Genomic DNA, 72,089 nt, shown 5'->3' on the forward strand with positions numbered 1-72,089 from the left:
GCAGCAGGCCTGGGAGACACCAGCCCCCAGGCACAGAACAGGAACTGCCACACCCAGGGGAGAATAACCTGCAGTTCCTGAGCCCACAGAAGGTGAAGGACTTCGCAGAGGCCGTGGGCATGAAGGCTCAGGACTGCGAAGGTAAGGACAGTGTGCTTCTGAAACAAAGAGCTTTAAATGGCGGACGTTTCACTGGCATCTGTCAATGTGCGCAGTCTGAAGAGTACCGGGCGATGCGTCAGCACGCTCCAGTACTTGGACTCGGTCAAGGCCGACGTGACCTTCCTCCAGGAGTGCGGACTGCCACACCTCGGCAACTACCGGAGGTGGTCGCGTTGGTGGACCCGGGGTTTGTCGGTGTGGTCGGGGGGCAACGACTGTCGCGCTTCCGGCCTGGGGATTCTGCTACGGGGAGGCAACTCCTCAATCACCCAAGTCAAAGAGGTGGTTGCGGGGCGCCTCCTGGTAGCAGACGTCAAATACCGGGGCACTCCGCTCCGGCTGATCACCGTGTCCGCCTCCCCCGTGCGGAGCGAGCGGCTCCCACCGCTGCTGGTGACGGCCCGGCCGGGCGTTCTGCCCGGAGACTTCAACTGCACCATTGATGCAGCTGGACGATCTGGCGGCGCCGACGGCAGGCTGGACAGTACCTCCGGACTCACCACAGGTGGTCCTTGTGGTCAACCTTGTTGGGACCCCCACAAGCCACCTGGACACGACCGGACAGCTCAGCCCGCTCCCGGATCGACTTCCTCTTCCTGTCAGAGCCCCTCACGGTCAGAACCACCGACGTCACGCCGGTGTTCTTTTCTGGCCTCTGCCTCCTGCGAGCCACCTGTCACCTGCGGGAGGACCGGAAGGCAGGTAGGGGGACGTAGAAGCTGAACATTAAGCTGCTGACCGCAGAGAACATCGAGGAACTAGAGAAGGAGTACACAGGTTGGAGAACCTTGAAAACCTTCTTTGATTCCCCGGTTCACTGGTGGAAGCCACCAAGGAGAACATCAAGAGGTTCTTCATACACAAGGGCATCCAGAGAGCAAGGCAGGGGCAGAGGGAACTCTGTAAACTCCAGAGAGAGTTGCATCAACTCCTCCTTCTGCAGTCGAGGGGGGTGGATGTCAGGGAGGAACTGCGGGAGGTGAGGGGCCGGCAGGCCCAGCACTTTGCCGCCGAGTCCTCCAAGATTATCTTCCGATCGAGGGTCCAAACCGTGGAGCAGGACGAGACGTGCTCACGATTCTTCTCCCAAAAGGATGGGCCCCGACCTGCTGGAAGTGTACAACGCTACGCTCCTGGCGGACAGCATGTCCGAATCCATGAGGAAGGGCACCTTCACCCTCATCTAGAAGCAGAAGGGGGAGAGGGAAGACATTAGGAATTGGAGGCCCATCTCACTCCTGAACGTGGACTACACGATCCTGTCCAAGACTATCGCCAACAGGGTCAAGTCTGCACTGGAGCAGGTGATCCGCCCGGACCAAACCTGTGCTGTACCGGGCAGGAAGATCTCAGACAGCCTCGGGCTGCTGAGGGACACCATCGCCTCCGTGCAGGACAGGGGGGTGGACGCCTGCCTGGTCAGCTTGGACCAGGAGAAAGCCTTCGACAGGATATCGCACACGTACATGGCGGATGTACTCTCCAAAATGGGATTTGGGGAGGGAATCCGGAACTGGATCAAACTGCTCTACACGGACATCTGTAGCACAGTCCAGGTCAACGGGTGGGAAACAGACAGCTTCCCCATCAGGTCTGGAGTCAGGCAGGGCTGCCCTCTCTCCCCTGTCTTGTTCGTGTGCTGCATAGAACCCTTTGCCGAAGCCATCAGGAGGGATGAGGGCATAAGAGGGGTGACGCTGCCAGACAGTGGAGGGACACGTCAAAACCTCCCTGTACATGGACGACGTCACCGTCTTCTGCTTTGATCCGAGGTCAGTTCGCAGGCCGATCGGCATCTGCGAACAGTTCGAGCAGGCGTCGGGGGCCAGGGTCAACCGCACGAAGAGCGAAGCCCTGCTCTTCGGCAACTGGCCCGACCGATCCAGCGTCCCCTTCACCATCAGGGCTGATCACCTGGAGGTGTTGGGGATATGGTTCGGGGGGGCCGAGGCGTGCAACAGGAACTGGCAGGAGCGGACTGCCAAGATGAAACAGAAACTGGGGCTGTGGGGAGGGCGCTCCCTATTGATAGCGGGCAAGAACCTGGTCATCAGGTGTGAGGTGCTCTCAGGGCTGCTGTACTTGGCGCAGGTGTGGCCAGTCCCCCGCTCCTTCAGCTCGGAAATCACCCGAGCCGTCTTCAGATACGTCAGGGGATCTAAGATGGAGCGGGTCAGACGGACCACCATGTACAAGTCCCCGGACAACGGGGGCAAAAACGTCCCCAATGTCACCCTCACCCTGATGGCCAGCTTCGTGTGTGGCTGCATCAGGTTGTGTGTGGATCCCAGGTACGTGGGCACCAAGTACCACTACGTGCCCAGGTTCTACCTGTCGCCCTGGCTACGAAGGATGGGTCTGGCCCCTTTCCCACGCAACACCCCTGTCAGCTGGTCGTTGCCGCCATACCTGTCCTTCGTAGAGAAGTTCTTTCAGGTCAACACCTTTGACCACAGGGCCATCAGGCAGTGGTCAGCAGTAAGGTCCTGCAGGCACTGCAGGAGAAGGATGAGATGGACACAGTGGGGTGGTTACCTGAGCAGACTGTCCAGTTCATCCGGCAAAATGCCTCATCGCCAGACCTCACCAAGACCTCGCCTGGCTGGCGGTGAGAGGGGCCCTCCCAGTCCGATCCCTCCTGTACGCCCGGAACGTCGTCTCCACACCCCTCTGCCCACGGGAGGACTGCAGAGAGGAGGAGTCAGTGACCCATCTCTTTTCACACTGTGGGTTCGCGGAGAAGGTGTGGAGGAGGATGGAAGGGACGGTGTCGAGGTTCATCCCCAGCAGCTGCGTGACAGAGGACAATTTTGAGAATGTAAAGACAGTAATGGGAATAACTGTAAAGTATTGAAAGTCTTTGAATGGTGTATTGTACATAATTCATTTTTGAATGAAGTATATTTTCTTTAATAAAAAAAAACAGAAGCCATGGATGACTGCAGAGGTGCATGCGCTGCTGAGGTCCCGCGATTCCACTTTCAGCTCAGGCGGCAAGGCAGCTCTAACAACAGCAAGGGCCAAACTGTCCCGAGCCATCAGAGGGGCAAAGCGTGCACATGCCCAGCTAATCCACAGTTACATACAGGACAGTGGTGACACGCGTACCATCCCAACCACTCAACAGATGACGCCATTGCCACCACCCTCCACCTGGCCCTAACCCACCTGGACAAAAAAGACACATACGTTTGGATGCTGTTCATAGACCAGTTCAGCATTCAACACAATCATCCCTCAGAAACTGATTGGAAAGCTGAGCCTACTGGGCCTGAACACCTCCCTCTGCAACTGGATCCTAGACTTTCTGACTGGGAGACCTCAGTCAGACCGGATTGGGAGCAGCATCTCCAACACCATCACACTGAGCACGGGGGCTCCCCAGGGTTGTGTGCTCAGTCCACTGCTGTTCATTCTGCTGACCCACGACTGTGCTGCAACACACAGCTCGAACCATATCATCAAGTTCGCCGATGACACGACTGTGGTGGGTCTCATCAGCAAGAACGACGAGTCAGCTTACAGAGAGGAGGTGCAGTGGCTAACGGACTGGTGCAGAGCCAACAACCTGTCTCTGAATCTGAACAAAACAAAAGAGATGGTTGTTGACTTCAGGAGCATGGAGTGACCACTCCCCGCTGAACATCGACGGCTCCTCGGTGGAGATCATGAAGAGCACCAAGTTTCTTGGTGTTCACCTGACGGAGAATCTCACCTGGTCCCTCAACACCAGCTCCATAGCAAAGAAAGCCCAGCAGCGTCTCGACTTTCTGCGAAGGCTGAGGAAAGTCCATCTTCCACCCCCCCATCCTCATCACATTCTACAGGGGTTGTATTGAGAGCATCCTGAGCAACTGTATCACTGCCTGGTTCGAGAATTACACCATCTCGGATCGCAAGACCCTGCAGTGGATAGTGAGGTCAGCTGAGAAGATCATCGGGGTCTCTCTTCCCACCATCACGGACATTTACATGACACGCTGCATCTGCAAAGTAAACAGCATTATGAAGGACCCCATGCACCCCTCATTCAAACTCTTCTCTCTACTGCCGTCTGGGAAAAGGCACCAAAGCATTCGGGCTCTCACGACCAGACTATGTAACAGTTTCTTCCACCAAGCTATCAGACCCCTCAATACCAGAGCCTGGACTGACACCTTACTGCCCTATTGTCCTGTTTATTATTTATTTGTAATGCCTGCACTGTTTTTGTGCACTTTACACAGTCCTGTGTAGGTCTGTAGTCTAGTGTAGTTGTGTGGTTTTTTTTCTCTGTGTTGTTTTTTTTTTACGTAGTTCAGTCTAGTTTTTGTACTGTGTCATGTAACACCATGGTCCTGAAAAACGTTGTCTGATTTTCACTGTGTCCTGTACCAGCAGTTATGGTCGAAATGACAATAAAAGTGACTTGACTTGACTTCAGTTTCAAATTTGAAAAGGAGAAGCTGGTATTGATATTTCAGTGGAACAAAGGAAATTACAGTGGTATGAGAGAGGAACTGGCCCAAGCTGATTGGAAAAGTAAACTAGTTGGAGGGACAGTAGAGCAGAATTGGATGAAATTCCTACAAGAAATAAGGAAAGTGCAGGAAAAATATATTCCAAGAGAAAAGAAAATCATGAATGGAAAAATGGCACAAATGTGGCTAACGAGAGAGGTTAAGGCTAAAATAAAAGCAGAAGAGAAAGCGTACAAGGAAACAAAAATTAGTGGGGAACCTGAGGACTGGGCGACTTTTAAAAACTTACAAAAGGAAACTAAGAAAGTCATTAGGAATGAAAAGATGAATTATGAAAGGAAGTTGGCAATTAACATAAAAAAAGGATACTAAGAGTTTTTTTAAATATATAATAAAAGAGTGACACGGGTGAGAGATATCAGACTGATTGAAAATGATGCTGGAGATATTATAATGGGTAACAAAGAGATGGCAGAGGAACTAAATGAGTATTTTGCATCAGTCTTCACAATGGAAGACGTTATCAGAGAGACTTGGTCAGTTTAGTAGAGTGGGCAAAGAAATGGCAGATGAGATACAATGGTGAGAAATGTATGGTTGTACATTTTGGAAAAAGAAATAATCGGGCAGATTATTATTTAGACGGGGAGAAAATTCAAAAATCGGAAGTGCAAAGGGACTTGGGGGTCCTCGTGCAGGATACCCGAATGGTTAACCACCAGGTTGTATCGGCAGTAAGGAAAGCGAATGTTATGTTGGCATTCATTTCAAGAGGAATAGTGTATAAGAGTAAGGAGGTGTTGATGAGGCACTACGGGGCACTGGTGAGACCCCATTTGGAATACTCTGTGCAGTTTTGGGCCCCCAATCTTAGAAAGGATGTACCGATGTTGGAGAGAGTTCAGAGAAGATTTACGAGGAAGATTCCTGGAATGCAAGGGCTAACTTCATATGTTAGAGTATTCATTACTCTAACATATGACTGTATTCATTAGAGTATAGCAGAATGAGAGGGGAACTCATAAAGACATTTCGAATGTTGAAAGGGTTGGACAGAGTTGATGTGGAAAGGCTGATTCCCTTGGTGGGTGAGTCATAGACAAGAGGCCACAGTCTTAGAATTAGAGGGTACCCATTTAAAACAGAGATGAGGAGATTTTGTTTTTTAGCCAGAAGGTCATGGATTTATGGAATTCGTTGCCACATACAGCTGTGGAAGCCCAATCATTGAGAGTGTTTAAGGAGGAGATTGATAGGTATCTAATCAGTCAGTGTATCTGGGGATATGGGGAAAAAGCTGGAAATTGGAACTAGATGGGAGAATAGTTTAGCTCATGGTGGAGTGGCAGAGCAAACTCGACGGGCCGAATGGCCTACTTCTGCTCCTTTGTCTTGTGATCTTGTGAGGAATGAAAGGGTTACCGTATGAGGAACGTCTGGCAGCTCTTGGGCTGTATTCCCTGGAGTTTGGGAGAATGAGGGTGGGGGGCGGGGTCTCATAGAAACATTCCGGTTAAAAGGCCTGAACAGTTCAGATATGGCAAAGTTATTTCCCATGGTAGCGGATTCTCGGACAAGAGGGCACGACTTCAGGATTGAAGGATGTCTTTTTAGAACTGGGATGCAGAAAAATTTCTTCAGTCAGAGGGTGGTAAATCTGTGGAATTTGTTGCCACGAGCGGCAGTGGATGCCAAGTCACTGGTGTATTTAAAGCAGAGATAGATAGGTTCTTGATTAACCAGCGCATCAAAGGGTTATGGGAAGAAGGCAGGGGAGTGGGGCTGACTGGAAGAATTGGATCAGCCCATGATTGAATGGCGGAGCAGACTCGATGGGCCGAATAGACTGCTTCTGCTCCTATATCTTATGGTTGAACACTAAGTGAGGGATGGGCAGAGAGAAATCCACAATGTGGAACAGTGTGTGAAGACCTTTGACACCTCATTCCTTGCTGGGGGCATTTTTGCTCCCAGTGAGGTTCACAGGACGAGAGAGTAAGTGAGTGAGCGAGTGGAAGGCACTGATTTGCCGATCACATGGAGGAGGGGTGTGAAAGGAAAGGGTGACCCTCCACCTCGGTCAGGACTCCGCCAATCCAACTGAAAAATGTTTGGAAGTTCAGTTCATCGCAGTACCGCTTTCAACCAGACGATGGGGATAGCGAGCGGCCCGAAGGTCAACTTCACGGAGAGGATCCCCACCCGCTGCTGGTAACCGGTACTGCAGGAAGATCCGAAACACCAAATACTGCAACTCACCTGGAACAGAATCAGGTTTAACATCGCCAGAACAGGTCGTGAAATTAGCGGCAGCAGGACAATGCCATACATGATAAATATAGAAAAAAAATGAATCAGAGTAAGTATGGCAGGGGGAAAAAGCTGTTCCTGAATCGCTGAGTGTGGGCATTCAGGCGTGTAAAACTGAGAAGATGGTGTGTCCTGGCTGATGGTTATTTTTAATAACGGAGGCCGCATTTCTGAGGCACCATTGCTTGAAGATGTCTTGGATACTACGGAGGCTAGTCCCCATAATGGAGCTGACTAATTTTCCAGCTTTCTGTAGGAATCTTTTCCTCAGCTTTCCAATAGACAATAGGTGTAGAAGTAGACCATTCGGCCCTTCGAGCCTGCACCGCCATTTTGAGATCATGGCTGATCATCTACTATCAATACCTGGTTCCTGCCTTGTCCCCATAGCCCTTGATTCCCCTATCCATAAGATACCTATCTAGCTCCTTCTTGAAAGCAACCAGAGAACTGGCCTCCACTACCTTCCGAGGCAGTGCATTCCAGACCCCCACAACTCTCTGGGAGAAGTTGTTTTTCCTTAAGTCTGTCCTAAATGACCTACCCCTTATTCTCAAACCATGCCCTCTGGTACTGGACTCTCCCCACATCTGGAACATATTTCCTGCCTCTATCTTGTCCAACCCCTTAATAATCTTATATGTTTCAATCAGATCCCCTCTCAATCTCCTTAATTCCAACGTTTACAAGCCCATTCTCTCTAAGCTCTCTGCGTAAGACAGTCCAGACATCCCTGGAATTAACCTTGTGAATCTACGCTGCACTTCCTCTACAGCCAGGATGTCCTTCCTTAACCCTGGAGACAAAAACTGTACACAGTACTCCAGGTGTGGTCTCACCAGGGCTCTGTACAAATGCAAGAGGATTTCCTTGCTCTTGTACTCAATTCCCTTTGTAATAAAGGCCAACATTCCATGAGCCTTCTTCACTGCCTGCTGCACTTGCTCATTCACCTTCAGTGACTGATGAACAAGGACTCCTAGATCTCTTTGTATTTCTCCCTTACCTAACTCAACACCGTTCAGATAATAATCTGCCTTCCTGTTCTTACTCCCAAAGTGGATAACCTCACACTTATTCACATTAAATGCCATCTGCCAAGTATCTGCCCACTCACCCAGCCTATCCACTGGGATCTCTCTCTTTGCGACTCCTTGATCCATCAGTGAGATCCGGCATAGAATGGGAGACCATATCATCAGGTGCCTTTTCTCCATCCGCCTTAAAAGTCGGGATTCCAGTGGCCACCCATTTCAATTCCACTTCCCATTCCCATTCCGATATGTCAGTCCATGGCTTCCTCTACTGCAACGATGAGGACACACTCAGTTTGGAGGAGAAACACGTAACACGCCGTCTGGGTAGCTACAACCTGACCGAATGAAAATCCATTTTTCCAATGTCCAGTAATTTATCCCACTTCCCCCTCTTTTTGCACTCCCCATTCTAGTTCCACTGCAACCCCTTCTGTTCTCCGCACCTGTCTATCACCTCCCTCTGGAACCCCCATCCTTCCCTTTATTCCAGTGTCCCCTCAACATCAGATTCTCTTCACCTCTTTACCTTTTCCACCTCCCTGCTTCTTCCTTCATGCTCCTTCCCCCACCCACTCACCTGGCCTTACCGATCACCAGTGCTGAGGAAACAATGCGATTGCAGCAGGAATTAGACAAATTGGAAGAATGGGTAAGATGGGCATGCTCGGGATTTCCAGCATCCTCAGAATCTCTTCTGTCAGATAGACCATAAGACAGAGGAGTAGAAATAGGCCATTCAGCCCATCGAGACTTCTCTGCCATTCTGTCATGGCTGATTCTGGACACCACTCTACCCCATACACCTGCCTTCTCGCCATATCCTTTCATGCCCTGACAGATCAGGAAACTATCAACTTGCGCCGTAAATTTACCCACAGATTTGGCCTCCACGCAGTCTGCAGCAGAAAATTGTAGATTCACCTTTGGCTAAAAAAGAAATCCTTCTTATCTTTGTTCCCAAGGCTCGTTCCCCAATTTTGAGGCTGTGCCCTCTAGTTCTGGTTACTGTACCCCCACCAGCAGAACCATCCTCTCTACATTCACCCCATCTGGACCTTTCAACATTCGATCGGTTTCAATGAGATCCTCCCGCACTCTTAAATTCCAGTGAGTACAGCCACAAAGCTGTTAAATGCTTCTCATATGTTAACCCCTTCATTCCCAGAATCATCCTTGTGAACTTCCTCTCGACTCTCTCCAATGACAACATGTCCTTTCTGAGTTGTGGGGCCCAACATTGTTAATAGTTGTTTAAGTGTGGTTTGACGAGTGTCTTTTAAAGGCTCAGCATTATCTCTTTACTTGTATATTCTGTTTCCTTTGAAATAAATGTCAACATCGCATTTCCCTTCTTTACCATGCACTCAGCCACAGAATTAACCTTCTGGGAGTCTTGCATGGGACTCTTAAGTCTCTCTGCACCTCTGATATTGGAACCATCTCTTCAGTTAGATAATTGTCCAGGCTGGTTTTCCTTTTACGAAAATGCATTATCATGCATTTCCCTACACTGTGTTCCATCTGCCAGTTTCTTTGCCCATTCTTCCAATGTGTCCAAGTCCTGCTGCAATCGCACTGTTTCCTCAGCACTACTTACCGTTCCACCTATCTTTGTGTTATCTGCAAACTCTGTCAAAAAGCCATCAACTCTATTATCTAAATATAGTATTAATAGTAAGACTCTTGGCAGTGTGGAGGATCAGAGGGATCTTGGAATATGGATTTGGAAACCATAGAAAGGGTGCAGAGGAGATTTACAAGGATGTTGCCTGAATTGGGGAGCATGCCTTATGAGAACAGATTGAGTGAACTCGGCCTTTTCTCCTTGGAATGACGGAGGATGAGAGGTGGCCTGATAGAGGTGTGTAAGATGATGAGAGGCATTGATTGTGTGGATAGTCCTTTTTCCCAGGGCTGAAATGGTTGCCACAAGAGGACACAGGATAAGGTGCTGGGGAGTAGACACAGAGGAGATGTCAGGGGGTAAGCTTTTTCACTCAGAGTGGTCAGTGCGTGTGTAACCCTTACCCAACAGGCTGGTATATGTCTAGGGGAAAAGGAGATCCAGCCACTCTCCAACCCACCTCCCGTACACGCAGGTGCTGTGAGAATCGAGTTTATGCCTCGCGCCCGCCAACAGTATCAAACCCACAACAAATACCGTTATGACATACACTTTAAAGAGTTTATTAAAATTAAAAAAATAGCAGGCAATACTATATATATATATATATAGATACAAGGAAACAAACAAAAGGCGCCAACTTATCAAAGTTCAGTCTGTTTAGTGCACTCGTTGGAGCTCAATCAACGAACCAATCGACCCATCCGGCCGTCACACCTGGGACCAGTCCAGCACACGTTCACCTTCCTCAAAATACTTCTCCCATAACACCTTCGCCACTGTCCTCGCCTTCTGATCCTTGGTGGGAAATGCCTGAGCATAGCGAGTGTAATGATCGGTGATGACTAATACATTCGCAGTGTTGTTGGTGTCGGGCTCAATCGACAGGAAATCCATACATACCAGGTCCAGAGGTCCTGCACTCTGCAAGTGCGACAGTGGAGCCGCCAACGCTGGCAGGGTCTTCCTCTGGATGCAACGACGGCATCCCCTACAGTATTCTTCGACGTCCCCCCTCATCCGGGGCCAGTAGAACCGGTCTTTGAGTAATCTATATGTCTTTTCCACCCCCAAATATCCAGAATCATCATGTAAGGCCTGGAGTACAGCCTGGCGATACTCCTCCGGCAGGACCAGTTGCCAACAGCGGGGTTGGTCCGGAGGCGTCGTTACCCGGTACAAGATTTTGTTCTTTAACTTCAACCGAGACCACTCCTTCAACAACAGAGGCACGCATGGGTGTTTCGCCTTCTCAGCCAACGCCCCATCCCCCTTCTCGACGGCTCTCCACATTGTGCCAATGCCCGGGTCATTTTGCTGAGCAGTTGCCACTTCCCCCGGACTCAGTTCCGGCAACTGTTTAGTCCCCAGTGCGGTCAGGTCACAGTAAACTAGGGGTATGACGTCGTCAAAAGCCCCCAAATGGTCCACGGCTCGTTCCAGCCTCCCTCTTCCCTCGGCCTTCACGGTGATAACAAACTGACACATCGCCTTCACTCCAGGGGCAGGGACACTCTCCCACTCCTCCTCCCTCTCCTCCTCCCCCGGCTCCCGACGAGACAACGCATCCGCATCAACATTCTTGCTTCCGGGGCGGTACCTCAGGCTGAAATCATATACCGACAAGGCCACCAGCCACCGATGTCCTGTGGCATCCAGCTTCGCCGAAATCAAAATATAAGTGAGAGGATTGTTATCCGTTCTCACCTCAAACTTGGCTCCGTAAAGGTAATCGCCCAGCTTGTCCACCACCGCCCACTTCAGCGCCAGGAACTCCAACTTGTGAGTGGGATAGTTTCTCTCCGATGGCGACAAGCTTCGGCTGACAAAGGCAACCGGCCTCAATGCTTTGCCATGCTCCTGGTACAGAACAGCCCCGAGACCCTCTCGGCTGGCATCCGTGTGCAGCACATATGGCTTCTGGGGATCGGCAAAAGCCAACACCGGGGCCTGGGTCAGTGCCCTTTTCAAAGATCGGAACGCCTCTTCACATTGATCATCCCATCTCGAGCCAAAAGGTTCTGCCGGGTTCCAGTATCCTCCAGCATCCTGCCTCTGGTTCCCCGTCCTCTTCTTCCCCACCGGGGGATAGCCACACAACAGCTGAGTCAACGGGTGACACACTTTGGCATATCCTTTCACAAATCGCCGGTAATACCCACAGAACCCCAAAAATGAGCGCAGAGCACCCACTTTCTGGGGTCTCGGCCAGGTGGTCACGGTCTCTATCTTGGTTGGATCAGTAGCCACTCCCTCTCGCGAAATGATATGGCCAATGTAGTTAACCGACGACTTGCAGAACTGGCATTTGTCCAGGGAAAGCTTCAACCCTTCTTCATTAAGCCGGCCCAACACCTTCAACAGCCTCTCCTCATGTTCCTCCAAAGTCGATCCAAACACTATCAAATCGTCCAGGTACACCAGCACCTCCAACAGATTCATATCCCCCACAGTTCTCTCCATGAGCCTCTGGAAGGTGGCTGGGGCTCCCGATATGCCTTGGGGCATTCGTTCGAACTGCAAGAACCCCAGCGGGCAGATAAAAGCGGTCTTCTCTTTATCGGCCGCACTCATCGGGATCTGGTAATACCCACTTCTTAAATCCAGCACACTGAACCACTTCGCACCGCTCAGGCAGGCCAACGCATCCTCGACTCTTGGGACAGTATATTGATCAGGGACAGTTCGCCGATTCAACGTCCTGTAGTCAACACACATGCGCACTCGCCCATTCTTCTTCCGTGCCACCACTATTGGGGACGCATAAGGACTTCGAGACTCAGCTATGATTCCGGCCTCCTTCAACTTGCACAAGTGCTGTCGCACGTCCTCAACATCTGCCGGAGCCAGCCGCCGGGATCTCTCTCGGAACGGGGTGTCCTCCGTCACCCGGCTGGTGTGGCGAGTGCTTTTGGCGCAGCCAACATCAAACCCGCCCCGAGAAAAAACAGTTTCCATCTTCAGCATCTTCTCCACTAGCCGGTGTTTCCACTCCGGCGACACAGGGGAATCCCCGAAGTTAAAGGCTTCAGCGGTCAGCTCCCTTCGATGCTCCGATCCCTCCCCGTTAGGGGTCCGCACTGGTGCGCTGGACATTACCGTCACCGGGAACAGATGTGCCAGCGGCATTCCCCTCTTAAAGGTGATTTCTCTTGCCGTGGTGTTCCTGACACTTATAGCTATACGCCTCGCATGTACCACCCCTGGTCTCTGCACTTCGGGCCTCACCAGCGCCCCCGCCGGAAATCGGGTCTCCCCTTCAAGATCGCCTGGGGTGTCTACTAACAGGGCTTCTCCCGTCGGCACTCCTGGGAATCTGGGGGTCCCCATCACTAGGGCTACCTCCCCGGGTCGGATCACCTTGGGCCTCGCCTGCGTAAACCACACCGTCCCTCGTTTACACTCCGGGTCCAGCCCTTGGGAGGCAACCCCTTCTGCGAACACTGCTCGAAACACTGGATGCACCGAGAGGGTCTCCAGAAAGTCTTCCCCCCCCTTTCTCCTTACAAGCTCCCAGGAGCCGTCGCACAACTGGGGAGTTAGTCCCCACCAGGAGGGCAGCACCACCGGTTTCCACCGGGTCAGGACACACCAACACCAATGTCTCAATAGCTTCCGACACTCCCACATCGCCCTCCGAGAACTCCAATCTCACCGATAGGTACCCATCGTACGGGTAGTCACCCTCGCTCACACCCCAAATCCGCAGGGCGTCAAATGGTGTTATGGGCAAATGCTTTAGATATTGATTGTAGAAAGACCGGTACAATAAGATCACCTGCGATCCCGTATCAAGAACGGCTTTTGCGTAAATTCTCTCTATCCGTAGACCCACACTGGCACGGGGTCCTACCAGCCCATCCGGAACAGAGGCGTGGGCACCCGGTGGTCTTCCGGCTGATCTCTGGGAACGTGTTCCTCCAGAGGCTCCAGTCCGTTCCCTCACTGAGCCTCTCCTAAGTTTCCCGACACCTCTCCCTTTTTAGTCTTAGGGGGGCTTGTCCTCCGCGGGACTCCTTGCCTCTCACAATCCCACCTAAAGTGACCCTCCTCTCCACAGCTATAGCACACCCTCGGCCGCCCACAGTCCCGCTTTAAATGCCCCTCTTTCCCACAGTTAAAGCACACACTGCCTGCCGCCCCTCCTCTCCCAGGACGGCTCCTGCTCCCAATCCACTGCACTGATCGCCCCTGAGAGTAGGTACCTCCCCTGTCCCTCCCCTCCAAAGGGGGTTCCCTACTCCCCGGGGGATTGTCATTCCTCCACTCAGCCACCACTTCCTGTATCGCTGAGGATCGCTCCCGTAGGCCCGCGCCCCTTTTCCGCCCCAACGCTCTCTATTCCTCTCGCACCTCTCTAATCAGTTGCCCGAAGGATGGAGGGGGACCTTTCCTATAAGCCTACCGGATAGTCCACGCCACCTTGTCCTCCTCCAGAGAGCCACTGAATAGCTGACTCATCCTCACGCTAGCCACGTCAGTCGCCTTCACTACCCCCTCCACCCCCCCCCCCCCGCGCCGCAGCCCCGAGAGCATCCCCTCCATCCTAAATATGTACTCGGAGAGCTTTTCCCCTTTCCATTGTTCCAGGCGTTGGAACTCTGCTAAAAGCAACCAGGGTTCCCCTGACAACCCAAACGCTCCCTCCAAAACTTCTAGGCAGTCCTCCACTGAGACTCCAGGCTTCTCAGCTTTCAACTCCCGGACGGTTTTGGCTGCTAAACCCCTCAAACTTCCCACCAATCGCTGCCTCTTCTCCTCCTCTGCGCCTGGCCACTCCTCTAACATCAAAGACGTATGCTCGATCCAGGTCTCATAGTCCACCTCTCCATCCGGAGTAGGCTTGGCTCCGGAGAACACCCCCAGCTTCAGCCGTGGCCTCTCGGCCACCCCCACCAGGGAATTAAGTGCGGCTGCCAGCTCCGAGGCTTCCACCCTACCTGGGGAGCGGGGCTTAGTCACGACTCCCTCCTCCCACCTCCCTTTACTAGTGCCGGGCACCTCTCTGGGGTCCACCTCTAGCTCTAGCTCTTCCCCCGATGTCTCCTCAGCCTCATCCTTATAGAAGGAGTGGAGCCCCCACGGCCCCTCCTCCCCCGGTACACTGACCGTCGCCGGCAGTTCCACCGTCCTGACTTCAGCACTCGTACGAACCAACACCCAGCTAGACTCTACCTCTTTACCACACCGTCTAGCTACCAATTCTACCTGCCCAATACCCTTCACCGAACTTAAACCCCGCACTATCGCGTCTCCCGAAACTCGAACATCTACTCCGCTCACTACGCATGCGTACTGTACTGGTACACCTTCAAACTGGCACCAACAAACAAACTTATCTCTGTCCATCTCCGCTCTGCTGCCTGCGCGATTCCACAGCCCCTGACAATCCAATCCCGGACGAGCACCCCACAAATGTAACCCTTACCCAACAGGCTGGTATATGTCTAGGGGGGAAAATCGAGATCCGGCCACTCTCCAACCCACCTCCCGTACACGCAGGTGCTGTGAGAATCGAGTTAATGCCTCGCGCCCGCCAACAGTATCAAACCCTCAACAAATACCGTTATGAAATACACTTTAAAGAGTTTACTAAAATTAAAAAAAATAGTAGGAAATACTATATATATATACAATGAAACAAACAAAAGGCGCCAACTTATCAAAGTTCAGTCTGTTTAGTGCACTCGTTGGAGCTCAATCAACGAACCAATCGACCCATCCGGCCGTCGCACCTGGGACCACCCCGGTGGTCTTACGAGCAGTCCAGCACACGTCCACCTTCCTCAGCGTCTTCCTCGGCCTCCCCAAAAAAACCCGCGAAAACCCCTCCCCCAAGTTCCCAGCATCACAAGACACAATGACATTCCCCATTGATTAACAAATGAATACAATTACCATATCAGCCATTCTAAAGTGAAACAAGGGCGAGAGAAACACTTATCCGACAAAGAAACATTCCTACTTGTAACAAACCAAAGAGGCTATTTTGAGTAACATACCCAGGAAATTGTACACGTGGAATGGGCTGCCAGCTACAGTGGTGGAGGCGGATATGATAGGGTCTTTTAACAGACTTGGATAGATGCATAGAGCTTAGGAAAATAGGGAGCTATGTGTAACCCTCAAACACAAGGAAATCTGCAAATGCTGGAAATTCAAGCAACATACACAAAATGCTGGTGGAACTGACGTCCTGATGAAGGGTCTTGGCCCTAAACATTAACAGCGCTTCTCCCTATTGACGCTGCTTGACCTGCTGCGTTCCACCAGCATTTTGTGTGTGTTGCTATGTGTAACCCTAGTAATTTCTAAGGTAGGGACATGTTCAGCACAGCTTTGTGGGCCGAAGGGCCTGCACTGTGCGGCAGGTTTTCTGTTTCTATGTTTTCTATGTAAATCATTGACAAACAACGTGAAAAGTAGCGGTCCCTGGGGAACACCGCTAGACACTGGCAGCCAAATGGAAAAAGCCCCTTCATTCCCACTTACTGCCTCCTGTCTCTCAGCCAATACTCTATGAATGCCAGTAGCTTCCCTGTAACAAAAGATAATTTTTCAGTTTGTTTGTTTGAATCCAAGGGTCAATGAACTAAAAATAAACAGGAAATACTTGAAAGCCACAGAGGGCCAGGCAGCATTTGAATGAATTCCAGAAGATGTCATCGAAGTGGAACGCAAACTCAATTTCTCTCTCTGGATCGGCTGTTATTTTCCCTGCATTTCCTGGGGATGTAATGGGTCCAAAACAGAGTAACTGATTCTGTGTGGAAACCAGTTGGGATCCCGGCTCGATTTATCTCATAAATTGGAGGAAGAGCTCCTCACGCTCCATCAGGGCAGACTGGAAACTGGTTCAATGTTCAAACTTCAAAGTAAAATTTATTATCAGAGTACATACATGTCACCACTTACAACCCTGAGATTCCTTTTCTGTGGGTATACTTAGCAAGTCCATAGAACAGTAACTGTAAACAGTAAACAAACTGCAAATATAAATAAATAGCAATAAACAACAAGCATGAAATAACAATATAACAGAGTCCTTCAATGAGTGTAGCTATCCCCTTTTGATCAAGAGCCTGATGGTTGAGGGGTAGTGACTGTTCTTGAACTTGGTGGCGCGAGTCCTGAGGCTTTTTTTAAACAATGGAACAACACTGGCTATCCTGCAGTCCTCTGGTACCCAGTCAATATCTGGGATTCTCAGTCACTAGGTAGAAAGTTAAAATCACCAACTATAACATTATATTTGTTGCTACGGTCTGTGATCTCATTACAAATTTGTTCCTCTAAATCCCCAGGATGGTTGGCTGGTCTGTGATATAATCCCATTAATGTGTTAAGACCTTTCTTATTTCTCAGCAGCAGTTGACAACACCCCTCCCAGTACGCTACAATATCATAAATCCAGGTGTTGATCCATGCCCTGAGTTCATTCCCCTTTCCTACGGTACTTTATTGATATTTACACAGCTCAGGATACCAGTTACTGCTCAACATCTTCATTCCTGACTTGGTCCCAGGACTTACCAACCTCTATCTCAACAACTTCTCCACTAACTGTTCTGGCACTCTGGTTCCCATCCCCCTGCAACTCTAGTTTAAACCCCACCATGTAGCACTAACAAACTGTCTTCCAAGCATATGAATCCCCTTCCAGTTCAGGTGCAAACAGTCCCTGCTGTACAGGTCCCATCTCCCCTGGAAGAGAGACCAATGATCCAGAAAATTCATGCCCTATCCCCTACACCAATTACTTAGTCACGAGTTAAACTGTATCATCTTCCTAGTTCTCAGGTCCTGCCCTTTAACTTGGCACCGAATTCCCAGAGTTCCCTGTGCAGGACCTGTCACTCATCATACTCGTATCATTGGTACCTATGTGGACCACGACATCTGCGTGTTCACCATCTCACTGAAGAATGCTGACGACTCGGTGTGAGATGTCCTGGTCCCTGACACCGAGAGGCAACATATATTGGAGTATAAAAATATTATGGAGTATAAAACTTGTATCATTTGCTGTGTAACTAGTCAGTTTGCTATGCATATACTCAATTTAGTAGAATGAAATCTTAAGAATGTAGAAGACAATGGTGTGTTAATGAGAGGTAGCTAAAGAAATGTAGATTAGAACATTGCTCAGTTCTGAGTTTATTATTTGCTATGCATGCACCCAATTTGGTAGGAGACTGAAGTCTTAAAAATGTAGAAGTCAATGGTATGTTAATGAGAGGTAGCTAAGAGATGTAGATTAGAACATGATTAAACCAATTGATAGGAACAATAGGGACATGATGTACGTGTAGTAGGTGTAATACGCAACTATAGATCGATTACATATGCTAATACAACTGGACAAATACTATAAAAAATGCTGTGTCCAGAGATCGGTGGGCAATCAGCGACAAGCTCAATGACTGTCTCAGCTTTGATTTGCAATTTAAAGTTTAACCCTTCTTGAAGAATCTTCTGCGTCTCCTGGTCATTTGTGAGGCACGAAAAACCACGACATAATTGGCGACCGCGGCAGGACCAGATAGAGACCCACGGAAAGGAAACGGCAGATTGGGAATGCTTCCCAGTCCTCCAGGGACCCCCACAAGGCTAACAGAATTAAGGGTGCACCCAAACAAAAAGTAAGCGCTTTTGCGACAATTTGGGCTAAGAATTCTGTTGGCTTTGGGGAGGTCTTGGAGTCTCAGAAGTTTGGAACCACTGCCGAAGGGTCTCTCCGGTCCAAAGAATCTGGCAGAATTGGGGGTTAACAGAGGAGGCTCAGAGGATTGATCAAGAACACTGCAGTGAAGGTAAGTACAAATAAGTTAATAAGAAGTTAAGAAAAAGTCCACGTGGTGTTGGCAAATCCCTGTGGGTACCGCTTCGTATGAAATGAAGGGCTGAACTGGCAGGGAAAGTAGAATAGAAAATCCTCGTGGATACCGCCTTAAGAGATAAGGGTCTGAACGGGCGAGGTGTTTAGAGTAGAAAATCCTCGTGGATACCGCCTTAAGAGATAAGGGTCTGAACGGGCGAGGTGCAAAGAGAAAGTTCTGTGGATACCGCTCTGAATAGAGGTCTGCATGGGCAGAACAGAATAGGAAACAAGGACAGTCCAATTTATAGTTTAAAACGCTGGTCGATAGACAATAGACTAGGCATAGAATTAGAGTAAGTTTAGTTAAGAAAAAGTCCACATGGTGTTATAGGAAGAAGTCCACATGGTGTTAGACTAGGAAGAAAAAGTCCATGTGGTGTTAACCTGGGAAGAAAAAGTCCACATGGTGTGTAGAACTAGAGTGAATTTAGTGTAGAAAAAGTCCACATGGTGTGTAGAATTAGAGTGAATTTAGTGTAGAAAAAGTCCACTAGGTGTAGAATTAGAGTAAGTAATATTATCCAGTAAACAAACTGTGATTCTCTGATATACCTTAAAGAGAGAGAATAACATGACAGGTAAAGGAACGGCAGTAGAGATTCTGGGCAAAAAGTTCCCGTTAATTAATAATGAGATCACAAAAATGGGAAAAAAGAACCAATAACCTGGTCACAAAGTGGCCAAGAGAAGGAACGTTTGATGTAAGTTTGTGTGAAGAAATGGAGGGACTAGTTAAAAATTACAAACCAAAAGATAAATCTAAGAAAAGAGAGCAAAAAAGAGAACGAGAAATGGAAATGCTAAAACTCTTCAGAACGGAGGGAGAAAGGCTGAGGAGGACAGGTAGAATATTGATTACTAGCGAGGAAGACACTAAGGTGCTGGAGAAACAGTCTGTTAGAGAGAGAGGAAGGTACAGTGAGAAACTGGCTTCAGCTCCGTACCCGGATGCGACAGAAACAGAAAGGCCCCCTCCCTATAATGAGGAAGGAACCCCTAAGCAGTGCCCCCTGCTGACGGGGACAGTAAACATGCAGGGAGAAGTACAAGTTTGGGATAATGAGGAGGAGAAAAAACAATACGAGAAGGAAAAACCGATGATATGGAAGGAGATACAGGCAGAAAGGATGAAGATAGAACAGGTACAGAGAGAAATGGGAGAAGAGATTGACCGGATGAAATACTTAAGAGAGGAAAATGAGTATGAGGAGTATCGGTTATACTATAGAAATAAACAGACTAGAAAAGAAAGTGGCTCATCAGGGCAGGAGGAGCTGAGGCATTCAAGAGGAAGTGGAAAAAGATAGGAGATGAGAGTCTTGGAGAAACACAAGAGAGAAGGGAATCAAGCACAAGTAAGGATCAGGAGTCCCTGCCACAGGTGTACAGACATGGACAGAAAGAAAGAGAAGGTGACTCATTGGAGGAGCAAGAGTTAAGTGGAGAGAGAGAGGATGCGAGAATTTGTGGGGAAGAGGCAGGAGGCAGAAACCCAGAAGAGGAGAAGGAGGCAGTAGGGGAGCGACTTGCGGAAGTAGAGAGAGAGCCAGATAAGTTACTGAGAGGAGATTGCCAGGAGAGAGGTGAAAAACACTCCAGGGGCCGACCAAGTATTGAATCAAGACAAAGGAAGGACTCCACAGGGAGACTGAGGGAAGAGCAGGATCCCGGAGACATTTGTGTGGGAGGCAGTAAAGACATACCCTGAGACAGGTGGGGAGTCAGGTGAGGAGGAGAGCCAGGGCAGGTGGGAAGAAGGAGGAAGAATGATGTCGTTGTTAGTTAAAGGATCAGGACAAGTGCAGTATATCCCTTGGGGATCCCAGGACCTAGAAGGGCTGAAAAACACTCTGCCCAATCTACATGAAGGAGCAGGGAAATGGATTAGAGCCTTTGAAGAAGATACAGCGGGACGATTATTGGCTATGGGAGATTGAAGGCACTGTTGATAAGGTTGATGGGAACCTCCAAATTTAATGAACTAATGGAAATGGCTGGCATAGTAACCTCAAACGACCCAAGAACTGATGGAGACGGGTTTGACAGAGTGAGGCAGAGGGTATGGCAGGCCCTCAGGAAGCTTTATCCACCCAAAGTGGACCCTAAGGCCTTAAAAGGGGATCCACTGGGAGACACTGAAAACCCAGCAGCCTACGTAGAAAACCAGTTAAAAAGGTGGAGACTGGAGACTGAGCAAGAGGTGGAGAATAACTTATTTATGACCTCACTGTTCCGACATAGCATTTTGAATGCAATGCCTCCACAAGTAAAATCTAAACTGGAGGAAATGGATGGGCTGACGTTAATGACCCCACAAGAATTTAGAGACCACGTAGTCCATGCGGTTGAGAAATACCTGAAAGATAAACGAAGGTTGGCTGAGCAGCAGGAAGAGGTGCAAGGAAAGTTGATACAAATGCAGCTCGAAGAACTCAAAAAGAAGGAAAAAGAGAAAAACAAAAAGATGCTGCCAGCAACCACCAGTTCGAGTACAGCCATTGAACAGGACAAAGCACTGTTATATATGGAGGGACCGATCATACTGTAAGACAGGGGCTGGAAAATCCCATGCCAATAATTGTCTTTGAGGGAGCATTCCCACAAATGCCCCATCAGGAACAGACTAAATTCAAACAGCCCAGACAGGACTGGAAGTCCCAAGGAGGGGGACAGAGGAGCTATGGGCAGAGGGGACCAGTGAGGAAACAGGGGGAAAGAGAGGTAGAGAGATTGTGCTGGGGATGTAATCAGCTAGGTCACATGAGAAGAGATTGTCCGTTTACACCATGGCCTGTCACACACTAGCAGGAACCGATAAGAAGGGAACTAAAGTTTAGCCAAGGACCAGCCCCCACAGGCCCAAGCGGACCTGTGAACCCCTATGCGAGGTATTAGGGGTGCCCCGAGAACTTGAAGGGACATTACCCAATGATAACAAGGGAGGCAGGTGAGGAACCCATTGTTCAGGTTATGTTAGAAGGGCAACTGACACCAATGATGATAGATACTGGAGCCACATACACTTGCGTACAGCCACAGTATGCCCTTCGCCTTCCCATATCAGGAAAGTTTATTAAGACGTAGGGTTCTCGGGGAAAACACAGTTGACACATTGAGCGGCTCCAGTGCGGTTGAGAATGGGAAATAAAAAAATTGTTTTGCCGGTGCTAGTATTTAAAGGAACTCCAATTAATTTGTTAGGCAGAAATGCCTTATCGAAACTGGAATTAAAATTAGAATGCACCAGAAATGGGCTGAGTGTGGGAAGAGCAGAGCTCAATTGATAGTGCGAGAAGACAAGAAGGCTAATGTCTTTTGGATAGGAGATATTGCAGATCAGATCCAGGAAACCTGGGAGAAACGGGCGTGCAGGCTATATTACCCAGGGCTGTAATGCCCAAATCTGAGCTACATTGTACAGTAATTTTTGACGAGACTCAGAACAGGGAGTTAGAGGAGAAATGGCACTAGAGGCATGTACCCAGCAGCACCTGGAAGGGGAGGCTGTGATAATTGGAAAGCAAGGGGCAGCTTTACAAGTTAAATGGAACACCTTTTTAGAAAAATGGTACAGGATACCGGAGGCTGCGCCCCACGTAACGTTATTGGTAAATAAGGGATATCAGTCTAAAGACTTAGGACCCTTAGTTAAGAGTGTTGAAACCGTAACAGTGTGGAGGAAAATCACGCCAGGAGTGTGGATATCAGAAGACAACAATTGCATTAAAATATGGTAAGTGTAGATATGGTAGGGACAGTGAGAGAGGTCGAAATAACTCCCCAACCACACCTGCCCTTGCTGGGAAAGGAGAGAAGTCAGCAGAAAGATAGAAGGTTAGATGAGTTGCCGTCTATTCTGTGGTCACAGCATGACACGGACGTAGGGAAAATAAAAACAGCGTGTCCGGTGGAAATAAGGCTGAAAAGGGGAGCAATTCCACCCAGGAGACCACAATACCCTCTAAGAAGCAGAAGAGGGAATAGCGTCGACAGTGCAGGGGTTGCTTGAAATAGGAGTGCTTAAAAGAACAAACAGTCCATGCAATACCCCGTTTCTGCTGATTTTAAAAGCAGATAAATCTAAGTGGAGATTGGTGCATGATTTGCCAGCGGTAGTCCCCAACCCACAAACGCTTTTGACTAATGTTCCACCAGAAGCAAGTTACTTTTCAGTGATTGATTTGTGTTCGGCTTTCTTCAGCATTCCTCTAGCCCACCAGTGTCAGTATCTGTTTGCATTTACTTACAGAGGTGCTCAGTATACCTATACCAGAATGCCGCAAGAATGTTAACATTCACCACACGTTTTTAATCAAGTGTTGAAGGCAGACCTAGAGGGTATGCCATTGGCAAGTACATTGTTACAGTATGTGGATGACCTGTTGATTTGCTCCCACAGCAAGGAACAGTGTGAGCAGGACACTATAACTCTGTTAGAGAAGCTAGCGCACGGAGGACATAAAGTATCCAGAAAGAAACTGCAATTTTGCACGCAACAAGTGGAATACTTAGGCAGGGTAATATCCAAGGGAGTGAAGGCGATAGCACCAGATCAGATTGAGGCAATAACTAAGGCCCCCAAACCCCAGACTGTAGGGCAGATGATGACATTTTTGGGAATGGCAGGGTACAGCTCAGATTGGATAGGAGAATATGCTGAGATTGTGGCACCTTTAAGAAAGATAATGAAAGAAGCAGGACATACAAATTTGAAAAACGGCTTACAGTGGAATCAAGCGGCGGAGACAGCTTTCAATACTATTAAGCGGGAATTGCAGTCAGCACCAGCATTAGCTTTGCCTGACTACGAGAAGGTTTTTAATTTGTATGTATCCAACTGACAAGAGGGTTATGTTATGTTAAAGCAGCTGATAGCATACTACAGTACGAGACTAGATGAGGTGGCTCAGGGGTATCCACCCTGTTATCAGGGATTGGTGGCACTGTACTATGCATATGAAAAGGCATCATCTGTAACCCTGCGCTATCCCGTGACTCTGTACACAGACCACAAAGTAGCAGAGTTGCTGGAAAGAGGGAAATTTGTGTTGACGCCAGCCAAGATAGCAGCATATCAGATGCTATTGACATTTCCAGATATAACTATACAGAGATGCACTACCAGTAATATAGCCGATTGTGTCCCATTAGACTATGAAGGAGAACCCCATGATTGTGTAGGGAAGACGATGGCATTTGCCAAATTAAGAGCAGATTTACGGTCAGAACCACTAGAGGATGCAGATAAAAAGGTTCTGTTTGTAGATGGCTCTTGTTATAGGGATTATGATGGAAATCATGCAGGGTTCTCAGTAGTGCAGCAGGAGCAGTCAAGCTATATGATTATTAGGATGGAATCCTGTCCCCGACCGTGTTCCGCCCAACTAGCGGAAATCAAAGCCCTGACAGCTGCGTGTGATGATGGAAGGTGAGAAAGTAGACATCTGTACTGATTCGGCATATGCTCATGGAGTTTGCCATTTGTTCGGGGCAGTGTGGAAGCAGAGAGGTTTTAAAAAAAGTAGTGGAGATCCCATACAACATTGTCAGCAAATTCTAGACTTAATAAAAGCCATAATGAAACCTAAAGCATTGGCTATAGTAAAATGCCAGGCACATAAAAAGGGAAATGATGTAATAACAAAGGGAAATCAAGCTGCGGACGAGGCAGCCGGAGAAGTGTCTGGGTGTATGTCAGCTGTCATTGCCCCCCAGGTAAGCCTAACTCCAGAACCTGAGGTAGAGGACCTAATTGAAATACAAGGTAAGGCAACTTTGGCAGAACAGACAATGTGGAGACGAAGGGGGCCAAGCAGAACGCAGAAGGCTTGTGGAGCACGGAAGACAGTTTGTTGGTAGCGCCCACCCCTCTCCTGACGATTCTGATTTCAGAAGCGCATGGGATGGACCATTGTGCAAGGGGGGGAAGTGATAAAGAAAATAAAGGATGGTTTTTGGTCACCTTATTTGCAGGCTTCAGTGGACTTTTTCTTGTCACAGTGCGAGGTATGCGAACAGAATAATATTCAGAAGGGAATTACAACCCCGTAAGGCCACATTCCTGTACCTGAAGGACCATTTAAACATCTAGTGATCGATTACGTAGACATGATAAAGACAGTGAGAGGGAAAAGATACATGCTGGTAGTAATTGATCGATTTAGCAGATGGGTGGAGGCGGTACCTTCAAAAGATCAAGGGGCAAAGACGATGGTAAAATTTCTGACAAATGAAGTTATCCCAAGGTTTGGAATACCTACAGAAGTTAGCTCAGACAATGGTTCAGCTTTTATCCAGAAAGTAGAGGTCAAACTGGTACTACAGACGCTGAGGATAAAGCAAAGATTTGGATGTGTATACTACCCTTGGTCGCAGGGCATGGTAGAGAGAATTAATGGAACCCTAAAAGCCAAACTAAACAAAATTTGTGCAGACACTAAACTTAATTGGGTCGATGCTTTACCGTTAGCATTGATGAGTTACCGCATGCAAACTAATCAAATGACATGCCTGTCACCGCATGAGAGCTCACTGGGAAGCTATCATACCTGTGATAGCGGTATGCAAAAATGTTGAGTGGATAAACTATATATACTATAATCAGCAGAGATTCATCAACTACACCGATGATGCACTGGAGGCCTTAGGGTAACAGCTGGATGCAACTAGCAGGATGGAGTGGCAAAACAGACAGGTCCTGGATTGGCTTTTGGCGGAAAAAGGGTGTGCGTGTAATGTTTGGAGAACAATGCTGCACTTTCATACCGAACAATACTAGCCCAGAAGGATCATTTACTAAGGCAATGAATAAATTAAAGTATCTGCGGACGGAGGTCAAACAGAATGCAGGATTTGAACATCAGTTTTTTGATTGGTTAGAAAGTAGGCTTGGAGGATGGGGAGCATGGCTGACTAAAATAGCAATAACTGTCAGTATTGTATTGTTGAGCTATGCTGTTTTCTTCCTTGTCTCAAATCTCTTGTAGTGCGTGCTGCAACCAAACAATTTCCGATGCTCCTGGCAATTACTGAAGCAAGCTTACTGGAGAAAGTAACACCGAAAATGTATCGTTACAGCCTACAACACCTGCAGGATGAACAAGAGCAAAACGACAGTGTGGGAGTGGATTGTAAGGGCTTCTGAGTCTTTTTCCCTGTCTCAGGTACAAGGGGACAGGTTTTTGGCTCAGCAGCCCAGGGTAGCAGGGAGAGATTACTTTGATGGTCTTGGTGCAGAAAATTATAGTTTACCCGAGATTTGGGAATAAATGCTTGAGTTTATTGGGGCTTTTGTGCACGGACTCTTAGTCTTCTTTCTCAGTATGATTCCCTCTGGGTCTCAAAGGGAGTATTTATATTGGAGTATAAAAATATTATGGAGTATAAAATCTTAAGAATGTAGAAGACAATGGTGTATTAATGAGAGGTAGCTAAAGAAATGTAGATTAGAACATTGCTCAATTCTGAGTTTATTATTTGCTATGCATGTACCCAATTTGGTAGGAGACTGAAGTCTTAGGAATGTAGAAGACAATGGTATGTTAATCAGAGGTAGCTAAGAGATGTAGATTAGAACATGATTAAACCAATTGATAGGAACAATAGGGACATGATGTACGTGTAGTCGGTGTAATACGCAACTATAGATCGATTACATATGCCAATACAACTGGACAAATACTATAAAAAATGCTGTGTCCAGAAATCGGCGGGCCATCAGCGACTAGCTCAATGACTGTCTCAGCTTTGATTTGCAATTTAAAGTTCAACTCTTCTTGAAGAATCTTCTGCGTCTCCTGGTCATTTGTGAGGCACGAAAAACCACGACACATACCATCCGGGGATCTCATTCTCGCCCACAGATCCTCCTCTCGGGTCTCTGAACTGATGAACCCCCTATCACACAGCGTAGGTCTTCTCTCGGTTTCCCTTCTGAGTCTCAGAGGCAGACTCAGTGCCAGAGACCCTACGCGGAGACTTTCCTCTGCCAGGTCATCCCCCCAACAGTATCCAAAGTGATATAACTGTTGTTGAGATGTTACCTGACACGCTGGGAGTCTCCGGTGTTTTGTGTGTTACCACCACCACATGTCCCGTGTTACCAAGATTCACCCTGACCTCGCCCTTCCAGTCAGCACCACCACCCAGTCCCAGCCCCAGTTACCCTGTCAGTCCCGGTGGACTTTAGCACCCGGGGGAGCCGGGGAGCTCAGGACCCGCCGCCCGCGGCTGCTGCTGAATCCGCAGTGTTTCCGTTCCGTTGACGGATGCGGTGAACGAGTTAAAATTAATGGATCAATAATTCTCACATCGTGTTTATTTCACGCTCCGCACATTTATATTTCCACTGACTTACTCGACGCCGGTCCCGGACCCGACAAGTTTACAGACCCGCAGCGGAACCGGAGCAAATTCTCAGCCACTCGTTTTCATATCCAATCGCGAATACAGGATAAAGTTTCTCCGTGAATTTATTCCCAGTGAAGGTGTGCAGATGGGACTTGGTCTCCCTGTTGTAAAATGAAACTGTCCCGTACTCGTAACTGAGATAAACTCCCACCCTCCCGGGGATGGGACCGGCAGAGAGACGGGATACAGGGGAGGTGTAAACCCACATCTCGTCATCACGCCGCCCGATGAACCAGAACCCGGTCTCCGGTCTCAGTGTGACATCTCCCTTCCTGTCCACAGACTCTGCGGCGACTCCCAGACTCCACCACCGATTCCCCGTCACCTCCACCTCCCAGTAATGTCTCCCCGATGTGAATCCCTCCGATCCCAGCACACAAGGCCAGTATGTGAATCTCTTCCCGGTGTCAGGGAGATCCCTCCAGGTCTCGGTCCATCTCACACTCTTCCGATCCTCAGACACCTCGAGCCATGGATTCGCCGTTTCCACATCCAGGGTGACAGAGACTGGGGGGAGAAGCAGAGAATTAGAGAGTCCCCGGGGATCGGGGGGAGACTCGGGCAGCGCGGCCCCGGGGATCGGGGGAGACTCGGGCAGCGCGTCCCCGGGATCGGGCGGAGACTCGGGCTGCGCGGCCCCGGGGACCGGGGGAGAGGCTGCTGGGAATCAGGCGCACGCAGTTGGCCGACTGGAACTTTTCCCGGGGGTTTAACAGCGGATGGAGAACTAAAAGATTCTCGAGGTTTTTCCTCTGGGATGGTGAGCAGAGTTTTCCCGGATCTGTTTATCCTCATATCCATCCTAAATCTTCTTCCCTTTTATCTTGAAGCAATGTCCCTTAGTTCTAATCTCACTTACCAATGGAAACAACTTTCCTAATTCTATCTTATCTATCCCGTTCAAAATTTTGTATGTTTCTCTAAGATCCCCTCTCATTCTTCTGAACTTCAATGAGTATAGTCCCAGGCGACTCAATCTCTCCTCATAGGTTAACTCCTTCATCCCTGGAATCAACCTGGTGAACCTCCTCTGCTCTGCCTCCAAAGCCAGTATATCCTTCCTCAAGTATGGAGACCAGAACTGCACAGGTGCAGCCTCACCAGTACCCTGTATAGTGGCAGTATGACCTCCCTGCTCGTGAAATTAATCCCTCCAGCCACCATTCCGTGTGCCTTCTTAATAACCTGCAAGCTAACTTTTTGTGATTCATGAACAAGCACTCCCAAGTCCCTCTGCACAGCAGCATGCTGCAATCTTTCTCCATTTAAATGATAATCTACTCTTCTATACTCAGGAAGGGAAAGAAAGACGGGGGAAAGCCAGTGGAAACTGGTGTGAGGAAGGGGTGGAGCAACACTGGATCCAGATGAGGAGGGGGTGAGTGAACACTGGAGGGATTTAAAGAGGAGGTAAGGCAGGCTTTTTAGCCAAATTTACTTGTGCTGAGCAACTTGCTTCAGTGAGCTAGTCCCATTTGCCCAGTATTCCTTTAACCCTTTCTTACCCACGGACCAGTTCAAATGTCTTTAAAAGTACTAAACAGCACCCAACTCTTCCTCTGGCAGCCTCCTCAGCTCCAGTGAAATTCCCAGCCTATCCAGCCTCTCCTTATAAAACACCAATCCCTGCAGAACACCACTGGACCCAGGCCTCATCCCACGCAATTCTGTATCCTATTGGCCAGATTGTAATGTATCCCATGTGATCTAACTCTCTGGAATATTCTACCATAAAGTACCTTGTCAAATATCTCGCTAAAGTCCATGTAGATTTTCTCTACTGCATTTCCATCATCCACTTTCTTCATCCATTCAGAAAGCCAGGCTGGGTATCCCTGATTCGTCCTTGGCTTTCCAAATGAATATAGATCTTGACTCTCAGAATCCCCTCCATCAATATACCCACCACTGACGTGAGGCTCACCAGTCTGTACCTCCCAGGCTTTCCTCGACAGTCTATCTTAAATAAATGTTCAACAATAACCACCCTCCAGTCTTCTGGCCCCTCACCTGTACCTATTGATGGTACACGTATAGTGATGAGAGTCCGAGGCGAGGATGGTAAGGACCCGAGTGCTGGAGTGTCCAAGAGTAGAATCGATACACGATACGAGACTGAGACAAGGATCCAGAGTCCAGCTGATAACGAAGTACCAAACCTTCCTCATCCACTGACTTTTGCGCTAATGGCAGCTCGCACCTATCAGGACGGTGCATTACTGCCACCTACTGGAGTATGATAGGAGTTGTCACGGGGATCAGGTCCTGCCACCCCCAAACCTCTTTAAATTAAAAAGTTCACCAGGGCCCGACATGACTTATCCATCCCTGCTTCAGGTGGCAGAATATCCTGCAGCCTAGGGACCTCAGACCTACCCAATAATTGATTAAACAGCTTCCTACGTTATGCCGAATATCTGGGGCACAACATGATGCATGTTCCACTGTTTCTGGTACCTTAAAAAATGACACATCTCATTCCCATACTTACCAACAAATGCCAAAGTGAAGTGCAGATCTGTGTGTCTTAACCTCAATCTCGCCAACCACGCATTTTCCCTCTTATTCCTTCCCAAATGGTGCCTCCCCTGAACTCATAGACAGTCGTCAATCCCAGGGGATTATGGGTTTGTGCCTCTGGTGGTCTGTGTCCTCTCCAGGGTGCAAGTCTGGGTGGGAAGATCTGAGAACCGGCTGTTACCCATGCAGTGGGTTCCCCTCTCCACATCACTGATGACCAAGGGAAGGGCAAGCACCGATACAGCTTGGCACCAGTGTCATCACAGAGGTTGCCAGAGTGAGGTTGTAAACATCAAACTGCCCTAGGGACCCGGTTCTGGATTTCTTCTTCAGGGTTCACTCCCGAAGCCTCTCCCATGGGTGGGTTTGGCCACAAGGCAGCGGGAGTTAAAAATCAGAGTTTTCCTTCTCCTGGCCGTCCAATACTGATGGGCCCCACCTCCCTGAAGCAACGGGTTTTGAGGAGCCAGTGGTCCGCATTTGCCATTTCCTTCGGCATTGGTAACAGTTCTGCCGGGCCAAGAGTTGGACTTGGTTGTCAGAGGCTATTAGAGACACAAGCCATTTGGAATGCTTTATAAGTAACTGGAGCTTATCCCCACTACCACCCTCAGCTATGACAACTTCAGGAACCTCCCTGGACTGATGGAACCAAATTATAATGTCACCTCCCAGTCCCACTGCTATCTCACAAATTCGGCCTTTACTCATCCCAACAATCTAATACAAGATTTGGCTTCATACTTCCCGAAATTGACTATAATATCTACCTCTGACTTAGTAAGTGCTGGCTTTGCTCTAACATCTGTCCTTTCATTACCCGATACACCCAGGTGCTGGGACCCAACAAAACTTCACTACTATTCCCACTCTCTCCAGAACATACAAATCGTTGTACACTTCCATCAACAGATCTGGTCTGCTTGAACGCCTCGTTTCCAAACTCTGCAGTTCCGAGGCAGCGTCTGAGCAGATCACAGCTCTTTTTGTTTAACTTGTTCCTCTCATTGCAAACTAACGATAATGGCCATAAATTCTGCCGTATCGACAGATAATCCACCTGTCAACCCTTCTCAACCTTAATCCAGGGGATATTTATTCCAGAGCCACCCATTACTAACTGAGTCAGTAGAACCATCTGTGAAAATAGGCAAAAGGGAAAATACTGCTGCCGTAAATGACCAGAGACCCTCTCACAAGACTCTGTCTATCCCCCAGTAACGACAAATCTATTTCCACATCTGGAAATTTCCAAATTTGTACTCCTGGCCAGGCCACTGTTGGGATAATCTGCAAATTGACAAGACCATACTCCCGCACCTATTCCCTACTTGTCCACCCAAAATATTCACCATCTCTGTTAGTATATCCCCAGCAATTCATTAAAACCAAATTCATCAAATGGGACGTCCCACAGCTTACTACAAAAGTCCCCTATGCAAGGCTCAAATTTTCACTCTGCTGGTCAAGAGGCATCTCTCCTAGTTCAACCCCAAATGCATCTCATTGTGTGGTCTGGAATGCTCCACTGCAGATTCTAAGTGCCTTGACCTGCAGGAAATCCCACCAAAATAAAACCGAACAAGCTGCCTCCCTATAAATCACATTGGGTTGTAAATTTATATAAATCATATAGGCAATCAACAGGGTTGTCGTGGTGGAAGATTTTAATTTCCCAAATATTGATTGTTATCTCCCTAGAGCAAGGGGTTAAACTGGGGTGGAGTTTGTGAGGTCTGTTCAGGAAGGTTTCTTGATACGATATGTAGATAAGCCTACAAGAGGAGAGGCTGTACTTGATCGGTATTAGGAAATGAACCTGGTCAGGTGTCAGATCTCTCCAGAGGGGGGAGCATTTTGGAGACAAAACTAGGTAATGATAGAGATCTAGAAGATTATAAGGCTAGCAGAAAGGAATTTAAGAATGAAATTAGGAGAGTCAGAAGTGGTCATGAGAAGGCCTTGGCAGACAGGATTAAGGAAAACCCCAAGGCATTCTACGAGTACATGAAGAGCAAGAGATAAGATGTGAGAGAATGGGACCAATGTAGTGTGACAGTGGAAAAGTGTGTATTGTACCGGAGGAGATAGAGATACTTAATTAATACTTTGCTTCAGTATTCACTACGGAAAAGGATCTTGGTGATTGTAGGGATGACTTACAGCAGACTGAAAAGCTTGAGCATATAGATATTAAGAAAAAGGATGTACTGGAGCTTTTGGAAAGCATCAAGTTGGGAAGTCACCGGGACCAGACAAGATGTACCCCAGACTACAGTGGGAGACAAGGGAGGAGATTACTGAGCCTCTGGCGATGATCTTTGCATCATCAATGGGGTTGGGAGAGATTCCAGAGGATTGGAGGGTTGCAGATGTTGTTCTCTTATTCAAGAAAGGGAGTAGAGATAGCCCAAGAAATTATAGACCAGTGAATCTTACTTCGGTGATTGGTAAGTTGACAGGAGAGATCCTGAGAGGCAGGATTTATGAACATTTGCAGCGAATAATATGCTTAGGAATCATCAGCATGGCTTTGTCAAAGGCAGGTCGTGCCTTATGAGCCTAATGGAATTTTTTTGAGGTTGTGATTAAACACGTTGATGAAGGTAGACTAGTAGATGTAATGTATATGGATTTCAGCAAGGCATTTGATAAGATACCCTATGCAAGGTTTACTGAGAAAGTAAGGAGGCATGGGATCCAAGGGGACATTGCTTTGTGGATCCAGAACTGTTTTGCCCACATAAGGCAAAGAGTTGTTTTAGGCAAGTCATATTCTGCAAGGAGTTCTGTGACCAGTGGTGTGCCTCAGGGATCCCCTTCTCTTCGTGATTTTTATAAATGACCCGGATGAGGAAGTGGAGGGATTGGTTAGTATATCTGTTGATGACACAAAGATTGGGGATGTTGTGAATTGTGAGGAGAGCTGTCAGAAGTTACAGTGGGACATTGATAGGATGTAAAACTGGGCTGAGAAGTGGCACATGGAGTTCAACCCAGATAAGTGTGAGGTGGTTCATTTTGGTAGGTCAAATATGATGGCAGAATATAGCATTAATGGCAAGACTCTTAGCAATGTGGAGGGTCAGAGGGATCTTGGGGTTCAAGTCCACTGGACACTCAAAGCTGCTACACAGGTTGACTCTGTGGTTAAGAAGGCATACGGTACATTGGCCTTCATCAATTGTGGGATTGAGTTTAGAAGCTGAGAGGTAATGTTGCAGCTATATAGGGCCCTGGTCAGAACCCACTTGGAGTACTGTGCTCAGTTCTGGTCGCCTCATTACAGGAAGGATGTGGAAACCATAGAAAGGATGTTGCCTGGATTGGGGAGCATGTCCTTTGAGAATAGGTTGAGTGAATTAGTCCTTTTCTCCTTGGAGCGACGGAGACTGAAAGGTTAACTGATAGTGGTGTATAAGCTGATGAGAGGCATTGATCGTGTGGATAGTCAGAGGCTTTTTCCCAGGGCTGAAATGACTAACACAAGAGGGCACAGTTTTAAGGTGCTTAGACGTAGGTACAGAGGAGGTGTCAGGAGTAAGGTGTATTTTCTGCAGAGAGTGGTGAGTGCATAGAATGGGTTGCTGGTGAGGGTGTTGGAGGCGGATACGATAGGGTCTTTTAAGAGCCTCCTGGAAAGGTACATGGAGCTTAGAAAAATAGAGGGCTAGGTGACCAGGGAGGTAACCTACCAGGGAGAAGGCAATTCTCAATTTAGTGTTGTGTAATGAACTTGATAAGGGAACTGAAGGTAAAGGAGGTAGTGACCATAATATGATAAGTTTTAATCTACAATTTGAGAGGGAGAAGGGAAAATCAGAAGTGTCAGTATTACAAAGGGGACTATGGAGCCATGAGAGAGGAGCTGGCCAAAGTTGACTGGAAGGATACACTAGCAGGGAACAACAATGGCAGGTATTTCTGGGAATAATACAGAAGGTGCAGGATCAAACAACACACACAAAATGCTGGTGCAATCCTTCGTCCTGCCGAAGGGCCTCGGCCCAAAACGTCGACAGTGCTTCTCCTTATAGATGCTGCCTGGCCTGCTGTGTTCCACCAGCATTTTGTGTGTGTTGCTTGAATTTTCAGCATCTGCAGATTTTCTCGAGGTGAAGGATCAGCTCATTCCAAAGAGGAAGAAAGATTCTAAGGGGAGTAGGGGGCAACTGTGGCTGACAAGGGAAGTCAAGGACAGTATAAAAATAAAAGAGAAGTATAACATAGCAAAGATGAGCAGGAAGCCAGAGGATTGGGAAACTTCTAAAGAGCATTAGAAGATAACTAAAAAGGCAACACGAGGAGAAAAGATGAGATACGCATGTAGGCTAGCCAAGGATATAAAGGAGTATAGTAAAAGCTTTAGGTATGTGAAGAGGGAAAAAACAGTTTAGGCCAAAGTTGGGCCCTTGAAGACAGAAATGGGTGTGTTTATTATGGGGAACAAGGAAATGGCAGACGAGTTGAACAGGTACTTTGGATCTATCTTCACTAGGGAAGACACAAACAATCTCCCAGATGTAATAGTGGCCAGAGGACCTCGGGTAACAGAGGAACTGAAGGAAATTCACATTAGGCAGACAATGGTGTTGTGTAGACTGATTGGACTGAAGGCTGATAAATCCCTAGGTACTGATGGTCTGCATCCCAGGGTACATAAGGAGGTGGCTCTAGAAATCGTGGATTTTGGTAATTGGAAATTGGTAATCATTTTCCAATGTTCTATAGATTCAGGATAAGTTCCTGTGGCTTGGAGGGTAGCTAATATTATCCCACTTTTTAAGAAAGGAGGGAAAGAAAAAAACAGGGAATTATAGACCAGTTAGCCTGACATCAGTGGTGGGGAAGATGCTGGAGTCAATTATAAAAGATGAAATAGTGGCACATTTAGATAGCAGTAACAGGATAGGTCCCAGTCAGCATGGATTTACGAAGGGGAAATCATACTTGAATAATCTTCTGGAATTTTTTGAGGATGTAACTATGAAAATGCACAAGGGAGAGCCAGTGGATGCAGTGTACCTGGACTTTCAGAAAGCCTTTGATAAGGTCCCACAGAGGAGATTAGTAGGCAAAATTAGAGGATATGGTATTGGGGGTAGGGTACTGACATGGATAGAAAATTGGTTGGCAGACAGGAAGCAAAGAGCAGGGTTTACCCTTTCAGAATGGCAGGCTGTGACTAGTGGGGTATCGCAAGGTTCGGTGCTGGGACCGCAGCTATTTACAATATACATTAGTGATTTAGATGAAGCGATTAGAAGTAACATCAGCAAATTTGCAGATGACACAAAGCTGGGTGGCAGTGTGAAATGTCAGGAGGATGTTATGAGAATGCATGGTGACTTGGACAGTTTGGGTGAGTGGGCAGATGCATGGCAGATGCAGTTTAATGTGGATAAATGTGAGGATATCCACTTTGGTGGCAAGAACAGGAAAGCAGATTACTATCTGAATGGTGTCAGGTTAGGAAAAGGGGAAGTACAACGAGACCTAGGTGTCCTTGTTCATCAGTCACTGAAGGTAAGCATGCAGGTACAGCAGGCAGTGAAGAAAGCTAATGGCATGATGGCCTTCATAACAAAGGGAGTTGAGTATAGGAGCAAAGAGGTCCTTCTGCAGTTGTACAGGGCCCTGGTGAGACCTCACCTGGAGTATAGTGTGCAGTTTTGGTCTCCAAATTTGATGAAGGAGATTCTTGCTATTGAGGCAGTGCAGCGTAGGTTCATGAGGTTAATTCCTGGGATGGCAGGACTGTCATATGTTGAAAGATTGGAGTGACTGGGCTTGTATACAATGGAATTTAGAAGGATAAGAGGGGATCTGATTGAAACATAAAAGATTATTAAGGGATTGGACACACTAGAAGCAGGAAACACATTCCCGATGTTGGGGGATCAGAACAAACATCTCCAAATGGGGGCCAATAATTTCTTCCTGAGCTTCCCACAATGTCCTGCGATACACTTGATCAGGGCCTGGGGATTTATCGACCTTTCTGCATTTTCAGACCTGCAGCACATTTGTTTCTATAATGTGGTTGAAAATGAGGTCAATCATCTTCTGTAACACGGGAGAATTGAGGACCCTGTGGAACTGCCACAGAAGAGGAGTTGAGGCTTGGGACAGGGAAGGTTGAGAAAGGTATCGGCCAAATGCTGGTAAATGGGCTGATGGGTGATCTGTCAGAAATATATGAGGTTATGAGGGGCATGGATTGAGCAGATGGTTGACATTTTCTTCCCAGAAGAAGGGGATCAAATAAAAGAGGACACATGTCTGAGGTGAGAGGAAAGAGTTTAAAGGTGGGTTTATTTGAAGAATGAGTGGCTGATGTTGGAACTTGCTGCCAGAGGAGGTGATGGAATCAGATACAATCACTGCGTTTCAGAGACACTCAGACAGACACTTCGATAGACAAGCCACAGAAGGAGACTGACCTAATGTCAGCCAATGGAGTGAGTGTCGATGGGTAAATAGTTTAGCACAGAGTTGATGGGTGGAAGGGCCTGTTTCTGTGCAGTTAGACGATGACTCTGTGACTTTAAATGAACTGAATGACTAAGACCCCACAGCCTCCGGTGCAGAGAATTCCAAAGCTACTCCATTCTCTGAAGGTTCTCACATCCTGAGGCAGTGACCCCTGACCCTCGACTCCTCAGACAAGGGAAACATCCTCCCTGCGTCCTGTCTATAGAACCCGGGAAGAATTTTGTGTTTCCCTGCAATATCCTCTCATTCGTCTGAACAGAGAACATGGAACAGTACGACACAGGAATAGGCCCTTCATTCAATGTGACAGTGACTGATCGATACCGGCATCAATTCCTCTTCTGTACCAGATCCCCAAAACCTCAATCTCTCAATCTTTCAAAAGTCTCTCTAACCCCACCTTGAATATATCCAGTTATCAGGCCTCACACAATCTGCTGGAGGAACTCAGTGGGTCGAGCAGTATCTGTGGGAGAAAAGGAACTGTTGACATTTCAGATCGAACCCCTACATCAGGACTGAGAGTGGAGAGGGGAGATGGCCGGTACACAGAGGAGAAGGGGAGTGATGAGACAGGAGTCTGAGGTGACTGTGGACAGAGGAGGGATGACAGGCAGTTTGTTCCAGGTAGGGGAGGGGTGGGGTGTGGGCTGGAGTTGGGAGACAGATACAGAGGATAAAATGAGAGGGAGATGGAGCAAGGAGAGTGTGAAGGAATCTTGTCAGTGAAGGAGGTGATAATGGGAACCATTAGGAAAGAGAAGAATGGCAGATGGGCCATGGTGAGAAGTGTGTGGATGAACTGTTAATGCAGATGGAAACAGAAGATCTTTGTCCCCTTTGCCACAAACCCTCCTCCACCACCCCATCACCCACATTCCACTCTCAGTCCTGATCCGGGGTGTCAGCCCATTCAGGATCAATGCAGTCGTTGATATCTGGAGTCACAGGAGATGGGAGAGTCCGTTTATGTATTTTACATGGGGACAGGTATGGGAGTTGGGAATTAAGACAAATGAGTTGTTATGTCTTGGAACGTATCCATATTACAAAAGAGGAATGTAGATTGGATTCACAATTGACTTGGCCACAGAAGACAGAGGTCTATGGTGGAGGAGTCTTATTCTGCCTGGAGGTCTGTGATCAGAGATATTTCACAGAGTTCAGTGTTGGTAACTCTGTTGTTGAGTGATATGTGTGGCCTGTACACTTGAATTGGCACAAATTTGGTGGAGTTGTGGATAGTGAATATGGCTGTTGAAGGATACAGTAGGACATAAATCAGTTAGAGATCTGGATGGCGAAATGGCTGATGGTGTTTAACCTGAAGCAGTGAGCGAGGATACCTTTTGGAAGGTTAAGTCTAAGGGAAAATTATAGAGCAGATGGAAGGTCCCTGGGAACATTGATGACAGAGGGATATTAAAGTCCAAGAGCACAGCTCCGTCAAGTAGCAACACAAGTGCAGAGTATGGTCATGGAGGAGTAGGACAAGCTTGTCTTCACCAGTCAGGGCATTGAGCGTGGAAGTTGGCAAGTCCTGTTGCAGCTACAGAAACTTTGGTGAGGTCTCACTTGGTCTCACAAGAGACTAGAGGGGCAGGAATCTGATGCAGGGTCTCCACCTGAAATTTTGACCATCTCTTTGTTTCTGCACACCCTTCCTGACCTGCTGAGTTCCTCCAACTGCTTGTTTTTGGCTTTGGAGTATTATTATTATTAAAAATAATAATAATATATTGTCCCAATAGTAATATCTACAACTGGTATCATCCTTAAGTCACCACATCATAGCACTAAAAAAATCAGGCCTACACAGGAATATTTCTGTAAATCTTCGGAAGGCCACAATACTAAACACCACTAGAATAGTCTGAAAGTTCCTAGCAATTGGTTTCTTTAAGGAACAATCTGAAGCCACTGTGGAGGGAAGTGGCTTTAAGTGAATATTTCTCATCTGTATTTCCCAGGGAGAAGGGCACAGAAACCAAGGAATTGAGGAAAATAAGTTCAGGAAATGACATTTTGGAACATATCACATTACAAATGAGGAGGTGCTGGTGAAATCTCGACTGAGGTCAATGCTGGTTGGTGTGTCCGGGCTCAATCCAAAAATGATTCAACGTAAACACGCGGAAATCTGCAGATGCTGGAAATTCAAGCAACACACACAAAATGCTGGTGGAATGCAGCAGGTCAGGCAGTATCCACAGGAAGAAGTACAGTCGACATTTCGGGCTGGGACACTTCGTCAGGACTAACTGAAAGAAGAAGTAGTAAGAGATTTGAAAGTGGGCATAGGCGGGGGAGACCCAAAATGACAGGAGAAGACAGGAGGAGGAGGGATGAAGCTGAGAGCTGGAAAGTTGATTGGAAACACAGCTGGAAAAGGGAAAGGATCATGGGACAGGAGGCCTAGGGAGAAAGAAAGGGGGAGTGGAGCACCAGAGGGCAAGGAATGATTGTGAGAGAGAGAATAAAGAGAGAGAGAAAATGTCAGTCCTGACGAAGGGTCTTGGCCCGAAACGTTGACATCGCTTCTCCCAATAGATGCTGCCTGGCCTACTGTGTTCTACCAGCATTCTGTGTGTGTTGTTGTTTGAATTTCCAGCATCTGCAGATTTCCTCTTGTTTGCTCGAGAGAAAATGTGATGGTTTCATAACAACAGTGTGACATGTGAGTCCAGCAGGGGGCAGACCTGAGTCTGCAGTCACAGACAGGTCAGACAGGGTCAGTGGCTCACGAGGGTCTCGTGTGCATCTTTCTGACAATACTGGGCACCACTCCGATCCAAGCTTTATTTTATTTTATTTAGAGATACAGTACAGAACAGGCCCTTCCAGCCCAACGAGCCACACTGAGCAGCAACCCAAAACTTTTTGACACTAGTCTAATAACACGACAATTTTCAATGTCCAACTAACTTACGAACTGCTACATCGTTAGACTGTGGTCCTTACATACAGCCCTGGAATTGAACTTGAAATCTGACACTCAGAGCTGGAATAACTTTGCACTAACCACTACGCTACAGTGCCTGCCATTTATTCCCTATAATATCATTAAATCAATATTACTTCCACAGTTTATGTGGTCAGATTCACACTCGTGTCCAGTCGGGTTTGTACAGTCTGGATGGAACCAGGATGCAGTGTTTAATCTAACAGTCCCGTGTACTTTATATTCTTCTATGACAATTCATTTACCCCTAGACATTGATAGAGCTTGTTTCTTATTGTTGATTATTATTCCTACACTTCTATGTTTATTAATGCTAACCTGTTTTATATGTATATTTGTATTATTGATACTGTTTTGCTTATTTTACTAATAAACACCTTTAGTTTTCGGTACGACCAGACTCCAATGGATTCTTCTATTTCTGCTGGTCTGTCAACCCAGTTATGGGGTACATAACAAATCTACCAGTCCCGTGTACTGGTTGTATTGTACCCCTGTGTCGGTGTATTCCCCTTCAGTTCATTGGTACAGACAATCTTTGCTTCTAATTCTAATGAATTGTGTCTCATAAACATGGACAAATGAATCAGTGTAAGTTTTACCTCGATTAATGGCATCAAGTGTTTCTCTCAACGCTGAGTTCAATAAACAGAAATGATCGAATTTTTCAACTGGAAGGACACCGTCTGTCACTGACAATTGCTCGATGTTGTAACTAATTCTGCAAATACAAAATTGTTGGTTATGAACTGGTTTACAAATCCATACAGAGATTCAGCAAAGAGCATATCTTACCTCCTCTTCCGACGAGTTTCCTCCTGAAATAAATAAAACACAAATCTGAACAGACTGAGACTTACAGTCCTCATCCTGAATTTCATCCAAATCATTACAAGATGTTGTAAATTCACATTCCTACAGTCACACGCATGTACGGACAACACAGAACGACTTGGTAAATGACCAGGAGTGTTTCTGAAAACGTAAAGAAACAGTGTAGGTTTCCCTTAATTCTCTAATCTAATGGAAAGCACATTTTCCTATTGATGATAAATCTGATGTCTGGGTCACATTCTGGAATTGATTCTTTGTTCTCACTGATTGACAGAGAGACCGTCTCACCCACAGTACCAGACACATTCACAGCATGTGACTGGGACTGGATATTAATGTGAGTTTCAGGGATATTTGATATGGGAATTGAGAAAACAATCACCAGTTCAGTGTAATGTTCAGAGTAACTCATTCACAAGAAGATTGCAGATGGTCCTGTGACATAACCGATATTGTGGAAGTCCAGTTTTGGGACAATAACAGTCCTGAACTTCCTAAACACCTTTCTGTCTTAAATCAGTTTCCAACCATTTGTAAATGTCACAGTTACTTCAAATATATTGATCCCAATTTGTCTACTTTTACAAAAGCAAAAAGAAATATAATCTCTCACCTTGAGAAATATCACACTCTCTTTTTGATCCATCTGTTCCTGTAGCCTTGAGATCTCCTCCTGGATAGAATTTAAATTCTTTTGAATCTCTCGAAGATTTTTCTCCATTGGATTTAGAATCCTCTCCTCTTCTTCCCTGAGATCTCTGAGTATCTGCTGCTCTTTCTCAGTGAGAATCTGGTGCAGTTCAGCAAACTGTGATGTGACGTGGGACTGAAGGATGTGTGACTGTTCCTGTCAAGTGAAAGGTGAAGATTAATTTACTATATTCCTTTGATATATTTCCTTCTGACATGGAAGGTGTGTTCAAATCATCAAATATATATTGGTTCTCAGAACAATCCTATTAATTCCATTTCCTCATGTTGTCCTGAACTCATTTCTCCCTCACGTGTCCATTAACTCCGACCTGAGTCACATATCTCATCTTAAGCACAAAGTTCAATACAAATTTATTAGCAAAGTACAGACGTGTCACCATGTACAACCCTGCGGTTCCTTTCTTGCAGGTAGTCACGTTAAATACAAGAAACACAATTGAATCAATGAAGGACTGTACCCAACGGGGCGGACAATATCAATGTGCAAAGAAAAAGCACCAAATGACCAAGTACAAGAAGAAAGAAAAAATCCATAATAATAAATAAACAAACAATAAATATAGAGAACATGAGATGAAGAGTCTTTGATCATCCCTGGACACACTTTACACTGCACGCTGTCGGAGCGGTGCTGCCAGGATAATCAAGGACATGACCCACCCAGCCAACACACTTTTTCTCCCTCTGCTCTGGGAGAAGGTTCAGGAGCATGAAGACTTGTACAGCCAGATTTGGGAACAGCTTCTTTCCAACTGTGATAAGACTGCTGAACGGATCCTGATCAGTATCTGGGCCGTACCTTCTAAATATCTGGACCTGTCTCTCGGTTTTTTTTTTGCACTACCTTACTTTCCCTTTTCTATTTTTTATTTATGATTTATAACTTAAATTTTTATTATATTTACTATCATAGTCCAGGGAGCACAAAGCGCAGAATCAAGTATCACTGTGATGATTGTACGCTCTAGCATCAATTGTTTGGCGACAATAAAGTAATGTGGTAAGTCTAGTTCAGTGGGAACAGTTCAGTGATGGGCTGAGTGAAGTTATCCCCTCTAGTTCAGGAGCCTGATGGTTCAGTGGTAATAACTGTTCCTGAACTTGGTGGTGCTGGTTCTGAAGTTCCTGTACCTTGTTCCTGATGGCAGCTGTGAGAAGAGAGCGTGGCCCAGGCAGTTTGGGTCCATGATGAAGGATGCTGTTTTCCTGCGACAACGCTCCAAGTAGGTGTGCTCAATAGTGAGGAGGGCTTCACCCGTGATATACAGGGATATATCCATTTCTTTTTTGTAGGTTTTACTGTACAACAGCATTGGTATTTCCATATCAGGCCACAATGCAACCTGGAAATATAGTCTCTACCACACATCTATAGAATTTTGTCACAGTTCTCGATGTCATGCCAAATATACACAAACCTCTAAGAAAGTTGAGGTGCTGCAGTGCTTTCTTTGTAATGGCACTTACATGCTGGACCCAGAACAGATCCTCTGAAAAATTTTAACACGTAGGAATTTAATGTTGCTGACCCTCTCCTCCTCTGAGATGCTTGTGGACCTCCAGTTTCTTCCTGCTGAAATCAGTAATCTTCTCCTTGGTCTTGCTGACATTGAGTGAGACGTTGTTGTTACGACACCACTCAGCCATATTTTCCATGTCCCTCCAGTATCCTGATTTGTCAGCACCCTTCATTTGGCCAATGACTGTGGTGTTATCAGCAAACTTAACTATGGCACTGGAGTTGCACTTCGCCTCCCAGTCATAATGTGAGTAGTGCAGGGGGCTAACATATAATGTTGTGGTGTTCCTGAGCTGAAGGAAATGGTGGAGATATTTTTACTAAACTGAATTGACTGGGGTCTGAAAATTGAGCATCTAGTTGCACAAGGATGTATTGAGACCTGGGACATGAATTTTCTGTCAGAGTGCTTGGGGATCGTGAGTGAACAGCCCTTTTCAAGTCCAGCCACAAATTCTCAATTGGATTGAGCTCTGGACTCTGACTTGACTCTGACTCAAGTCTCCCGCAAACTCAAGGGGAGATTTCATGTGAGTTTTTTCCCCACAGTGGCTTTCACTTTGCCCCTTTCCTATAAAGCTGTGACTGGTGAAGCACCCGGGCAACGGTTGTTGTATGCGCAGTCTCTCCCATCTCAGCCACTGAAGCTTGTAACTTGCCAGACCAGAATGTTACTGATCTGATTCATCCAGGTTTCTGGGAGGGAAATTCTAAATTATTCTGTGTTGCACTCGTGTGCAGCTGATTTTATAAAGTCTGTGATAACCGTGATTTATTAATTCAGATTGTCTGTTGAGATTTTGAACTCAGCCAGGTCTACGAACTTTAGCAATCCCGCAGCTGCTCCTCAGTCTCCTGCAACTACCTTGTTGTTGTCCTTATCTCTGGAGTCTTGCTCTTTAGCCTCTACCTGGATGCAGGTCGGAGGAGGACGGCCAAGTGGTCAGATTTCCTGAAATGTGGTCTAGGCATGGAATGGTAAGTTTTCCATCATGTTGTGACAGTGGCAAGAGTGTTGGGACCCCTGGGGCTGTTGATGATAATTAGGCAGAGTCTTCTTCAAACAAGCCTAAGGCAACGTCCACACTACACCGGATACACTGGATTCCTTAGTTAGGGGAACGGACAGGGGGTTCGTTGGGTGAGAACGTAAGTTCCCACCTGGGTGCCAGGGCCTGCGACATCCCAGTTCGAGTCCTGAGCATTCTTGTGTGAGGGTGAACAGCTAGAAGTCGTAGTTCATGTCAGTACCAATAACATAGGTAGGATGAATGAAGAGATTCTGCAAAGGGAGTTCTGGGAGTTAGCTGCTAATGTAAAGGGCGGGACCTCCAGGGTTGTGATCTCAGGATTCCTCATGCCACATGCTAGTTTTAGACATGACAGAGTGGGAGGGATTAAAGGAGGGGTGGTGTTACTAGTCAGTGAACACATCACGGCAGTGCTCCATCAGGATGGACTGGGGAACTTGACCAGTGAGGTGCTATGTGTGGAAATGAGATATTAGAAAGATATGACCATGCTAATGGGGATATATTAAAAACTACCCAACAGTCTGAACAAATTTGTTGCAAGAAACACAAGTTTGTTGTAGCAGGTTATTTTAACTTTCCACATATTGACTGGGAATCCCATACTGTAAAAGTACTAGATGGGACAGGGTTTGTCAAGTGTGTTCAGGTAAGTTTCTTTCATTAGTATGCCGAAGTCCTGACAAGAGAGTGTGTGATTCTGGATCTGCTGTTAGGGAATCAGACAGGGCAGGTGACAGAAGATTGAGTAGGGGAACACCTTGGATCAAGTGACCAGAAAGCCATTAGTTTCAAAGTAAATATGAAAAGAGATCTGGCTGGTCCACGGGTTCAGAATCAGCATTGGAAAATGACCAGTTATGATGGTATCAGAATGATCAGCAAGTGTGGACTGGGGCACTCTGTTTTCCAGCAAAGCTGTACTTGGAAAGTGGGAGTACCAAGCTTGTATGCACCTGTCAGGATAAAACACAAAGATAACAAGTGTAGGGAACCTGGGTTTATGAGGGATATTGAGGCCCCGGTTAAGAGAAAAGAGGAGGTGCATAGTAGCTATAAGCAAGGTATAACTGAGGTGCGAATGGGTGCAAGAAATGCAAGAGAACATTTAAAAAATAAATCAGGAAGGCAAGAAGCAGGGATGAAATTGCTCTAGCAGACAAGGTGAAGGAGAACCGCAAGAGATTCTACAGGTATGCTAAGAGCATAAGGATTGTCCAACTATTTACAAATGGCTCTGATGAGAAACCAGGAAATTATAGGCCATTGAGTCTGACGTCAGTTGAGGGAAAGCCATTGGAATGTTTTCTAAGGAACCAGATACAAGTATTTGGATTGACATGGACTAATAAAGGACAGTAAGCATGGTTTTGTGCGTGGTAGGTCATGGGTAACAGATTTTATGGACTATTTCTAGGAACTAGCCAGACAAGGTGATGAAGGTGAGGCAGTGCATGTTGTCCACATGGACATTAGAAAGGAATTTGACAAGGTCCCCCATGGGAGGTTGATCAGGAAGGTTCAGTCACTCAGCATTCAGAATGAGGTAGTAAATTGGATTAAACATTGGCTTTGTGAGAGAAGCCAGAGTGTGGTAGTATTGAAATGAATTGAATTGACTTTATTTCTTACATCCTTCACATACATGAGGAGTAAAAATCTTTACGTTACGTCTCCCACTAAATGTGCAAAGTGCAATCACGTTGTTGTTCAGTGTGACTGGAGGCCTGTGACCAGTGGTGTACTACAGGGATGCAACAGACTTCTAGCATCGTAAACCAGTGAGTTGTTTGTTATGTCTCCCCTCTCGCTGTGAAACGGAGACACCTCTTTCTCTCTTATTAGGGAGAAAGCGAGCCTGTGCTATGTCGACTACCAGGTGAACGAGTAGTCTCTGGGGAACTGCAAATCTGTGTCTTTGCTGTTGCTTTGCTGAACGCTTGAGTGCTCGGTGGTGGGTGCCAATGCTTCTTTTTGCTTGTGGGGTGGGGGGGATCGTTGCTTGCTGCCACTTACGCACGGGAGGGAGGGGAGTTTGGAGGGACTTTGGGGTTCTAACATTTAACTGTCATTCATTCTTTGGGGGCACTCCTCTGTTTTTGTGGATGGTTGTGAAGAAAAAGCATTTCAGGATATATATTGCATACATTTCTCTGCATTAAATGCACCTTGGAATCCTTTGAAAACCTTCGTTAACAGGATCAGCAAATTTGCAGAAGTTTTGCACTTCAGTGGGAACGACCAGGGTAGGTCCTACATGGTGAATGGTTGGGCACAGAGGAGTGTGATAGAACAAAGGAATCTGGGAATACAAGCCCATGATTCATTGAGAGTGGTCACAGGTAACAGGTTCATCAAGAAAGCTTTTGTCACATTCACCTCCATAAATCAATGATTTGAGTCCAGGAAATGGGTTGCTATGTTCAAATTGCTGAGGGTTAATTTGGAGTATTGTGTGCAGTTTTGATCATCTATCTACAGGAAAGTTTTCAACAAGGCTAAAAGAGTACAGAGGAAGTACTGTTGGGGAGGACAGCCTACCTGGGGGAAGCGACAGTGGCCGTGCCTCTGGCACAGACTCTGGCCCTGTGGCTCAGAAGGGTAGGGAAATGAAGAGGAAGGCAGTAGTGATAGGGGACTTCAGTCAGTGGTTCAAAAAGGCGATTCTGTGGATGCAGAAAGAAACTCGGATGGTAGCTTGCCTCCCAGGTGCCAGGGTCTGGGATGTTTCTGATCGCGTCCAAGATATCCTGCAGTGGGAGGGAGAACAGCCAGAGGTCGTGGTACATTTTGGTACCAATGACATAGGTAGCAAAAGGGAAGAGGTCCTGAAAGAATACTACAAGGCGTTAGGAAGGAAGTTTAAAAGCAGGACTTCAAAGGTAGTAATCTCGGGAGTACCGCCTGTGCCACACGACAGTGAGAATAGGAATAGAATGAGGTGGAGGATAAATGTGTGGCTGAGGGATTGGAGCGGGGGGCAGGGAATCAGATTTCTGGATCATTGGGACCTCTTCTGGGGTGGGTGTGACCTGTACAAAAAGGACGGGTGCACTTGAATCCCAGGGGGACCAATATCCTGGCGGGCAGGTTGGATAGAGCTGTTGGGGAGGGTTTAAACTAGTTTGGCAGGGGGGTGGGAATCAGAATGTGAGTGCAGGGATTAAGGTAGAAGGACAAGGGCATGATGCTAAGAGTTCTGAGTTGATGAGGAAGGACAGGCAGGGGACAGAACATAATTGTAGCCAGTTAAAGGGGTTGAAATGTGTCTATTTCAATGCTAGTGTAAAGGGGGTTTCTTCTTTTTTCTTTGTTACTGTGTATGTAATCAAAATGGCTTCTTTGTTTTGTTAAAAGCAGGAATGCTTCTTTGTTGCGAGAGAGTGCTGGAAGCTTGTTTGGGTTAAAATTTACTGATAACGAGAATTGTATTCCTTTGTAAACCAATTGGGATTAATGTTGTTCTTTCTTCTGAGTCTGTAAGCTATTGTTGGCGGGCTTTTGGGGAGATCGGCACGAGGGGGTGAGAGAGAGAGGACACGATACTGTTAGCTAGGTGAGGAACGGACCCCAAGCGGGGGTCCGAGGCCAGGAGGTACTCCGAGGAGAGGAGATGAAGCTAGATGTGCTTGGTTGACCACTTCAGATGGTCCTGAGCTGCGAGTCGAGGAGTTCGGAGGGGATCGAATGGTGGCCAGAAGACTTCAGTAATTGATCTCCAACGGTTGTGCACGAAGTGGATTGGACTTTGATAAGTTTGGTGCCTTTTCTTTAGTTTTTTTCTTCATATATACTGTATCGTTATTAATCACTCAGTTATAGTAACCTTTATAAATTGTACTCATTTAATCGCATATGGTGTACTGTCTGTTTTTGGGCGAGGCGGGGACATCACACAGCATCCACACCAGCTGATTACCCAGTTTGGCGGGGCTGAAGGCTGCTCCCCCTAGACGAGAACGAGCTGAGCGAGCCTGAGGCGACCCAGGGGGTTACACTAGGAATATTAGGAACATGGAGGATGAACTTAGAGCATGGATTAGTACGTGGAACTACGATGTTGTGGCCGTTAGTGAAACTTGTTTGGAGGAAAGGCAAGATTGGATGATGCAGGTCCCGGGGTTCAGGTGTTTTAAAAGGAATAGGATGGGAGGTAGAAAAGGTGGGGGAGTGGCATTGCTGGTCAGGGATAGTATCACGGCTATAGAAAGGGAGGACGCTGCAGAGGGAGTGTCCACTGAGTCAATCTGGATGGAAGTCAGAAATTGGAAGGGATCAATCACTGTGCTGGGAGTAGTCTATAGGCCCCCAAATAGCCCTCAGGACACTGAGGAGCAGATAAGCAGGCAGATTTCAGAAATACAGGGTAGTAGTTATGGGTGATTTCAACTTCCCTCATATTGACTGGCACCTCCTGAGTGCAAGGGGGATTGATGGGGCTGAATTTGTCAGGTGTGTTCAAGAAGGACCGGCCGATGAGAGGTGAGGCCATACTGGATCTAATTCTGGGTAATGAACCTGGTCAGGTGACAGGCCTCTTGGTGGGGGAGCATTTTGGTGACAGTGACCACAACTCCCTTAGATTCAGCATAGCTATGGAAAGGGATAAAATCAGACGAAACGGCAAAGTGCTTAACTGGGGAAAGGCGAACTTTGAAAGGATGAGGCAAGAACTAGCAAGAGTAAATTGGAAACAGATGTTCAAAGGGGAAAGCACAGAAGTAATGTGCAAGAAGTTTAGAGACCACTTGAGCTGGGTTCAGGATAGGTTTTATCCCACTGAGGCAAGGAAAAAATGGTAGGAAAAGGGAGCCTTGGCTGACGAGACATGTGAGGCAATTCGTCAAGATGAAAAAGGAAGCATACGTTAGATATAAGAAATAGGAAGTAGGAGCGGCTTAAGAGAATTATAGGGAAGCCAGGAAGGAGTTAAAGGAAGGACTTCGGAGAGCACGAAGTGGGCATGAGAAGGCCTTGGCATGTAGGATTAAGGAGAACCCCAAGATGTTCAATGCATATGTGAAGAATAGGAGGATGACGAGAATGAAGGTGGAACAGCTAAAGGATAAAGAGGGCAACATGTGCCTGGAGGCAGAGGGGGTTGGGTAGGTCTTAAACGAATACTTTGCTTCAGTATTTACAAGGGAAAAGGATCTTGATCAGAATGAGGTCGAAGTAGAGCGGACCTGTGTGCTAGACAATTGCCCGCAAGCTCCGGATTCCAGGTCCTCCAGCTGTCCCTTGTTTTGGTTGGAATAAACCATAAACACCTGACACACATCTTGTTGGCTGGGAATATAAGTGGCCCTGGGATTGGGTGTGGTTGGGGGGGGGGGGGTCATCTTGTCAAGCTTCCATGGAGCAAATGGCTGGTACAGCCACTTGCCATCTTTAGGCTGCGTTGGGGAACCATTGCTTCTTGGAGCCTTACTGTCTGAGTTGGAGTCGGAGCTGTCATTGCGGTATGGATTTGGTCGTTTCCCTGGCTAGCTGGGTGGCCATCAGCCACTCCGAGCTAGGTAGGGATCTGGTTGTTTCCGTAGCCAGCCAAGGTTGCTGGCCGTAACGGCTACTCGGAGCAGCCCCGATACAGAGACGGAACTGTCTGCCGTTCTTCGGTGTTTGTCTCTTCCTGTCCTCACCTCATGGGGTAAGTCAGGCCGCTCTGCCGTTCCTCTGCGGGGGAAATCTGTCTTGTCTTGTCTTTGCCTTCATCGGGTAAATCCGGCCGTTCTGCTGTTACCTGACGGATGGTCCTGCCCCACCTTGGTGTGGAGTTAAAGATCAGTCCCAGCTTGTCGGTGGATAAGTCCCGGCTCTATGTCTATGTGCTGTCCAGTCTTACGTCAGTGTCTTGCTAAAGCTGAGTCCCAGCTTGTCGTCGGATAAGTCCCAGCTCTATGTTTGTGTCCTGTCCCGTCTCACGTCAGTATCTTGCTAAAGATGAGTCCCAGCTTGTTGTCGGATAAGTCCCAGCTCTATGTTTGTGTTCTGTCCCACCTCACGTCAGTGTCTTGGTAAAGATGAGTCCCGGCTTGTCGAAGGATAAGTCCCGGCTCCATGTTGATGTACAGTTGCTAGTCTGTCTCCTAGCTCCAGCCTCCAAGTTATCCAAGCTCCAAGACCCCAGCCTCAAGCCTCAAGCCAAGCCTCGACCTCATCCTCAAGCCTCAAGCCTCAAGCCAAGCCTTGACCCCATCCTCAAGCCTCAAACTAAGCAACCCCATCCTCAAGCCTCAAACCAAGCCTCAACCCCAGCCTCAAGCCTCAAGCCAAGCCTCGACCCCAGCCTCAAATCTCAAGCCAAGCCTTGACCCCATCCTCAAATCTCAAGCCAAGCCTTGACCCCATCCTCAAGCCTCAAGCCAAGCCTTGACCCCATCCTCAAGCCTCAAACCAAGCCTCTACCCCAGACTCAAGCCTCAAGCCAAGCCTTGACCCCAGACTCAAGCCTCAAGCCAAGCCTCGACCCCAGACTCAAGCCTCAAGCCAAGCCTTGACCCCAGACTCAAGCCTCAAGCCAAGGCTCGACCCCAGACTCAAGCAAACCAAGCCTCGACCCCAGACTCAAGCCTCAAGCCAAGCTTCGACCCCAGACTCAAGCCTCAAACCAAGTTTCGACCCCAGACTCAAGCCTCAAACCGAGCCTCGACCCCAGACTCAAGCCTCAAGCCAAGCTTCGACCCCAGACTCAAGCCTCAAGACCCCCGCCTCAAGCCTCAAGCCAAGCCTCAAGACCCTCACCTCAAGTCTCTAGCCAAGCCTCGTCACGTCCTCGCCTGGGTTTGGGGGTCCGAGCCCGAGGAAAGACCCAAGTTCTGGGTCCTTGTCCAGTCTCAGGCTCGGAGTCCACCACAGGATCCTTTTTCCCAGTCCCTCGTCCTGCCCTGTTCCTAGCACTACAGTCACTGCGTCCTGCATTTGGGTCCCGATACAACACCCCAGTATGACAACAATGTGGAGATTAAGGAAGAAGAAGTGCTGGATCTTCTTAAAAACATTAAGATTGATAAATCCCCAGGGCCGGATATGATACACCCCAAGTTGTTGTGAGAATTGAGAAAAGAGATCGCAGGAGCATTAGGTATAATCATAGAATCCTTTTTGGCTGCAGGTGAAGTGCCGGAGGACTGGAGAATGGCAAATGTAGTTCCCTTCTTTAAAAAAGGTAATAGGGAGAAACCTGGGTACTATAGGCCGGTGAGTCTTACGTTGGTGGTCTGCAAACTACTGGAAAGGATTCTTAAGGATAGGATCTATGAGCATTTGGAGAAATACAGCCTGCTCATGGATAGTCAACATGGCTTTGTGAAGGGAAGATCATGCCTCACAAGTCTGATTAAGTTTTTTGAAGAGGTAACAAAAGAAATTGATGAAGGTAGGGCAGTGGATGTGTTCTTCATGGACTTTAGCAAAGCATTTGACAAGGTCCCTCATGAGAGACTCATCTAGAAAGTCAAGAGGCATTGGATAAGTGGAACCTTGGCTGTTTGGATAAAAAATTGGCTTAAAGGAAGAAAGCAGAGGGTAGTTGTGGAAGGAAAGTATTCTGCCTGGAGGTCGGTGACTACTGGAGTGCCGTTGGGATGTATCCCTGCTATTTGTGATTTTTATAAATGACCTGGATGTAGAGGCAGAAGGATGAGTGAGTAAGTTTGCGGATGACACGAAGATTGGAAGAGTTGTGGATGGAGCTGTAGGTGGTCAAAGGTTACAAGAGGATATAGACAGGATGCAGAGTTTGGCAGTAAAATGGTAGATGGAGTTCAATCAGGACAAGTGTGAGGTAATGAATTTTCGAAGGACAAACCAGAAGACTGAGTACAGGATTAATGGTCAGTTACGTAAGAGTGTGGATGAACAAAGGGACCTTGGGTTTCAAATCCATACGTCCTTCAAGGTCACTGCACAGGTTGATAGGGTGGTTAACAAGGCCTATGGGATGCTAGGCTTCATAAACAGAGGGATTGAGTTCAAGAGTAGAGAGATCATGTTGAACTCTTCAAATCTCTGGTGAGACCGCACTTAGAGAATTGTGTTCAATTCTGGTCACCTCATTACAGGAAGGATGTGGAAGCTATGGAGAAGGTGCAGAGGAGATTTACCAGGATGTTGCCTGGTTTGGAGAACAAGTCATATGAAGCAAGGTTAGCAGAGCTGGTCCCTTTCTCTTTGGAGAATAGAAGAATCAAGGGGGACTTGATGGAGGTCTATAAGATTATGAGAGGCATAGATAGAGTGGATAGTCAGTACCTGTTTCCCGGGGCACGAATAGCAAACACCAGAGGGCATATGTACAAGGTTAATGGAGGGAAGTTTAGGGAAGACATCAGGGGTAAGTTTTTTCCACAGAGGGTTGTGGGTGCCTGGAATGACTTGCCAGGGATGGTGGTGGAGGCTAAAACATGAGGGGTATTTAAGAGCTTCTTGGACAGACACATGGATGAAAGAAAAATGGAGGGTTATGGGGTAATGTGGGCTTAATACTTTTTTTTAAGGATTATATGGGTCGGCACAACATGGAGGGCTGAATGGCCTGTACTGTTCTGTAGTGTTCTATGGTTCTATGGTTATACTTTGTAGTTTACAAGAATGTTGCAGGGTCTGGAGGCCTTGAGTTCTCAGGAAATATTGAACAGGTTAGGACTGTATTCTTTAGAATGGAGAAGATTCAGAGTGGATTTGATAATAATTAAATTATGAGAGGTGTAGGTAGGGAAAATGCAAGGAGGCTTTTTCTACTGAGGTTGGGTGGGAATACAACAGAGTTCATGGCTTAAGGGTGAAAGGTGAGAAGTTTAAGGGGATAATGAGGGGAAACTAAATCAGTCAGAGGGTTGTGAGAGTGTGGAATGAGCTGCCAGCTCAAGTGTTCCATGCGAGCTTGATTCAATGTTTAAGAGAGTTTGGACAGATACATAGATAGTAGGGATATGTAGGGTTATGGTCCAGGTACAGGTCAATGGGAGTAGACAGTTTAAATGGACTCATCATGTAGATGGGCCAAATGGCCTGTTCCTGTGCCGTACATCTCAATGACTCTCAGCCTCTATGACTCTGTGTTTCAGCCTGGCTTGGAATGCTCCCCTGCTCCCTCTCTTTTGGCCGTGACCATGAACTTCCGTCCATTTAAACATGCCATGCTTGCATGTTTGACACGGAGTGCTTCAGAAGATAGAAAAATTGCAAATGAATCAAAACATTTGAAAGTGCGTCACTTAAAAGGAAATTTCAGACTTCAGTTTGCAGTGAGAGTAATTTAGACGAAATATGCTTATAAGTTTTGTTAGCAGCCCACAGAACATCGCTGAGGATCACCGGTTCAGTCTTTGAAGTGATTAACAGAGTTAATTACAGGAACCAATTAACCATTCAAAGAACATGTCTCTGAGATGTATCTGAAACTGTCGTGATCACAGGGAGAACATGCAAACTCCACGCAGACAGCACCAGATGTCAGATTGAGCCCAGGTCACTGGATCTGTGATACTCAGCTATCCTACACTGAAGGGAACAAATCTACACAACAATATCAGAAATTCAGCTCAGAAGCCTCACCCGAACTCCGGAAATCTTCTCCTTCTGTTGCTGTTCCATTTCCTCGAAGTCCGCTTTGTTTTTTGTGAGAGAGTCGAAGGAAGATTTAACCCGATCCTGGGAATTAAAGAGTGAATAGATTGGACACAATACATGGCACAACAGAAACAGACGAACGGAAGTGGTTTGTTTTTACCTTGTAGACTTGAACGGCTTCTTTAACCGGCATGAAGTTGTGGGATTTGTGTTCCCGCGCAGTCGCACAGATCACGCAGATCAGTGTCTTGTCCGTCTCACAAAACAGCTTCAGCTCTTCCTCATGTTCCTCGCAGTAACGTTTATTTTCCTTCTCTTTCGGATTCAGGTTTAGTTTTCGAGCTTTCTCAGACACATTTGCTAAGGCCCGATTGACCTTGAGGGTGCGGTCTGCAATCTCCTCTCTACATTCTGGGCAGGAGTTTCTCTTCTCCCTTTCCCAACACTGTGTGATGCAGGAGCGGCAGAAGTTGTGTCCACACTCCAGAATGACAGGTGCAGTGAAGAAATCCAGGCAGATGGGACAAATTGCCTCCTCGGTTAAACTCTCGACCTGTCCTTTCAAAGCCATGTTCACTCCCGGTACTTCCTGACTCAGAATGCTTTCACTTTCGGGGAGCTATTGAATCCCTGCAGTATCGGGACTGTCCACTAGGGGCGCCAGGTCTCAGTGATGAACGGTCCTGCTGAAGGGTTTCGGCCCGAAATAGCCACTGTACTCTTTTCCATAGATGCTCCCCGGGCTCCTGAGATCGTCCAGCATTCTGTGTGTGTTGAATGAACATCATATCGCTGTAAGTGTTTAAGCATTCTCAGCATGCATTATGAGTTAGGTTGAGTGAACTCGGTCTTTTCTCCTTGGAGCGAAGGAAGATGAGAGCTGACCTGATAGAGGAGTATAAGATGATGAGAGGTATTGATTGTGTGGGTAGTCAGAGGCTTTTTCCCAGGGCTGAAATGGTTGCCACAAGAGGACACAGGTTTAAGGTGCTGGGGAGTAGGTACAGAGGAGATGTCAGGGGTAAGTTTTTTGTTCAGAGAGTGATGAGTGCGTGGAATGGGCTGTCGGCAACGGTAGTGGAGGCGGATACGATAGGGTCTTTTAAGAGACTTTTGGATAGTTACATGGAGCTTAGAAAAATAAAGGGCTATAGGTAAGCCTAGTAGTTTCTAAGGTAGGGCATGTTCCGCACAACTTTGTGGGCCAAAGGGCCTGTATTGTAATGTAGGTTTTCCATGTGAAGGAATCACGGCCATTTCAACATCAGGGTGGGATCAGAAACGCAGTGAACAGGTCAGAATACAAAAGAAACAGAGAGAAGAGGCTGGTTCGTTGCAAGGCAGGATGGAAAGGGACAATTCCTGAAAAGCGAGATAGACCGTCAATGTTTCAGATGAAGGATCTCGACCTGAAACATAGGCCATCGATTTCCCTCTGGAGATCCCGCCCGACCCGCTGATTCCCTCCTGTTACTTTTTTGCTGGAGGTCCAAGGAGAGTCAGACCAGGGTGTAAAACAGTGGTTCGGTGTAAACTTACAGCAACTAGTAAATAAAGTTAATACCATGGAACTGGAGATGGGGACAGTATATTGTGTTGCGAGGAGACAGATGTCGGTGGTGATGACTGAGGTGTGGTTGCTGGAGAAAGCATGGGACGGGACATTATACATCACAGGGTGAAAACATTCAGTTTATCCTTGAGGGCCTGATTTTTACTGCTCTTCATGTGAAGTTTCCTGACTTCAGCCGTGAACTCAAGCCTACACGTGGAAATCGTTTCCCTCGGCCTGTCCTGTGAACCCCTTCATCTCCAGAGAGCCGGCTTCCCCAATTGCCACCCAGCCTCACACTGATCGACAGGGGGCTTCTACAGCAGCGGCTCCTTCCACGACGGGTGGGGCTGAGTGTTGTGGTGCCCGGTCTCCACTTATTTTTGTTATAAGAGAAGATAATTTATTTGAAATAAAACCATTTACAAGAACAAACCACTCCACGCCTTTCCATTCCGTACAGACATGGTCAATGTTTCCCAGACTGTTCTGGGACAGCGGCCATTCATGTGGCACTTTCAGATTCAGATTCAGATTCAGTTTATTGTCATTTAGAAACCACAAATGCAATGCAGTTAAAAAATGAGACAACGTTCCTCCAGAATGATATCACAAAAGCATACGACAAAACAGACTACACCAGAAAATCCACATAATGTTTGGCAATTACAAAACAGAGTCCGGAGAGGCTGCTGCATATTAATATCACGCTACCATCTTAGCGCATTCCCCGAAAAGGAGCTCCAAATCCACCAGACAAAACAAGACCAAAAACTAAAACTGCAAGACCTGCACAAAACCACATAGTTACAACAGTGCAAACAATACCATAATTGATAAAAAGCAGACCATGGGCACAGTAAAAATAGTCCAAAGATATTAACAGACTATAACTTCAAAAGAAACCACCTCACAGTTTCCACAAGTCCCGAGGGTCCCGACAGACCCGCCATCCGTGGAGCCGCCCGACTCACCCTCGCAGACGCAGCACACAATGAAAGCGACCTGACTGCAGCGGACTCTGTGTCCGTCGAACCTCCGAGCATCCCCTCCGGCACAGCTTCTCCGAGCGCCATCCTCTGCCGAGCGTATTAAGACGACCCGCCAATGGCCGCTGGCAATGCGACCCGAGGACTGGGGGCCTGTTCTTCTCAGCAGAGACCCGGAACTCACAGCAGCAGCAGCAACGACGAGGGCCTTCCTGAAGATTTCCAGGTGTTCCTCCGTGCTCCGTGGTCCCACGTCCTTTTTTCCTCGGATTAGGATTGCGCATGGCACTCTGCTTAACAAATAACCTATCAGCTCAGGAATGGCCGCTGCAAGTTGCGTCGAGCCGCCGTCTTGTAAACTTTGCGGTTTTATATTAAATACTACAATCATTGAGGGGCTTCCCCCCACCTGACCCCTCCCTCTCCAGTAGGAGAAGAACCCTACAACCTGGTCCTTCCCCACCGAGCCCTCGCGATGGCCGCACCGAGCTTCACTGCGACCCTCGGCACGAACTCCCGCAGCCTGGAATGTGCCAGTTGTCAGAATTCTTCCTCGGAAATCTCGATGTGCTGGGATACCAACAAGTTTCCGGATGACCAAATAGCGTCTTCCGCTGAGCTGATGATCTGTCAGCAGCGCTTGATGTTTGTCTCCGTGTGTGTCCCCGGGAACAGCCGCAGATCAGAGAGTCCTCGTCACGCAGTGACACGGGCCCTTTCATATTCTGCCAGACCCTTTTTACAAACTGACAGTCCACAGAGAGTGGGGTTACCGTCTCTTCCCCACTACAATCGTCGCGCGGGCAGCAGGTTGTGAGGATAATGTTCTGGGCAGGTAGAAATGATCTGGCACTCTCAGCGTCCTGGTCCCTGTTGGTTAGGCCGATTGGTGAGGCCTGCGATGAGGAGTTCTGCCAGAAGTTTTGAAGTCTGCTAGGGAAACCACCCCACCGTGTCCATTGAGTCCTCCTCCTGCAGTGTCTCTGGGAAGTTCGTGCTGACCACTGCCTAATGGCCTTGTGGTCAAAGGTGTTGGTGTGGACTAATTTTTCAATGGAGAACAGGTATGTGGCACTGTCCAGCTGACAGGGAGCTGTGTGGCAATGCGCCAGACCCATTTTTCGGAAAACCGGTGACAAACAGAACTGCAATAAGTAGAGGTACTTGGTGAGCACGTATTTGGGTTCCACACACAGCCTGGTGCAGCCAAGCTCAAAGGTGATTACCGGAGTGTGGACGACATTGGGACGTTTTCGCTCCCGTTGTCCAGGAACCTGTGCACTGTGATCCATCTGTCCGCTCCATCTTGGATCCTCAGATGAACCTGAAGACGGTTCGGGTGATTCCCAAGTTGAAGGAGCAGGACGTGGGTCACACTTGCACCAGGTGCAGTGGCCCTGAGAGCACCTCACACTTGATGACCAGGTTGTTTTCAGTTATCGACATAGAAGGCCAACCCTACAGTCTCAATTTATGTTTTACCATCTCAGTCCACTCCAGCCAATTCTTGTTACAGACCTCGACCCATCCAAACCAAGTCTCCAGCATCTTCGCATAATCGGACCTGATGGTGAAGAGGACACTGGATCGGTTGAGACAATTACCTAAGAGCAGGGCCTCGTCCTTCATGTAGTTAACCTAGGCCCCCGATACTGTCTCAAACTAGGCGAGGATGCTGATCAATCTGCAAACTGACCTCAGATCTGAGCAGAAGACGGTTCATGCACAGGGAGGGGTTCATTTGGGTTCCTCCACTACCCGGCAGTGTCAATCCTCTTGTGCTCTTTTCCTTCCTGGTGGATTCTGCAAAGTGTTCTCTGAAGCACACAGACAAGACAGGGGAGAGTGAGCTATCTTGCCTGACTCCAGACTTGATGGGAAAGCTAGCTGCCTCCCACCCATTGAATTGACTGCACTACTGATATCTGTGTGGAGCAGTTGGATCCATTGCCTGACTCCCTCCCCAAATCCCGTTTTGGAGAGTTCATTCATCAACTACGTGTGTCATATCCTGTCAAAGGCTTTCCATCTTCCAAGCTGACCAAAGAGGCGTCCACCCCTCAGTCCTGCTTGTAGGTGATAGTATCCCTCAGCAGCACAAAGATGTCAAAGATCATCCTGGCAGATACAGCAGAGGTTTGGTCTGGGTGGATCGTCCGCCCCAGAATAGACTTGCCTCTGTTGGCGATGTCATGGGACAGGATCTTATAGTCTACATTCGAGAGCGAAATGGATCTCCAACTCTTGATGTCATCCCTTTCCCCTTCTGCTTGTAGTCGAGGGTGATGATGCCTTTCCTTATGGATTCCAACATTCTGCCAGCTAGCAGCATAGCATTGTACACATCCAGCAGGTCTGCGCCCATCCAGTCCAACAGAGCTGAGCACAACTCAGCCGGTAATCCGTCGCTGGTGCGAGTTTTATTCGAGTCAAAGGAATGGATGGAGCTCATCCCCTGTCAGTGGTGGGTCCAGACTCTTCCACTTACTGTTATCTAACACCCGCTTGATAGATGACAGGAACTTCCGGGAGGTTGTGCTGTCTGTGTGCTTTCTGTCTTACAAACTGCTATTAGAACGATGTACAGATCCTCAGTACGTCTGTCTGTGAGGATGCTACTGAGTAGTTCCTCTTCCATAAAGCCGTGGGTCACAGAGCTCCGCCTGTGAACATCTTGGAAGAAGCAATGTGAGCAGGTCTCATCCTGCTCCTGACCCAAGAACGGAAGACCATCACGGAGGATTCGGCGACGAAGTGGTTGGTTGCCTCCCTTACACCTCTCGTACTCCTTCCTCAATCCACTGCGTTCACTGCAGTAGTTGCAACTTTGTAAGGGGTGCAGGAGCATCTGAGTACAATTGCAGACATTTGTTCTTCAAATGTCTTCAAATTTTACTTCAACAGTCAGAGGCGCTCACAACCATGTTGCCACATTCACTTCTTCAGAGTACAACCAGATGGACAGAATAGCGGGGCAGGCTCGATGGGCCGGATGGCCTATTCCTGCTCCTATTTTTTCTGTTTCTTATGTCCCATGAGCCTGCACCTGGACCATCGCTCTCCATACCCCTACCATCCATGTAGCGCTCTGTTAGGGAAATTAATTTGGTAAGGAATTTCAATTGAAGTTGTCAATAACAAATTGGACACAGACTTTGAAGTGACTAGAGAATATCTTTACTCCTTAATAAGGGAAGAATAACTTGCTGATGGTGCAATCCTCAAGTCTTTCAAAAAACAATAGTCACAGCCTAATTTATACACGCGCACAGAAGTTTTGGGGTAAGGATGAATTGTACAAAAGGGACGGGTTGCACTTTAATAGGCAGGGGACCAACATTCTGGCAGACAGGTTTGCCACTGCAACACGGATGTGTTTAAACTAAGTAGTGGGCGGAGGGGATGAACTGGAAATATAAAGATGGAGTTAAAGGGAAAGTGAAAATAAGAAAAGTTAAAAAGGACAACAGAATCAATGGAGAAGAAAGATCAAGAAGAGGTCATACAGTATGACCAAGTGAAATAGGAATTGATATGAAAGTGAGGGGAGTAATTAATTAAAAGTATTATATATGAATGCACAAAGTATAAGGAATAAAGAAGATGAGCTTGAGGCTCAGTTGGAAATTGGCAAGTTTGATGTTGTGGGAATAACTGAGACATGACTTCAAGCGGACAGGGCCTGGGAAATGAATATTCAAGGCTATACATCTTATAGAAAGGACAGACTGACTGGCACAGGGGGTGGGGTGGCTCTGTTGGTGAGGAATGATATTCAGTCCCTTGCGAGGGGGGACATAGAATCAGGGGATGTAGAGTCAGTATGGATAGAACTGAGAAATTCTAAGGGTAGAAAGACCCTAATGGGAGTTATCTACAGGCCCCCAAACAGCAGTCTGGATGTAGGGTGTAAGTTGAATGAAGAGTTAAAATTGGCATGTCGCAAAGGTAATGATACAGTTGTCATGGGGGTTTCAACATGCAGGTAGACTGGGAGAATCAGAATGGTACTGGACCCCAGGAAAGGGAGTTTGTGGAGTACCTCCAAGATGGATTCTTAGAATAGCTTGTACTGGAGCCTACCAGGGAGAAGGCAATTCTGGATTTAGTGTTGTGCAATGAACCGGATTTGATCAGGGACCTCGAGGTAAAGGAACCATTAGGAGGTAGTGACCATAATATGATATGCTTTGAACTACAATTTGAGAAAGAGAAGGGAAAATCGGATGTGTCAGTATTACAGTTGAACAAAGGGAACTATGGAGCTATGAGGGAGGAGTTGGCCAAAGTTCAATGGAACAATACCCTAGCAGGGAAGACAGTGGAACAACAATGGCAGGTATTTCTGGGAATAATGCAGAAGGTGCAGGATCAGTTCATTCCAAAGAGGAAGAAAGATTCTAAGGGGAGTAAGGGGCAGCCGTGGCTGACAAGGGAAGTAAAGGACAGGATAAAAATAAAAGAGAAGAAGTATAACATAGCACAGATGAGCGGGAAGCTGGAGGACTGGGAAGGTTTTAAAGAGCAACAGAAGATAACTAAAAAGGCAATACGCAAAGAAAAAATGAGGTACAAAGGTAAACTAGCCAAGAATATAAAGGAGGGTAGTAAAACCTTCTTTAGGTATGTGAAAAGCAAAAAAAAAAGTTACCAAAATTGGGCCATTGAAGTCAGAAACGGGTGAATTTATTATGGGGAACAAGGAAGTGGCAGATGAGTTGAACAGGTACTTTGCATCTGTCTTCACTAGCGAAGACACAAACAATCTCCCAGATGTAATAGTGGCCAAAGGAACTAGGGTAATGGATGAACTGAATGAAATTTACAGGCAAGAAACGGTGTTGGATAGACTGTTGGGTCTGAAAGCTGATAAGTCCCCAGGACCTGATGGTCTGCATCCCAGGGTACTTAAGGAGGTGGCTCTAGAAATTGTGGACGCATTGGTAATCATTTTCCAAGGTTCTATAGATTCAGGATCAGTTCCTGCGGATTGGAGGGTGGCTAATGTTGTCCCACTTTTCAAGAAAGGAGGGAGAGAGAAAACAGGGAATTACAGACCAGTTAGCCTGATGTCAGTAGTGGGAAAGATGCCGGAGTCAATTATAAAAGAGGAAATTACGACACATTTGGATAGCAGTAGAAGGATCAGTCCGAGTCAGCATGGATTTACGAAGGGAAAATCATGGACTAATCTTCTGGAGTTTTTTGAGGATGTAACTATGAAAATGGACAAGGGAGAGCCAGTGGATGTAGTGTACCTGGACTTCCGGAAAGCTTTTGATAAATTCCCACATAGGAGTTTACTGGGCAAAATTAGGGCACATGGTATTGGGGGCAGAGTACTGACATGGATTGAAAATTGGCTGGCTGGCTGACAGGAAACAAAGAGTAGTCATTAACGGGTCCCTTTCGGAATGGCGGGCTGTGACCAGTGGGGTACCGCAAGGTTCAGTGCTGGGACCGCAGCTGTTTACAATATACATTAATGATTTGGATGAAGGGATTAAAAGTAACATTAGCAAATTTGCCGATGACACAAATCTGGGTGGCAGTGTGAAATGTCAGGAGGATATTATGAGAACGCAGGGTGACTTGGACAGGCTAGGTGAGTGGGCAAATGAATGGCAGATGCAGTTTAATGTGGATAAATGTGAGGTTATCCACTTTGGTGGCAAGAACAGGAAGGCAGATTACTATCTAAATGGAGTCAAGTTAGGAAAAGGGATGTACAATGAGTTCTGGGTGTTCTTGTACATCAGTCAATGAAAGCAAGCACGCAGGTACAGCAGGCAATGAAGAAAGCTAATGGCATGCTGGCCTTTGTAAAAAGAGGAATTGAGTATAGGAATAAAGAGGTCCTTCCGCAGCTGTACAGGGCCCTGGTGAGACCCCAGCTCGAGTATTGTGTGCAGTTTTGGTCTCCAAATTTAAGGATGGACATTCTTGCTATTGAGAGAGTGCAGCATAGGTTCACAAGGTTAATTCCCGGAATGGTGGGACTGTCATATGTTGAAAGATTGGATCGACTGGGTTTGTATACACTGGAATTTAGAAGGATGAGAGGGGTTCTGATTGAAACATATAAGATTATTAAGGGATTGGACACACTGGAGGCAGGAAGCATGTTCCCGCTGATGGGTGAGTCCAGAACTAGAGGCCACAGTTTAAGAATAAGGGGTAAGCCATTTAGAACAGAGATGGAGAAAAACTTTTTCACCCAGAGAGTGATGGATATGTGGAATGCTCTGCCCCAGAAGGCAGTGGAGGCCAAGTCTCTGGATGCTTTTAAGAGAGAGTTAGATAGAGCTCTTATAGATAGTGGGGTCATGGGATATGGGGAGAGGGCAAGAATGGGGTACTGATTGTGTATGATCAGCCATGATCACAGTGAATGGCACTGCTGGCTAGAAGGGCTGAATGGCCTACTCCTGCACCTACCATCTATTGTCTATTGCCTATATAAGTCAATTACATCAGTCAAAGTTACAAGTCAATCCTGTGTGTCTTAACAATTCCCACAAAAATGCCAGCGACAGTCCCTTTTCTGCCCACAAACACAGAGATGGATTGTTACATCCTTGAAACTAAGGCAGATTATTGCAAGCACACTGAGAACCCAGGCCAAATGGTGGGTCTTGCTAATTACAGGAAGGTGCAGGGTGTTAACAACTCAGATATCATAATCCTTTATTCTGACTTTTCCTCCACAATCTCCAAGCTTCTCTTAAACATTAAAATCGAGCTTGCATGCAGCAGTTACAGTATGCTGACAATCTCACAACTCTCTGAGTGAAGAATGTTCTCCTCATGTCCCCCTTAATTTTCACATTTCACCCTTAACCCATGATCTCTCGTTATAGAGGACAAAGCCTGCTTGCATTTACCTGATCTTTACCCCTCATAATTTTATTTACCTCTATCAAATCTGCTCTGAATCTTCTACTTTCAAAGGAATCAAGTCCTAACCTATTAAACTCAGGTTCTCCGGTAACATCACGTGTGAATTTCTCTAAACTCTTTTAACCTTAGTTACATGCTTCATGTAGGTCGGTGACAAACCTGCAGACAGTACTCCAAATCAGGCCTCACCAACATGTGATACAACTTTAACATGACACTCCATTTCCTGTACTCAATACTTTTATTTCTGAAGGGTAATGTGCCCAAAGCTTTTTTTCCAACCCTTTCTACCTGTGCCACCACTTTCAGTGAATTATAGACCTGTGTTCCCAGATGCCTTTGTTCTACCACACTCCCCTGTTCCCTATTGTTAGCGTTTTCCTCAAACGGGTTCTATTGTGTTTCCTTGTGTTGCAGCTCCCTGCAAGAAAGTTAATCTCACGGTTGTATACTCTGTTCATATTTTGACAATAAATGTATGATAAATGTAAACTTTCAAATTTGGGTGTCCTGACCAGCTGTATCACCGACTGGTACAGGACTTGCAAGGCACCAGTCCACAAGTCCCTACAAAGGATTGCAGGGACAGCTGAGAGGATTATCAGCATCTTTCTTCCATCCATCAGAGATAGCTATCAGGAGTGCTGCAAACGCAGGGCCCTTACCATTGTCAATGATACTCACATTTCTCCAACGATCTATTTACCAGCAGGCAGGAGGTAGTGTAACATTAGGACAGATGGGGAGCAGCTTCTTCCCCAGGCTGGAAGACTACCCATCTCCCTGCCACCACCCAGGTTTCATCACATATGGAACACCAGTGTTGTTACAGTGTTTATTTTTTAACTTGACTTTTAAATGCACAAACTTGAGTTTTATTTGTTAACTTATTTGTGGTCATATGACTTTGTCTGTTGTGCATCTTGATCCTGAGGAATATTATTGTGTATGGCAGTATACATGGTTAAACGTGAACTTGTCTCACCAAGTCCCCAAGGAGGAGACGTTTATTCCCCTATTCATACCACACTGCAGTGAGGACAACAATTGGGAGAGGGGGGAGGGGGGGAGGAGGAAGAGAGAAGAGGAGTAATGGAGAGAGAGAGAGAGAGAGAGAGAGACAGAGACAGAGAGAGAATGGGGGAGAGAGGGGGGACAGAAAGAGAGGGGGACAGAGAGAGTGTTGGGGGAGAGAGAGGGTGGGGAGAGAAAAAGAAAGAAAACTAACAGAGACCAATGGAGAGAGCAGGCACTTCACAAAACCCATCACTAACCCTTCCCAGACCAGAGCTTCGTTTATACCTTCAGGCCAGGTCCGGTGTGAAGAAGGCCACACTATACGTCAGAGATACGCAGTCACAGGAGAGTGGTTAAAATCTCCAGCATTCTCCCTGCTGCACTCAACAGGTCAGGTCATCGTCTCAAATTTCCTCATGGCCTCTTCCACTTCCTGCCATTCTATTTTCCTCTCCCTCAACAGTGGAAGGAAAGGAGAAACTCATATCTTTATCATATCATATAACTGATTCCTTCATATCTTTGGTGTGTGGAAATATATCAGTCAGGGAATGAAATCTGACCCGAATCCGATATTGCTTTGGCAAATCCCCCAAATTACTGTCAGTCCCTGTCGGCAGAATAACTTCCAAACACGGAAACTCTGCCATTTGAAAGCAGCAATGTGGTGTTGCACTGGTTACACACGATCCCAGCACAATGTCGACACAGAAAACGTCTCCCTCTGAACTGCTCCATCGCACACTCCCAGGCCAGGTTCACAGTGCAAAGCTCAACCCACACACTCCCAGGTTTTGTACACAGAGCAAAGGTCTCTCCACACCCTTGCAGAGTATGTACACAGAGGAAAGCTTTCTCCGTTCACCCTGCTAAGCACACATCACAAAGCTGTCTCCACACACAGTCCCAGGGAGGGACACAGGAAAGTTCTCTCAACACATTCCATCATTCATTCTCAATGTAAGGACGACACCAACACATGGAAAGATTGGGCTGGATGGCAGGCAAACAAAATCATTTCACTGTACATGTGACGGTGATGAATACTGGTTTCTGGATAACCGGATGTTGAGATTAACATGTCCCTGACCACACCTTCATTTATTTTTTCCCAACACCCCCTTTCTCCATTCTGTGCAAAAAATAATAATTCCTGACTTGACTGTTATTAGAAGCAATGATGTGCTGCTGATGCAGTGGGTATAGTGGCTGTGTAACAACTCCGATGTCCCCGGGTACAATCGCTCGTCCTGGCTCTGTCTGTGTGGAGTTTGCACGTTCTCTATTTGTGCTCATTGTCCCTTCCCCGAGTACTCTGATTTCCTCTCCCACTCACCATCCCGAAGTCACGTGTGTGTAGGCTGCTGGAAATTACCTCTGGTGGAGGCAAGTCAGAGGAGTTCTGCTGATGGGTAAAGTAGGGGAGAAAGTACATTGCATGGGAAATAAGGAGAACGGGAATGATTGGTGGGATAGGCTCCAGGGGCTAAATGGCCTATTCCAGCTCCTATTCTGTATTTTCATGCAGGTGCTAATTCAAGATGAGTTTGAATCCCAACGGTATATCGAAACAAACAGTGAAACATGTCGCACACCCAAGGATATGCTGGGGGAAGTCTGTAACCCTCTCCGCACATTCTGGCACCAACATAGCCTGCCCACAAGGTTCAGCAAAACAACAACAGTAACAAAACAAGACAACAACAAAACAAACCCCTTTTCCACCCATGTACCCCCCTACTCACAAACAGGACTCTAAACCCAGGACAGGATGTTTCTCCTTCCTTGCCTCAGAAGACACACGATCCAACCACACAACGTGTGAGAGTTGATCCTCTGGGACAGGGGTTACCAACCTGGGGTCCATAACCCCTCAGTTACTGTTACGGATCTACGGCATAAATAGAAATTTGGTAGTCCCTGCTCGAGAACTTTCTTTTTTCTTTTTTCAATCTCTTTATTGAGTTTCATATATATATATAGAAAAAACATAATAATGAATAGGTTATGAATACAATAGACTTGAAATTGCATTAGTAATAAGATAACAATATCCTATTAAACATCAACAAAAAAAAGTACATTAATCAATCAAGTCTATATAATTATATATGAAAAAAAACAAAAATAATCGTCAAAAGAAAAAAAAAATTGAAAATAAGTAAAAAAATATATATTGAGAAAAAAAAAACACTAAACTAAACTAACATGGGCAATAATAACAGTTTATATGATAGTGTCACAGAACTCCGGAACTCCATACCTGAACAAGAATAAGCAGAAAGAAGGTCTGGAAAAAGGCCAAATTAATTCATATGAAAATGTCGAATGAACGATCCCCAAGTTTCTTCAAATTTAATTGATGAGTCAAAAATAGTCCTTCTAATTTTTTCCAAGCTCAGATAAGAAATAGTTTGAGAAAGCCACTGAAACGTGGTAGGAGGATTTACTTCTTTCCAGTTTTGTAATATAGACCTTCTGGCCATTAATGTTACAAAAGCAATCATTCGTCTGATTGAAGGGGAAAACTGATTACCATCCTCATTTGGTATACCAAAAATTGCAGTAATAAAATGAGGTTGTAAATCGATATTCCAAATTGAGGAAATGGTAGCAAATATGTCCTTCCAATAGTTATGTAAAGTGGGACATGACCAAAACATATGGGTCAATAAAGCCACTTCTGAATGACATCTGTCACATTGAGGGTTAATATGAGAATAGAATCGAGCAAGCTTATCTTTAGACATATGAGCTCTATGTACAATTTTAAATTGTATTAAAGCATGTTTAGCACATATAGAAGAGGAATTAACCATTTGTAAATTTTTTTCCCATTTATCTGTTGATATATTATATCGAAGTTCTTTTTCCCATTCTTGTTTAATTCTATCTGATATTTCTGGTTGTATCTTCATAATCATATTATAAATAAAAGCTACTAATCCCTTCTGACAAGGATTTAAGGTAAAAATCAAATCTGAAAAGTCCATTGAAGTTGAATTGGGAAAAGATGGTAGAATTTTATGTAAAAAAATTTTGATTTGTAGATATCTGAAAAAATTAGATTTAGGTAATTTAAATTTGTTGGAAAGTTGGTCGAAAGACATCAAAGTACCTTCAAAAAAAAGATCACGAAAACATTTTATACCTTTCCTTTTCCATATGCTAAAAGCTTGATCTGTCAAAGAAGGTTTGAAAAAAAAATTAAGTAAAATAGGGCTATCAAGAACAAAGTTTTTCAGAGTAAAAAACTTACGAAATTAAAACTAAATTCGTAATGTATGTTTGATAACAGGATTAGATATCTGTTTATTGAATTTAACTAAATCAGCAGGAAGAAAAGAACCAAGAACGGAGAATAGAGAATATCCCTTTACCTCATCGCATTCCAAATTTACCCACTGTGGGCACAATGGTGAATCCAAATCTAATTTCCAATACATTAGGTTACGAATATTATTCGCCCAATAGTAAAATCTAAAGTTAGGTAAAGCTAAACCACCATCTTTTTTAGATTTTTGTAATTGCCTTTTACTTAACCTGGGGGTTTTATTTTGCCACACAAATGAGGAAATTTTTGAATCAATGTTGTCAAAAAAAGATTTAGGAATAAAAATTGGTAAGGCTTGAAATAAATATAAAAATTTCGGTAAAATCATCATTTTAATAGCATTAATCCGACCAACTAATGATAAGGATAAGGGAGACCATCTTGTAGTAAGTTGTTGAATTTGATGAAGCATAGGTAAAAAATTCAGTCTAAATAAATCTTTATATTTCTTGGTAATTTTTATACCTAAATAGATAAAGTTATCAGTAACAACTTTAAATGGTATCCTGTCATTCAATAAAGTTTGCGCGTTTAAGGGGAATAATTCGCTCTTATCCAAGTTTAATTTATAACCAGAAAAACTACCAAATTGAGCCAACAAGGATAAAATAGCGGGAATAGACCTGTCAGGATCAGAAATATATAACAGCAAGTCATCAGCATAAAGTGATAACTTGTATAACTTCTCATTACGGGTAATACCAAAAATATTAGGAGATTCGCGAATAGCAATGGCTAAAGGTTCTAATGCGATATTAAATAATAAAGGACTTAAGGGACAACCTTCTCTCATACCACGAGATAATTGAAAAAAAGAGGATCTATAATTATTTGTAACAGAAGCAACAGGTTTATAATATATTAATTTAATCCATGATATAAAATCAGGGCTAAAATTAAAATTTCTCAATGCATTAAATAAGTATGTCCATTCAACTCTATCAAAAGCTTTTTCAGCATCTAATGAAATAACACATTCTGGGGTTGTGGGTGATGAAGTATAAATTATATTAATCAATTTTCTAACATTAAAAAAGGAATACCGATTCATAATGAAACCAGTTTGGTCTTCTGAAATAATCTGTAATAGTACCTTTTCTAATTTAATGGCTAAAATTTTTGTAAGAATCTTAGAATCTACATTTAATAATGATATAGGGCGATAAGATGCACATAAAGTAGGATCTTTATCTTTTTTAAGAATTAGAGAGATAGTAGCTTCATAAAAAGATTGAGGTAATCTCTTCTTAACAAATGCATCATTAAAGATTTCACATAACCAAGGGGAAAGCAAAGAAGAAAAAGTTTTAAAAAATTCTACAATATAACCATCAGGGCCAGGAGCTTTCCCTGAATTCATTGATGAGATAGCCTCTCCTATTTCGGCCATAGAGATAGGAGCATCGAACAAGCTGCGATCTTCATCTGTCAGTTTAGGAATATTCAAATTGTTAAAAAAAATTATCCATCATGGACAGGTCACCATCAAATTCTGATTGATATAAAGATTTATAAAAATCTTGAAAAGTGTTATTGATTTCTTTATGATCAGTAGTTAGATTACCGTTTTGTTTACGAATTTTAATAATTTGTCGCTTAGTCGAAATAGCTTTTAATTGATTAGCTAACAGTTTACCAGTTCGATCACTATGGATATGGAAGTGAGCCCTGGTCCTAATTAATTGATTTTCAATTGAAGAAGATAATAATAAGCTATGTTCCATCTGAAGCTCAACTCTCTTCTTATAAAGTTCTTTGGTAGGAGTCACGGGATAAATCTTATCAATTTCCTTAATTTTATCCACCAATAAAGCAATATCTAAATATCTTTGTTGTCTTTTACCAACGGAATATGAGATAATTTGTCCACGGATAAAAGCCTTAAAAGAGTCCCAAAGTATTCCTCTGTCAATTTCTTCAGTATAGTTTGTTGAGAAAAACAAGTCAATTTGCTGTTTTATGTAGGTGATAAATTCTGGGTCTTGAAGCAAAGTAGCGTTAAGTCTCCAAGATCTAGTATTATTGGAAAAGTCCGAAATCTTAATAGATAACTTCAAAGGTGCATGATCCGAAATAGTAATAGAATCACATTTACAATCAATAACATCCGTTAATAACCGATGATCAATAAGGAAATAATCAATTCTAGAATAACTATGATATACATGTGAAAAAAAAATGAAAATTCTTTATCTTTAGGGTTAAAAAACCGCCATATTTCAGTAATTCCCGAATCAACCATAAAAGAATTAATAAGTAAGGCTGATCTATTCGGAAGAGTTCGGATAGGTTTAGATCTATCCATCGAAGGATTAAAACAACAATTAAAATCTCCACCCATTATCAACATATATTCGTTTAGATTAGGAAGGGAAGTAAATAAACGTTTAAAAAATTCAGGGCAGTCAAAGTTTGGAGCATAAATATTAACTAGAACCACTTTTCGATTAAAAAGTGAACCAGTTACCAACAAAAATCTGCCCTGTGGATCAGAAGTAATTTCATGATGTGTAAACGAAATTGAGGGGTCTATAAAAATAGACACACCCCTGATTTTGGCGGTACAATTCGAGTGAAATTGTTGACCCTTCCAGAACCTAAAAAAATGTTGATTATCCTCCCTCCTAATATGGGTCTCCTGTGCAAAAATAATATTAGCGTTCAATCTATGGAATACTTTAAATATTTTTTTACGTTTAATCGGATGATTTAAACCATACCTGCTCGAGAACTTTCTGAACATACACAAAGTGATAGAGGAACTCAGCAGGTCAGGAGGTATCTATGGAAAGGAATAAAGAGTCAAATTTTCTGGCTGAGACGCTTCATCAAGACTGGTCACAGCTGAAACATTGACTTTATATTCCTGTCCATAGATGCTGCCTGATCTGCTGAGTTCCTCCAGCATTTTGTGGGTGTTACTCTGGATTTCCACCATCTGCAGAATCTCTAGTGTTTACACATGGAACAAGATATCTTCTAATATAATCATTTTAAAATATATATTTATTTAATTTTTGCTTTGATTTAGCCCACCTGCTAAGTCTCCTTGACAAGGAAGGCATGGGGGTCTGGTGTGGGAGGGGGTTTATTGAGCTGCCATCTAGAACCACGACAGTCCTGGCAAAGGTGTTTTCCTGATGGGGATGGCATGGTAACGTAACAGTTTGTGTAACGTTATTACAGTGTCAGTGTTCAGCAATCGGGGTTCAATTCCCACCGCCGTCCATATGGAGTTTGTACGTACTCTATATGTATCGATGTACATGTGACAAATAAAACTGATCTTTAATCTGATGTTGGTGGGGAGGGAGTTCCAGGATTTGGGTCCAGTTTCAGTGGAATAACAATGCATCTCCAGGTCGGGAAAGGAGACCCTGCCTGTGTTTGGAGTGGTGGACGAGAGGCTGCTTTAGATTGGAGTTGTGTCTCGTGCTGGATTCGGGTCTAATTGACATATTGATGTTTATTTAGAGATAGAGCACAGTAACAGGCCCTTCTGGCCCAACGAGCCCTCGTCACCCAATTGACCAACTGACACGTACATCTCTGGAATGAGCGAGGAAATCGGAGCATCCGGAGAAAACCCATACAGTCACACGGATAACGTACAAACCCAGGTCACGGGCTCTGTAATAGTGTTACACTACTCAGTACTCTACACGCTGCACGTAATGTCCTGCAGTCATTTTTTGTAGCTTAACCTTTTTATAATGCTTGCTTATATGTTTCTTTAATCACCTGTTTGTCTGTAAATGTTCAGTGAATTTTCAATAATTCACAGTGTGGCCGGTTCAATATTTTATTGTTGTTCCCTTTGTCTGTAAACTGGTGTTCATGACAGCACAAGTAAAGCACAGACTATCTCTCTCTGTTGTCTCATTTACTGTCCTGATGAAAAGAATTTCCCTTATCTATCTAGTTTGTGCTAGCTTTCACAGACTCTTGGTTAACAGCATTAAAAAAAGGTTGGGCATCCCTTCTCTCGCACTTTGTGGTATATACAAAGTGGTAGAGGAATTCAGCAGGTCTATGGAAAGGAATAAGGAATTGATATTTCTTACTGAGACCCTTCACCAGGTCTAGTCTCAGCCCAAAATTCCACCATTCTTTTCCTGTCCAGTAAAGCTCTCCGACCTGCTGAGTTCCTCCAGAATTGTGTGCGTGCTGCTTTGAATTTCCAGCATCTTCAGAATCTCTTGTGTTTATGTGCTCACTATTTTTTGTACTACTTACTTTTTAGAGATTCTTATTGTAACAGTAATTTTGTGTCTGTTGCTCTGGATTGCGACCACCTCCAGTGTTTACACACGGTACAAGATATCTTCCAATACAATCTTTTAAAAAATATATTTTCATTCAATATATTTGCTTTGAATAGACCATCATGTATTGTCCACTCAGTAAATCTCACTGAAATCAGGGGGTGGGGGTCGGCTGTAGAGGGAGGTGGTTACTGAGTTGCCTTCCAGAACCACGACAGTCCTGTCAAAAGTATTTCCATAATGGGGATGGCGTGCTATTACTCGTGTAATGGTGTTACAGAGCCAGTGTTCAGCAGTTGGAGTTCAACTCCCACCGTTGTCTATATGGCGTTTCCATGCTTTCCCGGTGACCGCATGGGCTCCAGTTTCCTCCCACCTTCCAAAAACATACTGTTTATATGAATGTGAGGACAACAGAAGATATGGACATTGTGTAGACAGACGAGGTTAGTTTAGTTGGCAACACACAAAATGCCCGGAATCCTCAGCAGGCCAGGCAGCATCTATGGAAAAGAGTAAACAGTCAACGTTTCAGACTGAGATTCTTAGAACCATAGAACATTACAGCACAGAAACAGGACTTTTGACCCTTCTTGGCTGTGCTGAACCATTTTTCTGCCTAGTCCCACTGACCTGTACCTGGGCCATATCCCTCCAAACCCCTTTCATCCATATAACCATCCAAGTTTTTCTTAAATGTCAAAAGTGAGCCCACATTCATCACTTCATCTGGCTGCTCATTCCAAACTCCCACCACTCCCTGCGTGAAGAAGCCACCCCACCAATGTTCCCTTTAAACTTTTCCCCCTTCACCCTTAACCCATGATCTCTGGGTTTTTTCTCCCCTAGCCTCAGTGGAAAAAGCCTGCTTGCATTCACTCTATCTATACCCATCATAATTTTATACACCTCATCAAATCACCCCTCATTCTCCTACACTCCAGGGAATAAAGTCCTAACCTACTCAACCTTTTTCTGTAACTCAGTTTCTCAAGTCCCGGCAACATCCTTGTAAACCTTCTCTGCACTCTTTCAATTTTATTAATATCCTTCCTGTAATTAGGTGACCAAAACTGCACACAATACTCCAAATTTGGTCTCACCAATGTCTTATACAACCTCACCATTACATTCCAACTCTTATACTCAATACTTTGATTTATAAAGGCCAATGTACCAAAAGCTCACTTGACGACCCTATCCACCTGTGACACCACTTTTAGGAAATTATGTATCTGTATTCCCAGATCCCTCTACTCTACTGCACTCCTCAGTGTCCTCCCATTTACCTTGTATGTTCTACCTTGGTTTGACCTTCCAAAGTGCAATACCTCACATTTGTCCGCATTAAACTCCATCTGCCATTTTTCAGCCCATTCCTCCAACTGGTCCAAATCCCTCTGCAAGCTTTGAAAACCTTCCTCACTGTCCACTACACCTTCAAGCTTTGTATCATCAGCAAATTTGCTGATCCAATTTGCCACGTTATCATCCAGATCAT

At 45.9% G+C, this 72,089-nt stretch overlaps 1 protein-coding gene across 1 annotated transcript; it reads right to left on the reverse strand.

The window, feature by feature from the left end:
• Window positions 1–26,806: 26,806 nt before the first annotated feature.
• On the reverse strand, window positions 26,807–53,108 carry LOC132393831 (E3 ubiquitin-protein ligase TRIM39-like). The gene is made up of 6 exons (XM_059969222.1): window positions 52,692–53,108; window positions 52,517–52,612; window positions 40,308–40,541; window positions 39,656–39,678; window positions 39,463–39,581; window positions 26,807–27,390 (listed from the first exon to the last, which is right to left on the reverse strand). Exons 1-6 carry the CDS (start codon window positions 53,100–53,102, stop codon window positions 26,858–26,860), a joined length of 1,416 nt encoding a protein of 471 aa, XP_059825205.1. The 5' UTR covers window positions 53,103–53,108; the 3' UTR covers window positions 26,807–26,857.
• Window positions 53,109–72,089: the final 18,981 nt, after the last annotated feature.

Source organism: Hypanus sabinus, chromosome 5 (genome assembly GCF_030144855.1).
Source record: "Hypanus sabinus isolate sHypSab1 chromosome 5, sHypSab1.hap1, whole genome shotgun sequence".
Lineage (NCBI taxonomy): Eukaryota > Metazoa > Chordata > Chondrichthyes > Myliobatiformes > Dasyatidae > Hypanus > Hypanus sabinus.

Bases quoted from the DNA above. Each gene is read 5' to 3' on its own strand.
- LOC132393831 (XM_059969222.1), bottom strand. From the start codon at position 53,102: ATGGCTTTGAAAGGACAGGTCGAGAGTTTAACCGAGGAGGCAATTTGT. The intron at 52,613-52,691 runs GTAAAAACAAAC...TTTAATTCCCAG, and splicing joins AAGCCGTTCAAGTCTACAAG to GATCGGGTTAAATCTTCCTT. The intron at 40,542-52,516 runs GTGAGGCTTCTG...TTCACTTGACAG, and splicing joins AGAAGATTTCCGGAGTTCGG to GAACAGTCACACATCCTTCA.